The sequence below is a fragment of the Haliotis rufescens genome, unplaced genomic scaffold (genome assembly GCF_023055435.1).
Source record: "Haliotis rufescens isolate VD_foot unplaced genomic scaffold, xgHalRufe1.0.p SCAF_3, whole genome shotgun sequence".
Taxonomy (NCBI): Eukaryota; Metazoa; Mollusca; class Gastropoda; order Lepetellida; family Haliotidae; genus Haliotis; species Haliotis rufescens.
Genome location: NW_025964001.1, coordinates 27,240,892 through 27,305,020, shown reverse-complemented (window position 1 = coordinate 27,305,020; position 64,129 = coordinate 27,240,892). Strand labels below are relative to the sequence as shown.

Below are 64,129 nucleotides of genomic sequence, written 5' to 3'. Positions count from 1 at the left end.
TCAAAATCTTTACAGTGAAGCAAGGTGATTCATTCGGTGGAATGTTTAAATAACATCTACAAAGTGAGACTGCTTGTATTTTGAAACGCCGTATTTTACACCGGCGTTCTTTAGTTTCAGTATTCCAAGGTACCAACTTCTCAACCAAGGCCACGATGTATTCCGACGCTGTCTTTGTTCTAGCTCCATATGTAAAAAATAAATCGCCACGCTATCGTATTTTGGGACATTATCAGAGGGAAATCCTTTGCTATTAGATGTGACATTTCTACAAATCTGGCCATCTTGTTTCCCTATCGTCTTCCGATTCTGCACGTCCCTCACAACTGGTTCAGACAGCTCTTAATCAATATGTTATTTTAGACTCATGTTTGTCACTTTGACGTGCACCAGCTTCGTTAGCACACGACGTTAGAATCTCCCTGTCATGCGTTAATGTTATTTGAGAAGAGATTTCACGAAAAGAATCTCCCAGAATATACCTCACGTTACAATTTAAAGATAGTCATCGAGTCATGCTAAAAGGCTGGGCGACCTAAAGTAACACGTGATCTAAATAAGTCACAGTGGAATTCTCTTTCTGCACACGTCAGCGGCATATCTTGATATAACGTCTCTCGCAAACCGACTGTGTGAACAATGCGTAGTTGGCTGTGTTTTTGATACCCAAAGCTACTCTAAGCCGTTTGAGAAATGGTCGCTCGATGCTTTCGTTAAGACCACCCGATATGATGCTGATGAAAGTTCCATTACAAAATATAAAGCGGTTGGAATCTATACAATTGGGAAATGCCACCAGACATATTAACAAATGGCAAAGGAATCACACACATGTCCTTCTACATTTCCCACGTTAGATCAAACACTCAATACAATAAAACTAGTAATTTATCTTCAGATGCAGACAGCTGTCTTTATCGCATCGTTACTTGATATATACTTGTTAAGTTTTATCAGCGTGTTGTCTGGTCCGATATTGTCACAGAAAACAACAAAGGTAACTCAATTCCCTTTTAGAGCCCACAGACGTGCTACCTCCTTGACATCAGAACTTTAATGTATTGTGTGCGAAATTAAAAACAACAACAGACTAATATATTTGACACTGGTACAACTGTCTCATGGATAAAGGTCGTCTGAAAACTTGATGGGCAGATTTAGACAATGCACTGATATGTATGGAAGCGTATTAGTGCCACATCTACGTAGATGGTACAAGAAAATAACCAGTCTCGATAATCCACTGAAACAGCTGAATATATATACACGATTTATCCACTAGAACACGAAATCAAAGAAACAACTAATCTAGGTCATCATGTCCCGACATAGATCTATGCATTGAAATTGTAATGAATATATTTGCACAAAGATTTATGATAAAAGTGATTTTTCATTCGTCATGTTCCTTTTGGCCATAAACATACCCCATATCTTGGCGTGTGCTGAACTTGAGAACAAATTTTATTTATGCTGACGTCAACAAATTTCATTGTACTGGTTATCATAATGACCGAGAGTCCAAGGGGACTTATAAAGGTTTAAAATATGATATGCTATAATTTTTTCTGATATCGCCATGGCCCCGCGGAGATTCCGGGGCGAAGTAGGTCCCCAGCGACCTATGCTGTGTAGTCGCCGACTACATCGATCGGTTTCTCAGGTTCCGTAACTGTTCATCGCATGTCATCTTACTCCGATGGCGTTGGTGGTTGCTCACATCAAACAACGTATTGTCTGGTCCAGACTCGATTATTTCCAGGCCGATGTCATACAGCTTGTATAGTGCTGACAGCGGCGTTAAGCAACAAACAAAACGACCAATCAAAGATGACGCCATACCTGCTTGTACCAATATCTAGTACAACAACTACCTGCCACCATGGAGGCTCGGGATACAGTTGAGAGTGTCAGGGTTATTAACCATTGCAGTATCGATACATACCACACATACCCGTGAAGATCGGGGTTAGAATAGGTCTTTAGCAACTCATGCTTGCCGTAAAAGGCGACCATGCTTGCCGTAAGAGGCCAATAACGGGATCTGGTGGAGACTTGGTTGATGCATGCCATTGTATCCCAATTGCGTGGATCGATGCTCATGATGTCAATCACTGGATTGTCTGGATTGTCTGCTGCGTCAAAACACATATAAACAAAAAACATACCACAAAACATGTGTAAGCTTAAGCTTAGACCTTGAATGATGCAACCACTATTAAACAACTTTTGAGCAAGAGTCGTAGATCGCTCTTTGAAAACTTCGTAGAAAGCGCATACTCGATTATACCTCAAACGTTGTGAAGCGTAGACACCAAAGGCTGGAGCTGCTGGAATACTTGTATTGCTGGACATGGAGGAAAGTTGACGACTGGAAAATTGAAGTCATCCCTCTTTTCACACAGTCTTGTGGAGAGTTCTGTTTTGTCACTCCGAATTGATATGCATTTATCTTAATATGAAACAGGTGAGGCCCATTGGGGAGTGCCCCATTTTACATAGATTTATTCCGTGAGGAAGTCCGACAGTTCTGTATAAACTTCAGATGACATTTACTTTGGCAAAATTCCTTTGTTTTATGTTTTTAAATCCGTGAAGAAATTTTTATGCATAAAAAAACAGATCAGCTAGGAAGGGAGCACAATTGGTGCCCATGGGGATGCCTACCTTCAACCTTAAATGGCTAACCCATTTTTTCACACATATGCCTTCGACGAGGAGATCCAGCGTTTCACATATTGTTTTCCCAGTCAACGTCATATGACATTTACTTCTTTTTTTTGACACATTATCCTCAGCCTTTGAAGATAGGGATGAAATTAATGCTATGACCACCACTTTTAGCGACTAATGTCCCTATGGATTTCGTGTGGTTTGACGTGTGGGATAGTCGTGTGCCAAGTGGAAAAACCAAATGTTGTGACATAAACGAACTTGGATCATTTCTTACATTGCAAATAATTTATATCCTTTGAATTTTTGAGAATTCAGATGGTATTTCTTTCACTTGTCTGAAAAAGTTACTGTGAACATAAACCAGCAATGTTTCTTTATGTGTAAGGATGTTTATGGGACTTCAGAATATGGTAAACATAAGAAAGGGGAAGGACCTGTCTTCAGGTGTTAGAGTCAAACCAAAAGAAAGTACTGATGCGTGGTTTGGGCAGATTTCCTCCCCAGTTAACATATTGGCCCCATATATGATATTATTTTATATTTCCTTCATACCAAGTTCTTTTTCAAATAATAAATTAATGTAGCGATGCTTATATATAATGGTTATGTAAATGTGAAGCTATTTCAGTGGGAACACCTACACATCTTTCACGTAGAGCAGCCAGACATTGGATGACAACTATCTGGGACAGAGTTGGTTTATTCCAAATCTGTTTTCTCTTTTTTTTCAGTTTGTACTTTCTACCAGTGGCAACATCACGTATTGGTGTAGCCCACTCAGAAAGACGGTCAACAGGCACTAATGGTGGTCACCAGACACCTCATCGTGTACAGTACACGTGGAAGATAGCCCTTGTGCTCAGTCGTATTATAAAATACTGGCTTAAACCTATACCAAAGAAAACAATGATATGCACATTTTTTATGACAATTGTGGCTGCCACAATAATACATCTACTGTACGAATTTGGCTTTTTCTAGATTTCGCAGGATGATGAAAGTTGATTTGTTTCCCCTAAGAAGTTAAGAAATGTTGCTAATGTGAATTTTCAATCTGGGAATGGTGTGATACAATCCAGTTCAAGATACAATTTGTATAAAGAATATATGGGTTTATTAGAACCGGATAAGTATCTCACTTAGGAAGGTACATGTAATTAGTTTATAAGATTTATAGCGGTGGTGTCGAGACTGAAAGTTTATGAACTGAGTGAGTGAGTAAGGTTTAACTCGCTTTTAACAGTATTCCAGTTATATCGCGGCGTGTCAGCTTAATGTGGGAGGAAAGACCGAAGTGATGCAGATTTCAGACGTTTACCACCTAGGTGAAACCCACGAGCAAGGGTATGGTGCTGACAAACCTAGAAACATCATCGGATCGAATCGGGATTCGAACCCACAATCATAGGTTTCTGGCGTGCCTAAGATTGGCATCTCTGCACAGCGAATCGCGGCGCCTTAGACGACTGGGAGACCCGTGCCCCCGAAAGTTTATGAAGGGAGGTAGATGGGGATCGACTTCTGTTTATGTGTATGTCCACTTTGTAACTAATATAATTAGTTGAATATTATTTTATTTTAATACGTACTTTTTATCACATAAGACAATAAGACATGACTGTGTACCTACCTGTACTATCAATATCACCGTAGTCCGGAAACGACACGATCATAGGCTTGGAACGTTTTTGTCTAAAGGGACATGGCTATGCACAAGATTCGTTAAACTGTAAAATTGTTGATCCAATGGGTTTCGTTGTGAAATATACAGTCCGGAGTAACGGGGTTCTATTGCTATGGGGCGGTCGGGTAGCCTATTGGTTAAAGTGTTCGCGTGTCACGCCGAAGACCCGGGTTCGATTCCCGACATGGTTCCATGTGTGAAGCCCATTTCTGGTGTCCCCCGCTGTGATATTGCTGGAATATTGCTAATACGGCGTAAAACCATACTCACTCACCCTACTGTTATGCAATTACCCTGTACGGATTGAAGCCTTGAGCTATCCATCAACGATGAAGTTAGAATAACATCACTTTAATGTGTAGTGTGCCCGGCTTCTCGAAGAGACATTGTAATGACATTATTTGGCTGGTCCAGCTACAAAGCGGTCGGATATAAAGACCCTTCCAGGCCATGAAAAACATCATCAAATTATATAGAAAAGTAACATTCGGGTGTCGAGTTTCCTATTTGCAGTTAAAGTTCCGATCACTCTTTACACAGCAGGGATACCAAGATCTAGTTTTAGGGCTCTCCCTATGGCGGTTTCGGAGCACTCACGCAAGACATAGCATCATTTGTACGCGATTGTGTAGCGTTTTTTGATAAAATGTCACATGCAGTGCAATCATAAATATGGGTTCCAGCACGCACATAGACAAATATATATTTTTCATTACATTGTAGATAGACGAGGAACAGGGAGCATGCTTGCTGTGTTTCGGAGTTCACGGAGATTCACTAATCATGTATCGTTTCTGTCCAACGGACGTCTACTTGGGAGGGATGCTTATGTGACTAAATAGTTTATAGTTTGTGTAGAAAACAAATTACAAACCAAAAGTATTTTGAAATTGCGTTATGGAGGTTTTATGGATAAACGTTGTGTATTTTCGGATCGTAAGATGTAGTTCACCATCGTCAATGCATGGGTGTCACGGCTGCTTGTTTTGTATCTGTAAACCTCGACGGTCTGTGTTCACGGCTGCTTGTTTTGTATCTGTAAACCTCGACGGTCTGTGTTCACGGCTGCTTGTTTGGTTTCTGTTATCCTCGACGGTCTGTATTCACGGCTGCTTGTTGGTTTCTGGATACCTCGACAGTCCGTATTCACGGCTGCTTGTTTGGTTTCTGTATACCTCGACAGTCTGTATTCACGACGTCTTGCCAGATCTTGGACATTACCACTTTTGTGAAACCCACGAGCAAGGGTAATGTTTTGACAAATCAAAAACCACAATCAGGGAGGATTTAGGATTTACAGAATACTGGAATGCCAAAGGGACGCAACTTCTCAAAGCGAAATTCAGCGCTTTAGTCGAGTGGACACCCTTGACCCCACTTCATGCAAGTAAACCTGCAATGATTGCAAAACCCACAGGACTAAGGAAGATTTGTGGCACAGGGACCCACTTAGGAAATGAACTATCAAACAATAAAACTGAGAAATTCCTCATTAAACCTAACTCACCCGTCGTGTAACAATACTCTCCCATCCCAGCAGTTTCCGCTTCCGGTTTAAAGTGTCTCTACATCCACGGTCTAATGTACCGCCTCTCTCCCGGCGACCATGGACAATGTTTTATCTGCAGTTGTATTTGACAGTCATGGTGCATGTCGGTGTGGGCTGTGCAGCGTTAGGTTTATTTTCTGACGCCAGCTCATCGGGTCGGCCATTGGCCTTCTGATCGTGGGCAGGACTGGACCAATTAATGTGTTAGGAATCATATTGCGTTGACGAATTCTGCTCTCTCAACAATGATATGTCTGCATTAAACCCAACGAATTCTCTGCTGTAATGATTAGATGTGGTTATTGTAATCAGACTCAAATTCGTACAACGAAAGCGAGGGCGTGATGGATATCGAATTAAAGCCTTGATGCATTGACACTCGTGGCGCTCTCAAAGAAACGGAGGCCCTCCATTTTTTTAGGATAAAAAAGATTAAGTACTGAAATAGTTACAACGATATTCCAACAGTAATGCGATAGTACCAGAGTACATTGAACTTTCGTTAGTGTAGATGTACATAACTACGGTCTAAGTCTAAACGGTCTAGATTCAGCTGGGGTCCATTCCACAACACGATCGTAGTGCTAAGGTTATCGTAACTCCCATGCTTCAACATAGACTTACGACTGTCGCAACTCTACGATCGCTGTGTGGGACAGGGCCCTACTTGCCAGGGAAGAGACAACTTCACAGAGACAGACGCTCACAATTCATGGTACGTTTACAACGATGACAGGTGTCCGCGAAGGCAATCTTTGTTCTCGTCAATGAGTTGGGCTTTACATCGTTTTGAAAATTAATCACGACGTTTCAGGTCATTGTGTGAGAGATCCCAACTTGGAGCAGGTCTGACACGTTTGTCATTTAGTTATAACCTACGAGAACGGATATGGTACTGACAAACCAAAATCATTATACTGGCGATTTTTGGTATTCCAAACAACGATCATAGGATTCTGGCTCGCCCAAGGGACGCAACTCTGCACATCGATTTGCTGTGTCCAGTACAACTCGGCTACCCATGCCATTGTTTTCTGGAGCCGTACAATTCCTAAACGGATTTTGAAACATTCGCAGTATGATGAATTAACAGCAACACGTCGAAAACACGGTGTGTGAGACCAAGAAAATACTCCACAAGTTATACACAAGAATGAAACAGTCGTCATTCTCGTTTCAAACTATCTCTTGAAACACTTTGGTCCTACTTAGCAGAAATCCGTATTATAATATATACACTGAATGTTTAGCTTATGTACCGACGGAGGTTTGGTTTAACCCAATGCCCCCAATGAGTGAGTGAGTGAGTTAGTGAATGAGTGAGTATGGTTTTACGCCGCTTTTTGCAATATTCCAGCAATATCACGGCGCGGGACACCAGAAATGGGTTTCACACATTGTACCCATGTGGGGAAACGAACCCGACGTGATGAGCGAACGCTTTAACCACTAGGCTACCCCACCTCCCAATGTCCCTAGTGACCGTCTATGAGCGAGTTCATACAGACATTCCCTACAGCGGAAGACAGGCCCCCGACATTCTGGAGTTATGGCAGATCGTTAATGACAGGAACTAATTTGACGCTGTTTGTTGATGGCCTGTAGCTAATGTGTGACAAAGCACGAGCACCCTCCCCAACTTCCGGCACTGGTTACCCACGCACGTTCAGTTCCCCGCCATTGAACAAACACACGCAACAGCAGTAAAAGAATGAATGTAGCTTTGGTTTCGTCACATTGGAGGTCGTTTGGAGGATTTTTCTGAAGGATTATTACAAGTTCAACGATGTCAAAATCATCAATTACTTATATCAGCCTCACGCGTAATTGATAGAAAACAAACCGCAGGCGCAGAAAAGATGGCAAAAGACAATCATATCACCATGGTTACAACCAGTTCTTGTCCTTATTGTATCAATGATCTTCGAATTGACGTCATTATCCAGATGAGTTGACAGCCAAGCAGCTCGGAGCGTGTGATATCCTCACTGACCTCCTGGCTCTCCTTAAAGACGGTACTGTCTAGACACAGACTAGACGGAATTAACGCTGGCACTTTGGCACAAACTTGAGACCGCGGTCTTGAACGTTCCTCGTAACAGTCGTTCTGGGCTTGTTTCACTCAGCTGAGGAAGTTATGCTCTAGCAGAGACCTATGATGGTCATGATCATGATCATAATCATCATCATCATCATCATCATTATCATTAGTATCATCGTCATCATCATCATCAGCTTATCTCACTTCCGTTCTGTCTCAGTATGTGTCAGAATAGTGAGTGAGTGAGTATGGTTTCACGACACTTTTATCAATATCCGAGCAATACTACGGCGGGAATACCACACATGGACTTCACACAGTGTACGCATGTGGGGAATCGAAACCGGGTCTTCGATGTGACGAGAGAGCGCTTTAACCACTAAGCTAACCCATGACCTCTATGCTAGACAAGGATACATACTGGTATATTCATAAACTCAACTTGAAATATGATATGCCCCAATGGACGCCGAAATATTCTTGAAGCGTTTGTCGCATGTTCGGTTAGCTTGTTTTATTAGCAAATGAAATGTTCAATATCTAAACCGTATTGTACTATATTTTATGGTATTGTACTATAACTTGTTGCATTGTACTACAGCGTGTGGTATTGTACTATATTGTATAGCGTTGTAAGTCTTGTCTTGTCTTGAAAACTGTAACATACTCTCTCAAGTTAAGTTACCGTATTCGACGTAATAAGTGCCCCGCTCTAATATGCGCACACGGCGATATTTGCTGATATATTGGCTAGTGAACAATCCCAATTAGCACCCCTTCCGATTGATCAATGTACACAAGACTTATTTATTCGCCTATAATGCACACTCGTGTGTTATATGCACCCTTAATTACGGGCAATTTAATTCTGGAAAAATATATCTGTCGTAGATAAACATTTCAGGCTGTCACCATAAACCACGAAATCTTTTTTCACCAAAATAATATTCTAATAAGAGCCCCCTATTTGTGATTTTGAGAGAACCCTGGGCGCTTATTACGTCGAATACAGTAACGCAAATAACGGTCATGAGTGAGTGAGTGAGTGGGTGGGTGGGTGGGTGAGTGAGTGAGTGAGTGAGTGAGTGAGTGAGTGAGTGAGTGAGTGAGTGAGTGAGTGAGTGAGTGAGTGAGTGAGTGAGTGAGTGAGTGAGTGAGTGAGTGAGTGAGTGAGTATGTTTTTACGCCGCTTTTAGCAATATTCCAGCAATATCACGGCGGGGGACACCAGAAATGGGCTTCACACATTGTACCCATGTCGGGAATCGAACCCGGGTCTTCGGCGTGACGAGCGAACGCTTTAACCACTAGGCTACCCGACCGCCCCTAACGTTCATGAATGTTAAAGTCGTCAAGCCATACTGTTGAAGGCCAAAAGAGCCGAATCTACCATAAAACGTTTTGAAAGCTTTGCTAAGGCCTGAGAGTCGTAAGCCGCTCCTTGAAATCTTCAAAGAAACAGCATGTTCGATTCTACTTTAAAAGTTGTCAAATGTAGACACAAACAGGTTGAAGCTGGTGGAATATTGTTCGAAATGAAGGGAAATTTGACTAATGGAAAGTAACCTCTCTTGTCGTATAGTCTTGTGGAGAGTCTCACTCTCAAACTAAATTTACATGCACAGATCTAAATATGAAAGAGATGAAGCGGTTTCACGAAACATGTACCAGAGGCACTTTTGTGAGATATGGGTTTTTAAAGGGAGTTAATGTGCTATATATTCCCTGGCAGTCTGACAGTGATTCACCTTGTGGTTAAATATAGTACGCTTCTGTTAGTCGGGACTTGACTCTCGGGCAGCGGCTATGCAGGTTGGGTCACTGAAGCCCCCTCCAATATGCCGCCTGGCCATTGCTTTTCTACAATGTAGTGATATATTAAGATCACAAAATAAAGCTGAGCACTCTCAAGCATCATCAACAAGCACCTGTGTTGTGAATAGTGCACAGCGTGACCGAGGACCACCCGTCTTCTGTGCCACGTTGCGAAATATTTTATTCCCACAACCAGTGAGACCAACCAACCAATCTCCTGCTGCTATACGGATCCAGTACCCAGGAGAAGAAAGGACGCCAAGAAAGTCACTACAGCCAAAAACAAATCTCCTGGTGCTATACGGATCCAGTACTCAGGAGAAGAAAGTACGCCAAGAAAGTCACCACAGCCAAAAACAAATCTCCTGATGCTATGCGGACCCAGTACCCAGGAGAAGAAAGTACGCCAAGAAAGTCACCACAGCCAAAAACAAATCTCCTGATGCTATGCGGACCCAGTACCCAGGAGAAGAAAAGACACCAGCAAAGTCCCCACAGCCAACAACCAATCTCCTGATGCTGTGTGGACCCAGTACCGAGGAGAAGAAAGGACGCCTACAAAGTCACGACAGCCAGCAACCAATCTCCTGATGCTATACAAATCAAGTACCCAGGAGAAGAAAGGACGCCAAGAAAGTCACCACAGCTAACAACCAATCTCCTGATGCTATGCGGACCCAGTACCGAGGAGAACGAAGGACGCCTACAAAGTCACCACAGCCAGCAACCAATCTCCTGATGCTGTGTGGACCCAGTACCGAGGAGAAGAAAGGACGCCAAGAAAGTCACCACCGCCAGCAACCAATCTCCTGATGCTATACAAATCCAGTACCCGGGAGAAGAAAGGACGCCTACAAAGTCACCACAGCCAGCAACCAATCTCCTGATGCTATACAAATCCAGTACCCGGGAGAAGAAAGGACGCCAAGAAAGTCACCACAGCCAACAACAAATCTCCTGATGCTATGCGGACCCAGTACACGGGAGACGTAAAGACTACCAATGTAGTAAAACCCATATCCCACAAACGTGCCTATGATACATGTTCTCAATGTTTCTTGACATGTTACGTGACCCGTGAAGATCCGGGAGAGAATAGGTCTTCAGCAACCCATGCTTGCCGTAAAAGGCGACTATGCTTGTCGTAAGAGGCGTCTAACAGGTTCGGGTTGTCAGGCTCGCTGACTTGGTTGATGCATGTCATCGTCACCCAATTGCGTAGATCGATGCTCCTGATATCAATCACTGGATTGTCTGGTCCAGACTCGATTATTTACAGACCGCCGTCATATAGCTGGAATATTGCTTAGTGCGACGTTAAAGAAACAAAACAACCAAACAAACATGTCACGTGTTTTTCTGTATTTCGTCCGAGTATACAATATTAGTAGACACTAACTCATAACAACGCAAAATTGTAGCAATTGCCCTTTTTGATTCGATTGTCCTTACAGTCTTGTCTGGATATAGTCCTCAATTCCGAGAAATCAACGAAGGAGGCCATCACGTATTCCGGGTCTATTTGCTAATGAAGTCTACACTTGTATTATCATGTTTATATCCTTAAGTACTGCTGCCTTTGGTCACAGACTGCAAACACGAGATCCATGGTCGTATAGTGTATGTTGCAGGACACGAATGAAAAGACGACTGTACAGAAATGATATCACCCCCTTTTCAAAGAGTTTGGTGCGGAGAGATCTCAATTCGAATCACTGAAGGGGTCTATTGATTTCCAATTTCGAAAGCCTAGACCGGGAATTACGACATCCTTAATATGTTGTACGTTCATACAGCTTATCCCGCCTGTATGCGCTGGTGAAAGGCGATAACATGTAGTTCGTAAAGACTAAATGTGTTTTATGCGTGTGAATTGGAAATTATTCTGAGATTGAAGAGAGTTAGAAAAGTGCCAGGAAGGAAATAAATATCGTCAGATCAGATAAGTTCATCTGTTTCTTTTAAGTGGCTGGCAGTAGGAATCCAGAGATTTAGTTTTGAACAACTCTTTATGAAGATTAAGCTGGCACCAAAGCCGATACCAGGGCAACACTCCCCGCCCCCTCCTCTGCTTGACTTCTATAAGTGAGTGACATGGGCGGATACAGCTAAGGGGGGGGGGGGGGGGGGGGGGGGGGGGGGGGGGGTGTGTGTGCACATTTAAGATCTATTTATTGTCTTTGGTGGTAATTTATACAGAAATAAAGATTTTTTTCGAAATAAAAAAAAGGGTGTATCCGCCCATGAGTGAGAATTATTGTATGTTTTTTACTTTCAGCATATTCCAGCTGTATCATAGCGAGTGACAATGAAAGCTCTTCATATGTTGCACACACATGGCGTTACGTGCGAAAGCTATCAACGCTTGACAACGCATATTTTCAGGAAAACTTATCTTCAGATCTTGAACATGCAAAACACAGGTACATAGCAAATCTTTTGTAGTTCGATATTTGTTTTAGTAAAATATACATACAGCCATTTAATACTAAGTACCAACAATCATAAGGCAGCAGGAGCCATTTGGGTCAAGTTGTGTTTTTAGCTCACCTGACTAAAAGTGAAGAGATGATGTCGTGTCTTATTTTCCGTGGCCCAGCGTCCGTCCTGAGTAGTCTTTCGTAATCATCTTATCCCAATGCTCCAGTAGACCATTGATGCTACAACTTCATGTGACGACACCGCCATTTGTTCTTGAGGTTTGAATCCGATTTTCCAAGGCAAACAAATTGAAAAACTTATTTATGACTGTTATGAAGTTAGTTGCTATACATACACATAGCAAGTTTTCTGTTCTCTACCTTCTAAAACTTGATTGCAGAAAATCTGCACATGTTGTATAATTGTAAGATGTGTCATGAACTGTGAAGTCGAACTGATTAAATATAAAAATCGACGCCAGGGAATAATCAGTCTCCATTATCCGCCGAAACGTTCCATTGGGCGTAAAAGGTATAAAAGTGATGAAAATGATATATGAATGGATCGCTGAAAATCAGTGATGATGCCAAGTGTTCGCGAAAACGAGTACGAGTCCTGCCTACCGCTAACATGAAAGTAACGTGTTATTTTTCAATAACAGACACACTAATGGTGGCATCTGCTCAGCCATTTTATTCATAATTGATGAACTTTGGTATGTGTATAGTTAGCATCATAAGTCTAGTTAGTTAACATGTTTAACCCACATCTTCCGCTTTTTGCAATATTATGTATTTTGACCTTCATTAAATTTTTACCTTTGAGTTAGGGCCATGGACTTAGGCAACAAACAAACATTTATATTTTTTTGCAAATGGTGGCGGGTGCTACCGTTGGAGCAGGACATGCTTACCCTTTTCACGAACTCCCGATCCTTTCATATAATGTTCATCGCTATTTGGCCTTTTGCGCCTAATGGGGGTCTGTTTCAGCGGATAATACAAAGTGCAGTGGCACTATGTTTTATCGTTTGATGTCGAAGGAATACATTATGCACGTCCTAGCCTGATATTCTTGCATCGTTTCTTAAACGGTCGATATTGTTCAAGGTAAAACTCAACATATGCCAGTGTATAAACTGAATTTATCACCTGGTAGGAAAAGTTCGGTTAGTTTATCACCAGTAAACGCCAAGGATTTTGATGAAGTAGGAATGCATACCTCTACCTGAATATTAAAGACAGCAAATGACTTCATTATGCAACCGCGTTCCCAACACTGCCATCTTGGCATCATTCAATGAATGTTAAAGATGTCGGTGGAGGACTTGGCAACATTAACAAGTAGAGTGATGTGCCGCCGAATCAACCCCTGACAGACTCGACGCCCTACCATTGATTCCAGTCTTGCGTTTCCTCTGTGTTTCTGATGCAATGTCTCCCACGTGCCCAGTCTCTTGGTTGGAAGTCGGAAGGGGGGATGATCAAAGGCGATCTTATAACCCTCCCTGTAATTTAAGGGACAACTAATCGTTTATTGATCACACCAACGCAGGAATCAATTAACAGCTACTTTAGAAAGCCTTGTGGGAATGTTCAGGAAATATTTGGTTTGAATTTTCTCATGTGAAAATTTGAGTTTTATCAGATTTGGGATTCTGTCATCTGAAAGTTGCCAGTGGTCGTGGTGATTGTATGTGAAGTATCGCCAGAGCTTGAGATGATTGTCTGTGAAGTATTTCCAGTGGCTGATCACACTGCATGCATTGTGTGTGACGAGCCACGTGTTTCGATAACGCAAATAACTCTCGGTTGGGGCAGCTGTCTCAGTAAGACTCGCGCATGGAGTAGAGACTCAAGAATGGCTAAACTGCTTCATCATACAACATTGTTCACAAACATGCTTGAATCTTGTTATGAGAATTTGAAAAAAAAACGTCCAAGGGACATAGTGGGTGACTGAGCTTGGTGTAACGCCGTATTGAATAGGTGACGTGAGATGCAATGGGGTTTAACGTCGCGTCCAAGATTATTGCACTTATATAGCAAGGAACATGCACGTGTGTTTGTGTGCGTGCTCGCGTGCGTGCGTGCGTGCGTGCGTGCGTGCGTGCGTGCGTGCGCGGCTGCTTGTACTACTCCTGACTAATGCCGAATTTATAGTGCTAGCCAACTACATGCATGACGTCTACCACGGATATTGTTCCAACAGACCAAGAACGACTCATCCACGATCGTCGGAGTCTGGCGCTAATAAGGGAGGCAACTCTGTACATTGAATTACCTCGTCAAAGTAGTCCGGACATGATTCCATAGCTATAAACTCATGAAAAGTGACCGTATGTCCATTTTTCTTAGTTGTTTATTTTTAGAAAACAATATGTGAAATGCTTAACTTTGATAACATCCGTGTAAAATTTGAGGGTAAGACATTTAGGCAAGTAGTAGGCATTCACATGGACACCAATCGTGCTCCATTTGTTGTTGGTCTGTTTCTTTATGCACATGAATTTGAATTTCGGCTCGGATTGGCAAAGTCAAAACAAGGGACTTGGTCCAAGAAGTTTTACCAAAGTTTCAGGTATGTCGATGATCTGATATCGTTCAATATCCATCAAATAGCCAATTCCCTTCTACTGATTTACCCACTCTGATTTACTGATGTTAGATGTATTTTATGTGTAACCAACAGATGGTAATCGATTGTTCAAAATTTGCAACTATCATTCTCAATTACCCAGATTCCATATGACACACATGGAACAGTAGATTTTCAATGTCTGTGTTCAATATATCTTGTATTGCCACCATCAGAGGCTGACATCGTCGATGGCGTTGTTGCGTTGGGCTTCCGTCAGTCGTGGCATGTTTTCGCTGTTCACCCGCTGTAAGATTGTGATGGCATGCAAATGAAAACCAAACTTTTTAATAGCCCAAACAAGTGATGTTGCGCGTGCATGTTATGTTAGTGTGTTTCGGCGCCAGGCTCTTACGTGGTTGTGCTTTTGCGATTTTTCCTTATCTCATTTTTTTCCACACAAATCAAACCCAATCCATGCAGAAATGCAAATCGGAAATATCAAAACAAAATTATTACCAAAAATGATCTGTTCTCGACCTTCTAAAACCTGACTGTGCAGAAAATCTGCACATGTATAATTGTAAGATTGTGTCATGAACTGTGAAGTCGAACTGATTAAATATAAAACGTCGACGCCAGGGAGTACTCAGTCTCCATTTTCCGCCGAAACGTTCCATTGGGCGTAAAAGCCAAAACAGTGGTGAAAATAATATGTGAATGGATCGTTGAAAAACAGTGATGACGTCATTTGTTTGCGACAAAGAGTAAGCGTGTCCTGCGCTACCGGTGCCCTACATGTTTTTTTTCTCAATATGTACGTTCAGGGCTGATGTAACCAAAAGAAAACAATAACTTACGATATTCCCTCCGCTAAATTTGTCTGATGAACGACAACCATTAATTCTTATTTATAAAATTTGGAATGACTTAATGAAGGCATATGGGTTTACGCAATACAGTAAACTACGTTTATAACGAACACGCTTATAACGAACTGGCGGATATAACGAACTGTTTTTTGGTCCCGGCTATTTGCTGTATATATGCTGTATATATGCTTATAACGAACTACGGATATAACGAACTAAAATTTGTGGTCCCTTTGAGTTCGTTATAACCGTAGTTTACAGTACTGTAATTAAATAATTCAGTTATATCATGGAAGGTGACACCTGGAATAGGCTCGTCCTTGATTGGCATTTAGAAGTGATAGACACGAGAGAGAGAATGTATGTATCAACTTTATTTAAGGAACACAACGTTTCGGAGTATACGCGTATATTACATCTAAATATATATGCTATCTGTATCCTAGCAGTCATTCACCTGATGAAGGAGTAAGTGTATACAGTAGACTACGGTTAAAACAAACACGATTATAACGAACTGACTGATATAACGGACTTATGTTTTGGTCCCGACTATTTGCTGTAGTTATGCTGTATATATGATTATAACGAACTACGGTTATAACGAACTAAAATAAGTGGTCCCTTTGAGTTCGTTATAACCGTACTTTCCTGTATTTCGAAACATTGTGTTCCTCATAATAAAGAAGTTGACATCCATAAATACTCTCTCTCAGAATGCGCTTCATATATTGTATCGATGTACGGAATCGAACCCGGGTTTTCAGGGTGACGAGCGAACGCTTTAACTACTAGGCTACCCAACCGCCCCTAACACGGGGAAAAGAAACGTGGACAGGATATCTCTCATTAACGCTCCTTGGCGATCCATCTCCCGTGGCGTAATTAAATCACATTTCTTGCCAAATGAAATTGTAGTTTACCCGACACAAAGTTCAGATTATCCTGTACAATGTTCGTTAAGATCAAGTTGTCTGTACGTCGATCCCCATAAGCTCTTTATCTGAAGCCGCGCAGTCATCTCAAGGCTTTAACACACTGATGCAACCGTCACGAATTGACCTCGGTGAAGACTACATGACACCTCCCCGAGTAGGGCTTCTATTCCCGGCTCTATTCAGATTGCTGTGTAATTGTGTTGTTCAGGTGGAGTGTGTCAGACATACACATGATACGCTACAACAACCCCCCGTCAATAATTACCTTCATCGTGCTGCCTGGGAATCACGTCATTATCTGTTGTAAGGACAAGTGTATGATTGGCAATACCGGGAGAAACAATCTTCCAGTTGGCAACAGTGACTCCGTGTTCATACTGATGTAATCACTCGGGCAGAAAGTCATTGCCACAGCTACATATTTGTGCGGAGTTTAACGCATCCAAAGCCACTGCAGTGTATAAAACCTGACACAATCCAAAACATCGGAAACCACTTCCACTCCTGTAAGGGGCGGTCGGGTAGCCTAGTGTTTAAAGCGTTGGCTCGTCACGCCGAAGACCCGGGTTCGATTCCCGACATGGGTACAATGTGTGAAGCCCATTTCTGGTGTCCCCCGCCGTGATATTGCTGGAATATTGCTAAAAGCGGCGTAAAACCATACTCACTCACTCCTCTCCTGTTAAATAATGTAACGCAGGCTGTGAAGAATAGATTCATTTGTTCTTTGTAATTACGAAGGGCAGAATTTTGGGTTGACATGCGCTTGTGTCTTGAAAACAGTCAAGTACGTTTATAACGAACACGCTTATAACGAACTGATTTTTTTGTCCCGACTATTTGCTATAGTTATGCTGTATATATGCTTATAACGAACTACGGTTATAACAAACTAAAGTTAGTGGTCCCTTCGAGTTCGTTATAACCGTAGTTTACTGTAGCTGTACTCGTATCATTGAGAGATTGAGTGAGTGAGTGAGTTCAGTTGCAGTCAGGATCAGTTTCTTTTAGCACATGCATTCAATTCAGTCCTTGGTTGTGAAAGCCTGGTTCCACATCGCAGCAAATTGGCACATAAACCTGTCCTACCTGTCTTGTATGTAAATACACACATAGCCTGTGACATTGAATTTCGTTTATTGAAACGTGGTTGTAAACAGAGTTTTGATTCCTATAATATCACACTTTGGCCTGATTCCTGCTATTGTCAATGAATAAACACAAACTTTCTTGGAAGTTCTCATTGAAATAAGCACTAGTGTCTCCTGACACATAACGGCTGCTCACTCCTGCCGTAAACTATCCGTAGGACCACTATTGGAGTTTAGATCTCCCTTGTGTCTTTTCATATCAACCTAATCAACACAAGTCGATAAAAGTTTAAAACCCTAAGATTCATTCTTCCAACTTTTTTCAGTTTGTAAACAATAAGAACAAGTGTCTTTGAGTGTAAAACGTATAGCTTACCAGCGTCAGTGTCAGAAAAGCCGATGACGTCACAATGGTCCGCAAAGCACTGTGATGCAATTTCATTGTAGCGATATCTCCTAGAACATATACAAATAATAATATAATTAATAATAATCATAATCATAAGTGACAAGATTCAGGAAAAACATGGCAAATATGCGGACCTCGTTTTCGAAATGTCACGCTTGCATCCAAGTTGTCCGACTCCCCATTGTTCTCAGTGCCTAAAGTTTGTTACCTCCAAATCTGTTGACTGACATTGGAAGAGTTTGCTGCCAGGAATACAAAATGTGGGTAATGCAGAAAGCTGCAGTGTTGGGGAGTCTTCACATTCTTCGAAAAGTTCTGGGTGGGTTCGACTAGGCAGTGCTTCCTGGCAGAAGTCCCATTCGCTGTCTGGGATGCGTGTAGGGGGGCAAGGGCCCTGAGCTGGTGATGAACCTAACCAGCCTCACTGTGCAAGGATCACCGAAACCCTCTTTGCTGCATTTTTAAAAAGAATAATCTGTACATAATAATGATGATGATAATGATAATAATACATGCATTTATACAGCGCAACAATTCACAAAATAAATATGCTCTCTGCGCCTTAGCGACTGTAAGACTGATGAAATGTCTTAAGCTGAGATTTGAAAGTGGATATAGCGGGAGCAGATTCCAGACTTTCCGGCAGTTTGTTCCACAGAGACGCTGCAGCGTATGAGACAAATGCTAAACACGGGGAACTGTGAAGATATGTTGTTGTTGAGATCGGGGAGTTCGTTGAGGAGAGTAAATGGGTAAGAGTTCACTGATGTTGGCAGGTGCAAGGTTCTCGCTTGATCTTGCCCAAGCTCTATCACTTGTGGTAGCCAGTTTGAGATGATAGATAACCACATCGGCAATGGGAAGCTGTGGCTCAGGGTTGACGACATCGATTGTTTCTCCTGGTATTGCCAATCATACACTTGTCTCTACAACAGATAATGAGGTGATTCCCAGTCAGAAGGTTGAGTTGATTAGTGTTGTTGTTGACCAACAAGTGGATGCCTGACACACTCCACCTGAAGAACATAATTACACAGCAGTCTGAATGAAGCCGGGAATAGAAGCCCTAATCGGGAGGTGCCTGTTTTATAGTCATAGTCTTCACCGAGGTCAATAAGTGCAGGTTGCATCAGTGTGTTCTGATTGAACTCCAAATGACACTGGAGATTGTAAGGCCTTGAGATGACAGAGCGACTTGAGATACTGAGTTGTTGGTAATCAGCAGACAAGTCGATACCAAGGGGGATCTTTTATAACGTACTCTTTACTGATTTTTAGTTGAAAAACATAAAGTTAATATTACTATTTTGAAAGTATATGTTTTTAGTATGCTAGTACATGAAAAGTCACTGATAGATCACTTCATCGACATGATGGTGTTTGTTTCCTGACAAGGTCACCTGAGCAAGGTCAAACTGTCGTTTATTTCATTTAAGGTACTTAAATGCTTTTATAGAAAAAATAGACTGGTAAAAGTCTTAACCAGCTGTGGCATCGTAAAATATCCCTTTACCAAAATGTTGTCGAAATATATGACACGGTCATTATGCAAGTTCCACTGTTTAGATACAGATTATTCATTATATCATTATTTTGTAGCAATGCTTGATATGTTTAGAGTGAACAGGTTCTGGCAGATCACCCTTTGACTAAGTTTGTTTACATGCTGATTCTCACAACTGTGGAGTCCTAGAAGGGACATTGTCGCGTTGTCGCATTGTAGTCCTTGGTGCAATCAGAACTATTATTGAAAGGACGTCAATACGACATAGCAAAAATACCGTGTGGTTAATGTTGACACCTTTTGATAATTTTTGGTAAGTGCGACCACGCGACGATGTCCCTTCTAGGACTCCATACCACACAGCAAACGTATTACTTTAGCACACTGAAGCTATTGTACAGATTCCATAGAGCTTGGTTACAGCAAAGATGTTAGTTAACCACACTGACCTGTCTTATTTGGAACTTAACCACACTGTTACTGATATAGTGAAGGCAAGACAATGCCCAACCTGTATGTGTACAGCGGATCTTAGCAAGACTTTCCATAGACTTAGATACTTAAATAGGCCTAGGATATATTTCATAAACTACCAGTACTCAATTCAACACAAACGAAACATCCTGGATCCGCCTCTGCATCGATTAATAACCATAACCCCCTCCATTGGCCTATAGTGAATACAGTGAGTATAGTGAATACAGTGAGTATAGTGAATACAGTGAGTATAGTGAATATAGTGAATACAGTGAGTACAGTGAATATATTGAATACAACGAATACAGTGGATATAGTGAATACAGTGAGTATAGTGAATACAGTGAGTACAGTGAGTATAGTGAATACAACGAATACAGTGAGTATAATGAATACAGTGGATATAGTGAATACAGTGAGTATAGTGAATACAGTGAGTACAGTGAGTATAGTGAATACAACGAATACAGTGAGTATAGTGAATACAGTGAGTATAGTGAATACAACGAATACAGTGAGTATAGTGAATACAGTGAGTATAGTGAATACAACGAATACAGTGAGTATAGTGAATACAGTGAGTACAGAGAATATAGTGAATACAATTAATATAGTGACTACAGTGAGTATAGTGAATATAGGGAGTATATTGAATACAGTGAATACAATGGATATAGTGAATACAGTGAGTATAGTGAATACAATGAATATAGTGAATACAGTGAGTATAGTGAATACAATGGATATAGTGAATACAGTGAGTATAGTGAATACAATGAATATAGTGAATACAGTGAGTATAGTGAATACAATGAATATAGTGAATGCAGTGAGTACAGTGAATATAGTGAATACAGTGAATACATGCTACTTTCGAAGGGCATAACATAACTCTTTATGATACACATGTATCAGTACACTACATAGAGAAGTAACTATAATCCAAACCTTAATGAACGTAATTAAACCCACAGACGCCACAGCAGTCAGTTATGGCGTGTGTTACGACGATGATATAACACTATGAAACTTGAACTGATAGGTCTCTAAGCCTGAGTGAGTGAGTATGGTTTTACGCCGCTTTTAGCAATATTCTAGCAATATCACGGCGAGGGACACAAGAAATGGGCTTCATACATTGTATCCATGTCGGAAGTGTCGAGCGAACGCTTTAACCACTAGGCTACCCGACCGACCCCTCTCTAAGCCTGAGGAAAGAGCTGTCTCGGTAATCCGCAAAGTAAACTACGATGTTCCTATAGGCTCTTATCTTGCGCCTACGTTAACTGCCATTAACGGATATCTGCCTCATCTGTTTTATATTTAGACCAGTCGTCTAAGCCGCCGGAATTCGCAGTGCACCTGTGCGTCTCTTGGATACGTCAAAATCCTTTGATTGAGAGTTCGAATCCCGGTTCGACACGGGTATGTTTCTAGGTCTGTCAGCACCATACCTATGCTTGTGGGTTTCACCAAAGTGGTAACCTTCTGATACTTGCATCACTTCGGGCTTTCATCCCACATTAAGCTGACACGCCGTTATATAACTAGAATACTGCTCCAAACGGCGTTAAACTCAACTCACTCACACACATTTAGATCTCTGTATGAAGACTCAGACTGATAAAAAAATATTATCCACAAGACTATAAAATAAGGGATGACTTAAACTTTCCAAAGTCAACTTTCCCTTTATATCGAGCCATATCCCAGCAGCTCAAGTCTTTGGTGTCCACGTGTCACACTTTTCAGATGCAATCCAGGATGCTCTTTCTACGAAGATTTTAAAGATCGTTATTTGATTCTTGCTCATAAGTTGTTGATCAGAGTTACAGAGTTTGATCAGTGACAAAAACGATGTCCGACACAATTCCCTCTTATGTTCCCGTGTTTTTCAGGTAAACAATTGACTTGCCTGTGCATGTGTTTGTTGATACAGTCACCATTTCATGTTTATGATATGGACTCTGCCTTTGGCAGTAATGTCTTTTGATTATGGAAATATTTTGTCGCTTTCATTTATAAGCACTAACTCTACAAAGACGAACTGACTTTGTTTAAAAAAAGGTTTAAACTATGCACAGATCATCACATTTATTTCCGAATTATATACATGCCAGAAATAGCTAGGCGGATCAAAGTCATAAGCCTATGTTCATACACGTTGAGCTTCACAACACATCTTCTTTGCCCTTTTACTGTGAAATGCACACATCAATGTTAATACTTGTTCTAATCCCAATGGCCTACTCTCTGTATGACCTTAATGTAATACGCATAATGGCTATTACATTCATGATTAGTGTTTTGACACCATGTCATGATTACAATGTTCAGTTTACACAATCTGGCAAGAAACATACAAAATACGTCAATTTTTAAAGGTGCGGTTCACAATGCCGGCTGTCCACACATGTCCTTCATCTTCTGATCGCTGGACGTCCACAGATACAGCCTCTCTGTGCACGTGTCAACTTGTAACTGATATTGCCCATTATACACTATCTGAAATATAACTCCGATGTTTTGCAGAACATGAACTGTATTGACAAAGGGACTTGCACGAAGGCTATCTGCAAACACAAAATGGCATACATATACTTTACAAAATACATCTTTGATATAAATATTATCATGTTTGCAGAACATGAACTGTATTGACAAAGGAACTTAAGCGAAGACACGAGGCTATATACTTTTAAAAAACCCAAATCTTTGATATATAAATATTATCATCTCCCTCTAAAACTTACCAATGTATTAAGTACAGGGTAAAACACGCCTCCGAGGTTTTGGTTGAAAATGTAAAACCGCGAGCGAGGGAAAAGTCCGAGCTCAAGTTTTACATTTTTAATCAAAACCGAGGAGGCGTGTTTTATCCAACTTATGAACCGTCTAAATGCAAGAATAACAGAAAAAATAAAACATCCATATACCTTATAGTGAAATCAATACAGCGTGTCACAGTATTAAAGCCATTCCATCAATTCATTTCATTAAAACTTGGGTATTACAATTGAAATGTAAAACCTCAAAGCAGGTTTAAAAGTGTTCCATTTCAAAACCTAGGTTTGGAATAGAACCGCTTAAAAAGGTTTGGAAGATGAGATGTTTTTCAAGGTTTAATACAATATGGGGTAACCTAGTGATAGGTGTATAACAACTACAAGTAGCAGTTGCGGGACCAGTATGTCCCCTGACGGGTACATGACACGGGAATATCTCATCAGGTTGACACAAAGCTTCGAGTATCGAAGTGAGATTATAATTGTTATATGACAGTGTATTTCATTGTTAAACAATGATTGTAACTGTATTACATTGTTTCTGTTGAGATTCGTAAGAAACTCATTGCATTGTATTTGGACAATAATTAGTTGTCAGGAATGTAGTACTATTTAATGTAAGCAGTGGTGAGGAATATACTACATTTAAATGCTATTGCGATGTGTAAACTTCCGGATTAGCATGGATGGATGTCAAACGTTATAGAAACATTTGGAATATTCTGTGATGTGATGGTACTGTGTGGAAAGTTCTGGAAGCTAGTCAGACCATATAAGTGGAGCATGCCTGTCTTATCTCACATTTCATTGCATACAGAACAGCTTTCGTGTGAAGATCACTTTTCACCCTGGAATTCTATCCCAGGCCTATCTCGGAAGCTTAGCCACTATCGCTGCTGGGTGAATATCACTGACTTTTGCCATCACCACTGTTTTTTTAAATTTAATACTGACCACAGCCATCATATTATATAATGCTACTGAATATTGTACTACCACTCTGTAGTGTACAGCAATTTTAATTGCTGTCCAGTAATGTGTATTGATTTGTAAACCTAGTGAATTTTGTATTACATGTCTTGAGTGTACACCATTTGTTGGTTGTTTTTGGTTTCACACTGAATTCTTTCTGGGTTAACATATTGCTTCAATTTGGGAATCGACACGTAACAATTCATAAAGTATGATAACGAATGGCAAATAACACACCCTGTTCTTTATATCCCATCATGAACACCAGTGTCATCAAGTTCCACCTGTAGTAGAAGAAGAGAGACAGGAATTCCAGGAGAGTGATGAGAACATTGGAGCCCACAAGGAGGATCACCAGGACGCTCCAGCTCAACAGACACTTCTGTTCTGATATCAGAACATCTAGGAGGTGGGTGCCATGCAGGTCTCTGGGACTATTACAGATATAGCCTTCTTTGTGCCATTCAGCTCGGAAGAGATGAGGGTCTCTTTGAAAGACCACATTCAATCACATGCCGGTGAATTAAATTCAACTCAAACTGGCACCAGCCACTTTTAGCAAATTTGTTCGACAGAACAATGATCACCTTCCGGCTGTTCTCTACACTATGAACTATGTTGTCGACTATCATCCTGCCCACTTCAAAGTCTCGGTTATGGATGCATAATTTGAGTCCATCGGATCCTTCCAATACAGGCATCAGGTGCTGCCTCACCCAGGCCAGGTCATCGTAGCTGAATGCTACGAAGACGTCGTACGGAAACTGTCGTGTCTGCCACCTCCCGTTCCCTATGTTTCATCATGAACACCAGATACATCAAGTTCCACCTGTAGTAGTAGAGGAGAGACAGGATTACCAGGAGAGTGATGAGGACACTGGAGCCCACAAGGAGGATCATCAGGACGCTCCAGCTCAACAGACACGTCTTGTCTCATATCGGCACATCGTTTCTAATGGCCGAAATCAACCACATTATGTCACATACATTACAAAATACATTCACTCATTAATAACGCTGAATGGAAAGGCCGACCGGTGACTGGCGATGGATCATTCTTAAGCAACAGTTGTGTAAGATGTTGTGGCGTTGCGATCAAGCTTAGGCTGTGGTACAAAGAGATCAATGAGAAGTCATTCAGGTAATAAAATGGGGACTATGCCCATTTCCAGAGTAGATCAGGACGTTGTAATTGGTACCATTTGTGAAATTGGGGCATTGTTCATTTGCCATTAGGCCCATCGTTAACTGATAGCCTGGGATGAATCAAACAATTCTTGCAAACAATGACTGATTTGAATCATTCTTGAGGTATACCCATTTGCTTCACAATCACTCGTAACACTATGACTTCCAGTTCGCCCGAGCCGAGCTCCCTTTGAGGGTGGATTTGGGGATGAACACTCACTCAAGTAAACCTTTTCAGGGTGGTAAAGATTCATGAATATATCATCATATTAACACATATAAGGGATTTAGATTGAATCAACGTTCGAAGCTTGTCTTTGGGTGATTAAACTTGGTTTGAGCATAGCTCCATGCAGAACTCCTTGTCTCATTTTCCTGTGTACACAGCATATAGGTGACAAACAAACACTTGCAAGGTACTTGAGGCCAGGGTACCAAGGCCAGCAGACAAGTCGTTCAGGGGCGATGGGGTAGCCTAGTGGTTAAAGCGTTCGCTCGTCACGCCAAAGACCAGGGTTCGATTCCCCTATTGGGTACAATGTGTGAAGCCCATTTCTGGTTTGCCCCGCCGTGATATTGCTGGAATATTGCTAAAAGCGGCGTAAAACCATACTCACTCACTCACCAGTCTCGTAGTGTAACCAAAACATGCACGTATATCTTGTACAGGATGACGATATGTGTGGGTATACTTATATCCAGCTTTATCAGATGAGGGAAGTGTGGCGTATTATTTAGACAAAGATTGTGAACTGTCTAAAACGATTATTGTCGAGACGAAGATGTCTTGTCTAGACGAAAAGCCGAATATTCTTTACCTACCTATCCGTCATGTTCATTTTGGATCACTTCCTGGATGGAAGTGTACAAATGTGTACCTTCAAAGTTGCAAACACCGTTTGATTGATACGCATCTCGATCGTTATTGACAAGGTTGAGATGAAGTATGTGAATGTTAGTCTGTGGAGAAAGACGTCTACTGGGAAATACTTCACCTGTGAACGACTGATCATCCGACAGGTGATTGAGGAGTTAATCAGGCTGGCTACAAGCGATGCCTGTGATCCAATCCTCGTGGGAGTTTTCAAGAAAACAATTTTATCCAGGTTTAAGAACGCACTGAAATCACACGAGACTATTGATGTTGAGTAGTAGGGTAGGCTGGACTAATGTGTGTTCCTTGGCTCCGTTCTAAAAAGCGGCCTCAGCGCGACTGCTGTCGGAAATATAAAATGTCAACATCAGAGAACAACCAGTCTCGATTATCCGCCGAAACAGATTTCATTGGGCGTAATGGCAAATAGCGGAGGAAATTATATGAATGGATCGCTTTAAATCAGTTATGACACCAGATGTTGGCGAGGTATTCAATGATGCTGTCGATCTAAGGTCGCTCCGAGTAGCGCGGCCTTGAATATATCTTGGTCACATTGACACGGGTGTTATGTCATTTTGAGTGGATGGGGCGTAGCTTGGATGGAATTTCATTATTAGAAGTGAGAGATTTTGAAGAGGCACACTTTAAGGCAACTCATCGTCTACGGCCGTTTACCGTCAGTGCTTAGCAGCTGCAGAACATGGTCACACAGCAACAGTTTTTTTCTGGAAACATCTTCTGGACATACTATGTCTCAATTGATTATCGAGACTTATTTATATTTTACATACAATGTTTGAAACCAATTTCTGGTGTCCTCCGCCGTGATATTGCTGGAATATTGCTAAAAACTCCATACTCACTCACTCACTCATTATATTTTACCGATAAAAAGCGTGTACTAAAAAAAAAAAAAGTATCTGTTTTTCTCAATTTAAAAATCGACACAAAGTGTTACGTAGCTGTAAATACGAAATAACAAAACAACTCGAAAAGTACTATTCTGGGTTTGCTAGTTTGATCTCAGTGAACAATACAAAATGTACTTTACAGGAGGTAATTTGTCGGCACTTTCAACATTCAAAAATAAAACTAAGTCCAAATTGACATAGCAGAAACAGACTATAGGCATTATGCACCTGTTCTCACCTGTCGTCAAGGTGTCATAGGTCACCTTGATCTACTTACACCTGGTTATGCCCTGTTTCACAATAGTCTGTTTTATTCACATTTTTACACACTTTTACGTGTAAAAAGGCATAAAAACATTTGATACGCTGTATTTGTGCCACGGCCCAATTAGGGCTAATTTAGTTGTTTGAATATTTACATATTTTGTATATTAACTGCATTTATTTAAGATCTGAGGTCGAAAAAACAGGTTTTTTTCATTTCCGTGAGTACTTTTAGAGTACGATATAACGTATGTTTGAAGTCATTTTTGGGTCTAACCATAATGTGTCTCCAAGCAAAACAATATTTCATCATATTTTTCAAAAAACAATTACCGGATAACGTATTATGATTTCACTTGTTATAACATGAACATACCAATGTTAAAACATGAAACCGTTTACTAGTATATTCCTTGTAGTGTCTACCACCAAATCTCTTACTAATAATTTACCTTAGAGGTCCCGGTTAGAACAGGTCTTCAGCAACCCAGTCTTGCCGTAAAAGGCGACTATGCATGTCGGGTGGTCAGGCTCGCTGGCTTGGTTGATGCATCGTATCCCAGTTGTCTAGATCGATGTTCATGATGTCAATCACTGGATTTTCTTGTTTATTGTCATCTCTCGATGTCTCAATATTCATTGTCAACAACCATTGATATATCAAATAGCTTATTACTTATTGTCACCTTTCATTGACTCCAATCGGTATCTTACTATTCGTTGTCCATAGACATTGTCAACACTCGGAATCTTACTATTCATTGTCAACATTCAATGACTCCAATCGATATCTTACTATTCATTGTCAACGCTCATTGTCAACACTCGGTATCTTACAATTCATTGTCAACATTCATTGACTCCTATCAATATCTTACTATTCATTGTCAACATTCATTGTCAACACTCGGAATCTTACTATTCATTGTCAACATTCATTGACTCCAATCGATATCTTACTATTCATTGTCAACGCTCATTGTCAACACTCGGTATCTTACAATTCATTGTCAACATTCATTGACTCCTATCAATATCTTACTATTCATTGTCAACATTCATTGTCAACACTCGGTATCTTACTATTCATTGTCAACATTCATTGACTCCAATCGGAATCTTACTATTCATTGTCAACATTCATTGTCACAACCTCAGTCAAAACACAGACACTGGGGGTACGATGACACCGCATCAGCCAAGTCACAGACATTGGGGGTACGATGACACCGCATCAGCCAAGTCACAGACACTGGGGGTACGAAGACTTTGCATCAGTCAAGATACAGAGACTGGGTGTACGATGACACCGCATCGGTCAAGACACAGACACTGGGGGTACGATGGCACCGCATCAGTCAAGTCACAGAAACACACGTTAGTGAGGCCCCAGTCAGTTGTATTCCCCGGCGGTTCAGGAGAGTATGGTTTTACGCCGCTTTTAGCAATATTCCAGCAATATCACGGCGGGGGACACCAGAAATGGGCTTCAAACATTGTACCCATGTCGGGAATCGAACCGGTCTTCGGCGTGACGAGCGAACGCTTTAACCACTAGGCTACCCGACTGCCCAACGAACACCTGGTATCATGACTGTTTGATAGTGATTCATAAACACATACTTATGACATAGTCGGATTTGAACAATGGACTTCATAGGATTAAAGAAAGAGTTATGTCGCTTATATTCCTAACGCTGAAACTTCGGAAGGATATTAGCTGGGAAAAGGAACATATATATATTCATTGTGATCCGGTACTTTAGCATCGTTTTTTTTACCCGTTATAAAAAGCCCAGGCATTGACAAGTATGATAGTACAAACACATATTTCAAACTTCCAAATGTGTCGTATTGCATCTGATACAAGTCAGTTAACATCCTTGCAGAATCGGTATCACCTTCTACGGTTACATCGTTGGAGTGCAATAAGAATTACAGTTCGTACGTTGTGATAGTGAATCCGAATATAATGTTTTGTCATGACATACACGCACGGTAACATCTTCCCGAGGCAAGAGAGTTAACTGACTTTAAAAGTCCAGTTTCCACTCTTGCCGAACTAGGCTGGAATTCCTGGGCTCGATCGTAGCGCCACCAATGGCACTTACGAGCTATGTCCTTTCTATGCCTCTCCTATTGACCAATCATATTCAACCTCTCGTATCACTTGCATTTGCTTCAAACAAAACGGTGGCGCCCAGTCAAGACGATCAGATTGATAATCAAGATCTGTATTGTGATAAAACGAGTCTTACATCGGGAAGTGCATCGAATCACGTGAGCACCTTGATTAAAAGCATGAAAAGATTTAGAAAATATCTGTTGACAACGAGTTAGCGTTGCACATGCTTTGCAAATCCTGCAGTCGACCGAAATCTGCATGACACTTTACGAACCGGATTTCGATTTCAGTGCGCGATTTTGATTGGACTATGCACAGACTCGTTAGTCCAGCCAAAATGTAACTCCATAATACCAGCCTAGTTCGGCAAGGGTGGAAACTGGACTTTTATAGTCAGTTAACTCACTTGCCTCGGGAAGATGGCACGGTGATTGCCTCTCCAGTGTTTGTCTTCAATCCGGATTGCAAACTTCTCTGTTTGTAATGTTATTGTGTTTTTTTGCATATGTCAACATTTTGTAACAACAAAATATAAATTGTCAATCAAAATATAAATTGTCAATGCAAGAAAATAACCAGCCTAGATTTTCTGCTGAAACAGATTCCACTTGGCGCAAAGGCAAATAGCTGTGGAAATTATTTAATTGGACCATCAGTGATGACACAAGGTGCTCGCGAAGAACAATGCCATCCGGTTGACATGTAATTACATCTCTGCAAATATTTGAATAAATGTTTTGTATAAATGGTTGGATTACAGTTAGTACGCGGCTACAATTCTTTGTGAATCCGAATATAATATTATGTACACATGCAGGGTAATTGCCTCTTCAGTATTATCTTCAATCCGGATTTCAAACGTCTTGTCTTAACTGTATTCATACTGTGGATTCCTACAACAAATAGACAAATGGTTTTAGTGTATATTACGGTGTTCAATGACAGACCCTAATCATGATTTAACAGTCACTATATGTGTAACCTTACACGTCTTTCCAAGTACAGTTTTCTCTGAGTCAACGGAGGGGTAGCCTAGTGGTTAAAGTATTCGCTCGTCACGCCGAAGACCTGGGTTCGATTCCCAACATGGGTACAATCTGTGAGGTCCCTTTCTGGTGAGATATTTAAGAAACGGTGGTAAGAAAAACAAAATTATTACCTTTGAAACGAAATAATTTTGTTAAACTTTATATACTGAACCAAAAATAAGATAGGGATCATGAATATATTTATCCCCTAAAAACATATTCATGATCCCAAGCATTTTTTGTTCAGTGTACATTATCACGTCAATACATATATGTCAACAATCACGTGTGTATTACGTCAACATTTCTACTTAACATGGCTTCGACAAGGAAAAAGTTTGTTTCCAACAGAAACACTGTCACATTATAATGAGTACTGTTTCATTATAATATTACCAACAGTGCGGTCGAAGACCCAGGTGCGATTCCCCACGTAGGTACAATGTGTGAAGCAAATTTCCGTTGTCCCCCGCCGTGATATTGCTGGAATATTGCTAAAAGCGGCGTAAAACCATACTCATTCATCACCCTCAATTCCTGTGGCACGGGCGTCCCAGTCGTCTAAGGCGCCGCACGATGACATATTGCGCCCAGAAACCTATGATCATGTATCTGACAATGTTTTTTCGTTTATCAGCGCCACATATTTCTGAAACCCACTTTAGGCGTTTATCCAAATATCAATATGACTATGCTTGCCGTAAAAGGCGACGATGCTTGTCGTAAGAGGCGGCCATGCTTGTCGTAAGAGGCGACTATGCTTGTCGTAAAAGGCGACAATGCTTGTCGTAAAAGGCGACTAATGGGATCGGGTGGTCAGGCTCGCTGACTTGGTTGATGAATGTCATCGTATTCCAATTGCGTAGATCGATACTCATAATGCCAGTCACTGGATTTTCTGGTCCAATCGATTATTTACAGACCGCCGTCCTATACCTGGAATATTGCTGAGTGCGGCGTTAAACAGTACACAAACAAACAAACTATATAAGTGAAATATATAACGTTCACCCGTTCATCTGTATTACAATTGTAAAAGCTGATCCTCATCAACAGTGAGATATAAAACAGCGCCCCGGCGCATGTCCATTTAAAGTCAACAGATCATATTCGTTGTTATGTACCTTGAAGATGATGTCTAATTGACCGCAAATACAACCACCTCAAATTGTCGCACCTAACAATTTCCAGGATGCGATACACCCTAGACAAGGATTTATTTGTAGATATTATTTTTGAGAATCAAAATGATTTAACCTAACGAATGTTAAACAATATCTGCTACGAATTTCGTAAGATCAGGTTGATAGGATCAACCGGGTCGTTTCTGCAACGGTTTTCATAAAATCAGTTTGATTGGTTCAAACACCTAAACAAAGTTGATCAAGGAAGATGATAAAAGATTTGGTGTCTAATTCCTGCTGATAGACAGAACTTGTTCATAGAAGAGACATTACGTATGGAATACTGTACGGGACATTCTCGCGATCTCGCATTCTCGATCTTTGGTAACGAGCTAAATATGCCAAAAACACGAGAAAGCGAGATGGCGAGAATGTCCCTTACAGTCATCCATACTTACTCGCTCACGTTGCACAGTAGTTGGGGGATATATAATTACTCAAACACACATTTATGTCGAAACAGCAGCGAGAGCATGCATTTGGTTTAAAGCTGGTTTGAATAGTGTTTGAGCTTTTCAGCTGATGGAGGGAAATCGAAAGTGATGTTTACTTTGGCGGCACACCGAAAATAATAATTCCACGTTAAAAAATGTGCGTTTCACCTTTGTCAAATGCTGACGGCCATTTGTAGTAAAAATCCGATAGATATCTTCATAGCATAGGAGGACGAATATATGTGGTGGTCAAAATATCGTTGTAGTGATGTGTAGGGCGTCATAATTTATAGTGAAAAATAATAAATCGTAATTAGAATATTATAATAATTTATTTCGCTTGTCAGTGTAGTACATGTTATTTATAATTCAAAAAATCCTAGTTTTATATAAATACAGTATTTTGGTTTTCATATTGATACGTAAATAAGTGATTTTTTATTTGTTTGGAGGAAAGATGTTGTTTTCTGTAATAGACATACCGGTGTCTTGTCTAGCTACAAGTGATAATCCTCTTAATAGGGGCGGTCGGGTAGCCTAGTGGTTAAAGCGTTCGCTCGTCACGCCGAAGACCCGGGTTCGATTCCCGACATTGGTACATTGTGTGAAACCCATTTGTGGTGTCCCCCACCGTGATATTGCTCGAATATTGCTAAATGCGGCGTAAAACCATACTCACTCACTCATTCACTCACTCACCGAATGTGAGGGAATGAAACCAGTGCACATGTGAAATAGCTTTCAATCTGTGAAAGCAAATATACACATGGGTCAATGTTCCATTGTTCTTCCTGCTTCCTCGTGAGATTTGGAAGGAGTCTTTTATTTCCCCCACCGTGATATTGCTGGAATTTTGCTAAATGCGGCGTAAAACCATACTCACTCACTCACTCCTTTTAATGACATATCGGTGTTTAGTCTATACAACGTTGGTCATGACCGTGTTTGACTATCTTGAAAACATATATAATATCAACTACACATGTATTCAATAACCAAATTCACAATATGTATCAGAAGTAAAGATAGAATACTACACTGAAATTCATCACTAGCGAATTGGTTTAGATATACATATTGATTAAAGACACCATGTCTGTGTGACGTCCTCGCAAGAATAACACAATTGACTGGCAGCCTTAATAACGTCCGCATGTGGTGGGACGAGTTTCATATCCCGCTTCAACTTTTGTTCATATTTTGAATACGTAATAAGTGTTTTATCTGAAGTTCACACAAAATACGGCTTTTCCATTGGACGAAAAATTCATAAGTAACGACACGTTTTGACGTTCATACGTTTTTTTTTACGAAATTGTATTCCTGAAATGACGTAAACACTGACGGATTACTATCATATTTCTGGGGGGAAACCCCTGAGAATTCCCTGGCACGACTAACTACAGAAAAGCGTTGCTTCTCATCATTTAGACCCTTTAATCTTGAACTGGTTTGTACAGATGCTTATATGGAACATTGCTGAGTGCCGCGTTAGACAACAGTCGTGATACTGGGTGTATCAGCACCCATCCTCCCGAGGCAAGGGCGTTAGCTGACTATAAAAGTCCAGTTTCTACCCTTGCCGAACTAGGATGGAAATTCTGGGCTCGATCCTAGCGCCACCAGTGGCTATTACGAGTCCATTCTATGTTCCTCCGATTGACCAATCAGATTACATCTCTCATATCACTTGCATTTGCTTCAAGCAAAATGGCGGCGCCCAGTCAAGACGATCTGATCAATAATCAAAATCTATATTGTAAAAAGGGACGGTCTCACCCCGAGAAGTGCATCAAATCACTTGAGCAATTTGATTAAAAACATTTAAAAAAAATTTGCAAAAAATCTGTCGACCCCCAGTTGACGGTACACATGCTTTGCAACCGAAATCTATAGGTTGAAATCCATGTCGTTTCCGAACCGGAAAGCTACATCGTCACGCGCTTTTGATTGAACTATGCATGTACCGTTAGTCCAGCCAAAATATAACTCCGAAAGTCCAGCCTTGTTCGGCAAAGGTGGATACTAGACTTTTATAGTCAGTTAACGCCCTTGCCTCGGTAAGATGATCAGCACCGTACGTATAGGTTTTACCATACTGGTAAACGGTGACGACCTGCTTCACTACGGCTCCTCTCGTACATTAATGACTCGTCTACATGTAAGTGGACCCGTGAAGATTCCGGGGTAGAATCATCTTCCCGAGGCAAGAGAGTTAACTGAATTTAAAAGTCCAGTTAACTCACTTGCCTCGGGAAGATAGGGTAGAATAGGTCTTCAGCAACCCATGCTTGCCGTAAAAGGTGACTATGCTTGTCGTAAAAGGCGACTGACGGGATCGGGTGGTCAGGTTCGCTGACTTGGTTGATACATGTCATTGATCCTAATTGCGTGGATCGATGTTCATGATGTTAATCACTGGGTTGTCTGGTCCAGACTCGATTATTTACAGACCGCCGTCATATAGCTGGAATATTGCTGAGTGCGGCGTTAAACAACAAACCAACCAACCAACCAACATGTAAGTGAAATTCTGTTTAAAGCGGCGTCCAACCCAACTTACGCACTCACTGACGACAATGCACAAGCAATGCATGCTATTCTCGAGCAAAACCATTTTAACATACGGTCGGGAAAAGACCCTGAAACCGAAATCTAATATTAGCGTACACGTTACAACTTGTAATTTGTTCAAAATAACTCACGGTGTGCACCCGGAAGTCGTGTGGATGTGACCATCACTGCCCTGTCAGTGACTACACACGCTGATGTTGCACAGACGTTGTCCGCTCCTGTGAAGATACCCGTCCGTCTACGGTCAACATTTCACGTAAGTTGGCAACATTCTGTATTTATGTTACGGGTGATTATGCATTGGCCAGGGAAACCGCATTATAGGTGATTCGAGAAGCGGGCTAACGAAAGTCGGCCCACATTCGAAACTAAACGCATTTGTTGTTGAGAATATGTACTACGTAAACAAACCCGCATCACGAACTGCTATTTTGTCTATTTAAAATAAGTATTGTGATTTATAATTGGATTACAATGTACAAATGCGTAGGCAGTACTGCAGAACTTCCACGAACATCGCAAAACTAGGTCGTGGGGTCATTAATATTACTTTTATGGAACAAGATCTCGGAAGATATTGAGGTAATAGGCTTGTATCATATCCGAGTTCGATTCAGGTACAGACATATTTTCAGGCTCATATCGCCACCGACACTTATGGTTAGATTGATGTGTTATTCTGGAAAAAAGTAGAATGAGTGGTATTGCCTCTGTAAATTTAATTTGAAGTTAATCTAAGTTTCTAGCTTTGTAACTATTTTTGTAAAACTATTATGGAACGAGTGTGGTCAGCTATAATGACGTTATTCAAACTTCAAAGACTTTGTGTACCTTTCGTGGAATTAACGTCACACTTAGTAATTTACAAAGACATTTCCCATCAATATTACAATATGAGAATTATCAGAGAATAATATATATTGCTATAAAACCATGCAAAATATTTACAAATGTGAGCCCACTTAATGATTTAGTCAACCCAATGAAGCCCGGTGATTTACAAATGTGGGCCCACCTGTTTGAACAATATATGACGGAAGAAGTGGACCCACGATTTAGAAAATAGTTACAAGTACTTAAGCCAAGCTAGTGAAGCTAAGCGATTTATAAATGTGGTCCCTCCTGTTGCAGTCACTATGATAGAAAAAGTGGGCCCACATTTAGAAATTGATATTCAGCACTAACTGAGCAACCTAATGAAGCTAGGCGATATACAAATGTGGGTCCACTTGTTTTGATCACCATATAGAACGGTAACAATGTGGTCCCACATTTTTGAAAATGGTTATTCAATAATTGGAATTTCGCGATTTATAAATGTGGTGCCTCTTGTTGCAATCGCTATGACGGAAGAAAGTCCGTCCACGTTTAGGAATTGATTATCAGCACTAGTTAAAGCTAACGAAGCTAGGCGATATACAAATGCGGGCCCACTTGTTTCGATCACTAGATAAGACAGGGGGGAAGTGGACGCACATTTTATCGGCACTACGAAGAGTACCGATGGAATGATATATTTATAGATCTCATGTATTCAAACACTTAATTGAGAATACGGTTTACCTTATGGATTAGATGGCCATTTAAAATCTCGACCAATAACAACGCACAACGTGACTGACGCCATTTCTCGCAAATACGAAAACAACGGAGATAGCTCCCGATTCAAATAAGAGTGACCTCCCTTTCCCAATATGAACCCAAGCTCCTTCCCAGCGCGTAACACCTTCGTTACACTCTCGGTAATATAGTATAGAGACCTCCGCGAACGGGCTATCGCTGTGAGAAGCTTGATATGAACCACTGATTGCGGTTTCGCCCATGAGAGCAATGAGACGTAAGAGCTACGTAGTACCAGGAATTAAGTGTATCCTACCGGATAGGCATGCGCGTGCTTTGTCTCATTCAATCTGGTTCTATCTGTATGACTGATGTTCGAACACTTAACCGCCTGTTGCCGACATGGTAAGCGGTTTGGTTTAATAATGTTCGATGTACGCTGTTGATCAAACTGGGACGTGAAAGGGACATCAACATGTGAATCGTCTTCGGGGGAGACATTGGATGAAATATAAACATTGTTATTTCTTCAAGTCTACTCTTGAACAAAAGTGGGGGATCGTGAAATGTAAATGTAATAGAAAGTATTAGAACAAAGATAAGTGTTGTAGACAAACAAGAACGTTTATATCTGTATTAAACTTAACAACAAATCACATCCAATAGTTTTCTCGTACCTCACGCAGCAGCACTACATACTAAGCTGGTTCCCGGCTCCCTATGCGCGTCGTCAACCTACGCCATGCTAGGAGCCGGTACAGGCCAAAACTTAAAACACTACGCTAATGCCGATACAGGGGAGGGACACACCTGTGAAAAGTATAAATCTGGTATATTTTGTTATTAGAGACGGGGCCCAGCTGACACTACATACGTGCGTAGGGTCAGCCTGGTTCCCTGGGTATGTTGCGCTGGCGCCACACTGAGCCAGCGCAGCATACCCAGGAAACCAGGCTGGCGTAGTGTGTCCTTTACTTTCAAGGAAGGTCGATTAATCTCTGTGAACCATTATTTATGTCAATCTTATTGAATCTGCTTAGCATACAATTGTGATTTACTAACAGACAATGAACTATTTATGGCTAACAATTTCTTTATTAAACTGTAATATCACTCTATTACAGTATAATAAAGGTTTTCATCGTTCGATAACACCGTTCGAGGTTCGACCCCGTTCAGGGCGTCCCAGGTCAACAACAAGAGAACATGATCGATTGACAAACAAGGCTCAACGAAATCCAGCTCAAACGGCGAATCAAATTGTTGCCATCTTTCACCAGGCTATTGGAGTACGAGTTACGGGTCAGACGATTAGAAATCGTCCACGTGCAGTTCATCTCCACGGCAACGTGTTGTGACGCCCCAAACAAAACGTCATTTTGCCAACAGACGTCGTACAGAACGCCGAAAATGTGGCAAGCGTCGCTCGTCACGTGTCATGTATTCAGATGAGTCCCGACTCACTTTGCACTTCCTTGATAGGCGTGGTCGTGTCTGGCGACGTCGAAATGAACGTCAAACCAATGTCAACCTGAGAACTCATGGCTGATTCGATGGTGTATCGGTTATAGTGTGGGCATAACTGTGACTGGGCGAACCACACCCCATATTGTGCCAGGGAGGGTCACAGGACAGTACCATCGATACAACATACTGAAACCCTTTGTTGTCCTTTAATCAAGGCGTCTGGGTCGTCGGTTTGTCTTTCAGCCCGACAACGCCCGTGCTTGCCATAAAAGGCGACTATGCTTGTCGTAAAAGGCGACTAACGGCATCGGGTGGCCAGGCTCGCTGACTTGGTTGATACATGTCATCGATCCCAAATGCGTGGATCGATGCTCATAATATAAATCACTGGATTGTCCGGCCCAGACTTGATTATTTACAGACTTCCGTCGTATAGCTGGAATATTGCTGAGTGCGGCGTTAAACAACCAACCAGCCGGCTGTAATGTGTTCCCAATTCGTTCGTTATCATACAACTATTACTAGAAACTATTTTTATAAAATTTGGAAACATGAAGTTATTTCCGAATATCCGCTGTTGTTTTAAAGAGTATTTATCATAAAGTTCACAGAAAACGGTGTTCCATAATCGAACCATATTGTTAGCAGGAATCGTGTGGCTAAAGTACTTCAATTAAGGGAAATCCCCACTTCAGTTTTATGCACACAGTTCTTTATTCCTTATGTTTGATACAGACACTTCAACCAAGGAAAGATCGTAACACTTCCGCTATATGTACGCTATGGTAAATTGTTTGTGTTTTAATTTACACAATGATACACAACATATCCAACGACGGTTATATCAATGATATATCGCACATCCGAAAATACCTATTCATTTAAGAATTGACTTTAATATTATTTTTTGCATTTATGGCGGTAAAAATGGACGTAGACTCCGCGTAAAGTGGCGTAGCCATTCATCTGCAATTGTGCATCTGTATCACTTACAATTTATTGCCAGACTTCAAGTATACCGTATTCGACGTAATAAGCGCCCCGCTCTAATAAGTGCCCACGGCGATGATAATATATTGGCTTGTGAACAATCCCAATTGGCACCCTTCCGATTGATCACTGTACACAAGACTTATTTTTTCGCGTATAATACGCACTCATGTGTTATATGTACCCTTAATTATGGGCAATTAAATTCTGAAAAAATATATCTGTCGTACATAAACATTTCATGCTGTCAGCATAAACCACGAAATTTATCTTTCAAATTATTTTTTCATCAAAATATTATTCAAATAAGAGCCCCCGTTCCTAATTTTGAGAGCGCCCAGGGCGCTTATTACGTCGAATACGGTATGTGTGATCGATCTATATTTCGTTCCCAGACCCATTCCGTTTTTCGTATATTTTGGGATTTCCCACTGAAGCGGACTCCTGCAGCTGCATTGTCTTGAAGGAGCCACTTCCCCGTAGTCCCATGTTGGAGTTCAAAACATCAACGCCTGGAATTATCATTCTCGATTATCTGCCGAAATAGTGAGTGAGTATGGTTTTACGCCGCTTTTAGCAATATTCCAGCAATATCACGGCGGGGGACACCAGAAATGGGCTTCACACATTGTACCCATGTCGGGAATCGAACCCGGGTCTTCGGCATGACGAGCGAACGCTTTAACCACTAGGCTGGTTCTGCCGAAATATATTCCATTGGCGGTAGAAGGCAAAACAAAGTAATAAAAACTCTATACATGGATCACTGAAAATCCGTGACACGAGGTGTTCGCGAAAAAGGGTACACGTGTCCTGCTTTACACGTAGACCCAGCCACAGGCAAATGTGTGTTTGTTAACTGAAGCAGCCCACTCCTGTCATACGACGGCAATATCGCATCTATCGATCTTTCTTCCATTTACAAGGATGTTCTTCCTACTTCGAGTGGACCCCATGTGTCCTGTATCTGATAACATTGATTATAAGCCCTGTATCGTACCCGGTAGTGCTTCACAAGCGGCGTGCCTTGTTGTCCGACACAGTGAGTGAGTGAGTGAGGTTTTACGCCGCTTTTAGCAGTATTTCAGCAATATCAAAACGAGGAACACCATAAACGTCCTGTAGTATCTATTACGCCACCACAGATATACAATGGTGACACCACAGTCGAGTTTGACATACTATATTCTTAGTTGAATAGGTGGGCTCGGGTGGCCCAGTCGTCTAAGGCGCCGCGATTCGCTGTGCAGAGTTACGTCCCTTGGGTACACCAGAAACCAATGATTGTGGGTTCGAATCTCGGTATGTTTCTAGGTTTGTCAGCACCATACCCGTGCTCGTGGGTTTCACCCAAGTGGTAAACGTCTGAGACCTGCATCATAATTTATGGAGAAACAAACGTAAAACCGGTGTGCTCACTGTTCGGATTTAGACAGTAGAATAAGTGAGTGAGTGAGTATGGTTTTACGCCGCTTTTAGCAATATTCCAGCAATATCACGGCGGGGGACACCAGAAATGGGCTTCCCACATTGTACCCATGTCGGGAATCGAACCCGGGTCTTCGGCGTGACGAGCGAACGCTTTAACCACTAGGCTACCCGACCGCCCCTCAGTAGAATAAGTAATTTCTTAAATAGAAAGTATTAGTCTCCGTTGATTAATGTATGTGTCAATCGTTATAGTCTACAAAATAATTATAAGTTTGAATTCCGATTTAGGTACGACACTAAATTACTGTTTAGTAAAACGTGCCTTTTATTTTGTAGACTTGATTCAAGAGGTCTATCAACTTCCCGAGTAGGAGAACTGCACCAATATCACACGCAACACAGGGAAATCCTACGTTAGAGATCCGTAATTTCTAGTTGAACAAAGACGTCCCAAGGAAGGTCGGTGGCCTCGCGGGGAACTTGAACTGATAAAAATGTTCCTGGTAAAGTCCAGTGTCGCCCTGGTGTGTGTCTTGGGGCTGCTCGGCGTCGATGGTGACGTGATATGGAAACTGTGCTCAAATAGACAATGCCTCTGTCGACCACATCCCACCCATGCTGTGTATATGAACTGTTCAGGTGGTAACTTCACACACATCCCAACGCCACCCAACAAGTCCCTTCCCCTGTATTTGACATTAGACCAAAATATCCTGACCAATGTGACCGGAGAAATGTTCCATAACATACCCAAGTCCAGCTTGAGATCTCTGCTCTTGTTCGCCAACCGTATTTCCTTCATCTCCAGTGATGCCTTCAATAGTTTCTTCAACCTGGATAGAATAGTTTTCTCCAGTAACAACATAAGCATGGGTTCACTAGCTTCAGCTGTCGCCAGCCTTGGGAACGTATCAATCAGGAGTCTGACTATCAGCCATATGGATGTGACGTTATTCCCTCAAGATTTCTTCCTCCCTCCAGCTCATCCCCCCAACCTCACCCTCAGCCTTGTCAACAACCAACTAAAGATGTATCAAGTGGAATTATTTGAACCACTGAAAGGACTCGTTTATCTCAATCTGAGAGCAAACTCCATAACTCATATGTCTATTATGAGAACGGACTATGTACAGGATATACAACGTCTCTGTTTCGACTACAATCGGTTAGAAGAATTCCCTAAACTGTGTCGAAACAAAACATCACACTTTCCAAATTTGACTCGACTAGAAATCATGTTTAACAATATACGCGTTTTGTCCAAGAGCCAATATGACTGCCTCGATAATTTAAGGGAGCTGATCTTGGATGGGAACATCTTGTTGGAGTTATGGAATAATCAATTTTCTGGTCTGAAATCTCTAACAACTCTCAGACTGTCTTCTATTGGATGTACCCTGAGGAAGGTGGAACACGAAGCACTCAACAGCTCGACTCTTCAACACATTTCCTTTCGAAACAACCATATCCATTTTAATAAGTCAAAGGAAATTCCTCTTAAGATTTTTCTAAAATGCCCTTCACTTCAATCCTTGAATTTAAATTCTAATTCATTCCCAAATTTACTTGATGTGCACTATGATACTTTATTCCCAAACCTGGCCAATCTTAAGGTGTTAAATATAGGAGATTGTAGAATTAAACACATCCCAAGAGCCATTTCTAGCCATCTTAAGCATCTCATTCAGCTTGATTTGAGCTCCAACGCAATTAAAGACGCACAACCAGGCGTCTTTAACAACATGAAAAAACTTACACATCTATTTCTGGCGTATAACGAAATCACTTCAGTCAATAAGTCGAGCTTTCCACCTCATTTCATGAAAGGATCTGGATATGTAGATTTATCCGGCAACATATTTTCATGTGGATGCGAATCTCTCTGGTTCATTGAAACCTTTCAAAGAGACCCTCATCTATTCCGAGCTGAATGGCACAAAGAAGGCTATATTTGTAATAGTCCCAGAGACCTGCATGGCACCCACCTCCTAGATGTTCGGATATCCGAAGAGAAGTGTCTGTTGAGCTGGAACGTCCTGATGATCCTCCTTGTGGTCCTCATCACTCTCCTGGTAACCCTGTCTCTCCTCTACCACTATGGGTGGAACTTGATGTATCTGGTGTTCATGATGAAACATAGGGAACGGGAGGTGGTAGACAGACGAGAGTTTCTGTACGACGTCTTCGTAGCGTACTACATCGACGACCTGGCCTGGGTGAGGCAGCACCTGATGCCTGTATTGGAAGGATCCGATGGACTCAAATTATGCATCCATAGCCGAGACTTTGAAGTGGGCAGAATGATAATCGACAACATAGTTCATAGTGTTGAGAACAGCCGGAAGATGATCATTGTTCTGTCGAATAACTTTCTTAAAAGTGACTGGTGCCAGTTTGAGTTGAATTTAATTCAACGGCATGTGATAGCATATGGTCAGCGCCTCCTGGTGGTGGTGATGCTTGAAGACATAGACCCGTGTCACGTGACCAAGTCGCTGAGAGCAATGCTGCAGACGACAACCTACCTGGAATGGGGAGAAGAGAGTCATACCAGACAGGCCTTCTTTAATCGTCTGCGACTTCTGGTGAAAAGGCCAACAGACACGACATCATGTAGAAGAAGGAGGCTGTCGGTGTAGCAGTTGTACAAATTGAAACTATGCTTCTAATTGTCGCAAAGCAATCTTTGATGACGTTGTCGTATCTTCAAAGATTAATGTTTATGACAACACCCCGCTTCTATATTTACTTGACTATCAATACCTCCATCCTATTATAATTGAATGTAAAACGTCAACGCCAGGTGAGGTGAGGTGAGGTGAGGTGAAATGGGGTTTAACGTCGCAAGATTATTGCACTTATATAGCGACGTGCATGTATGTGTGTGTTTGGGTGGCTGCTTGTACTAGTCCGGACTGATGCCGATGTATAGTGCTAGCTCACTGAGATACCATGCCGCAGTTTAACATGAATACCCCACTCAGACACAGTATACTGACTCCGAGCCGACAGCCCTTGTTTTATCCCCTTAGTGCCGAGCGCCAGACAGGGTAACAACATGTACCATCTTTTAACGTCTTTTGGTATGACGCGGTTGGGGATGGAACCCCGGACCTTCCGCTCTCCGGGCGGACGCTCTACCACTAGACCACGGAGGCGGTCGTCAACGCCAGGGAATAACCAGTCTCGATTTTTCGCCGAAATAGATTATATTTGCTGCTTTAATCTCTATTCTGTAAAGTCCCACAGAATGCCTCTCGCTCATGACTGTTCCATACTTGGACGGTCGTTTCAATTATATCTGTAAACGAGTTAGCCCGTGGAATTACCATACTGGAATGGAAATTATGATACATTGAATAATCGAGGATTATCACAATGACGTTATATATTCACATCAGAGTACTCCTGAACTTTATAAGCTTTTCATTCATTTTCATGAATTCAATTTGTATTTGTTTATATATATGTATGTATCTTACCTATTTGTAGTGTTTATAGCAAAGATCTCTGAGCTGAGTCACTTTCAACTTTCCTCCCACACTTAGTTGAGACCAGGACGCAATAAAGAAGTTGACATCCATAAATTCTCTTCCTCGTGTGTATCACTTATTAATGCCTTTCAAAGACTTCATTAATACTATAATATACACATTAAAATAAAATAAAAATAAAAACGCAGCAAGGGTGTTTGGGCGATCCTAGCAGAGAGAGAGAGAGAGAGAGAGAGAGAGAGAGAGAGAGAGAGAGAGAGAGAGAGAGAGAGAGAGAGAGAGAGAGAGAGAGAGAGAGAGAGAGAGAGAGAGAGATATATCTAATCTTTAATAACCTTTAATCTAAGTATATCCGTTATTGGCTGTTAATGTAGGTGCAATATAACAGCCTATAAGAGCGTATTTTAAGGGCGGATTACCGAGAGAGCTTATTCTTCAGGCTAAGGTACCTATTTCTTTAGGGGTTTCTTCGTTTCTTCAACAGTTTCTTAAAGTGGTATTATCGTAGTAACGTTACTCCTCCATGTAGTATACCACTATGCGTAGTTCAAAAAGTTAGACAGTCGAAAGTAGTGAGTGAGTATGGTTTAACGCCGCTTTTAGCAATATTGCAGCAATATCACGGCGGGGGACACAAGAAATGGGCTTCACACATTGTACCCATGTCGGGAATCGAACCCGGGTCTTCGGCGTGACGAGCGAACGCTTTAACCACTAGGCTACCCGACCGGCCCCAGTCGAAAGTAGCAAGTATGCACTGTATTTACTGTATTCAGTATATTCACTTTAGTCACTGTATTCATTATATTCACTTTATTCACTATATTCACTGTTTTCACTACATGTGTATATCCATTGTATTCACTATATTCACTATATCCATTGTATTCACTATATCCATTGTATTCACTGCATTCACTGTATTCACTATATCCATTGTATTCACCATATTCACTGTATTCACTATATCCATTGTATTCACTATATTCACTATATCCATTGTATTCACTATATCCATTGTATTCACTGCATTCACTGTATTCACTATATCCATTGTATTCACCATATTCACTATATTCACTATATCCATTGTATTCACTATATTCACTGTATTCACTATATATTCATTGTATTCACTGTATTCACTATATTCACTATATTCACTGTAGGCTGTAAAGGGGGTTATGTTTATTAATCGGTGCAGAGGCAGATCCAGGATGTTCCGTTTGTGTTTTGTTTACAATTATGGTTGATTTGAAAAGTTTATTAAAGAAATCATAGGCCTATTTTATTTTCTGTCTTTGGAAACTCTTTGCTGAGATCTGTTCTCCACACACACACACACACACACACACACACACACACACTCTCACACACACTCACACACACACTCACACATGGAGATGTCCCGCCAAAGTTCACTATCTCAGTATCAGTGTTCTGTGGTCAAGTTCAATAGAAGGCATATCAGTGTGGTTTACTGATATCTTTGCTGAAACCAGGGTGTGTGGAATCTGAACAACATCTTCAGTGTGCTAAAGTAGTCGTGTTGCTGTTTTGTAAGGAGGCTTAGAAGGGACATTGTCGCCCTAACAGAAACAAACAGAACGTGCCCCAGTTGACCAAGTAGCGTGGTTGCGTTGTCGCGTTGTCGCCGCTTTTAATAATTGTTTTGATTTTCACCAAAGGGCTACAATGCGACAACGTATTATTAAATAATGAAGCGGTTGTATCTTAAAATTGGAACTTGCTCAATGACTTTGTGATACATTTCGGAGATATTTTGTTAAAGGGACAATTTACGATGCCACAACATATTACGACTTTCACCAGACTATTTTTCCAACAAAATCATTTAATTAACTCAAATGAAATGAACGACAGTTTGACCTTGCTCAGATGACATTGTCAAGAAACGAACATCATTATGCCAAAGAAGTGATATGTCAGTGATCATTCATGTCCAGACACTGAAACAAATACCTTTCACTGTCAAACTAAGGTAGTATATCAACTTTATGTATTTCAACCAACACCCAGTAGAGTTAAGAAATAAAGTTTGTTTACCCCATGTGTACTTTAAATAAAACGCGAACTCTTTGGTGTTAGCAAATACATTTAGTGAAGCGTGCGTTGAATCCAATGGGTTTTGTCGATCAGAATATACAGTCTTTAAACACAATATGGCGTTCTATTTGCTCAAGCAGTTTGTTTACACGGCACGGTAATACTTCACTCAAACTTATGACAGGCACTGAAAGCGTGTATAGCAGGCACTGAAAGCATGTAGCAGGCACTGAAAGCATGTAGCAGGCACTGAAAGCATGTAGCAAGGCAACTTCGTAAGCTAACATGAGGTGGGTACCCCATACAGTCGTATATTGAAAAGCGCCAAATGGCAAGCTCTTGAAACACATTTGAAATACTCTTTGTTGGTTTCCATCAAGAATTACCGCACATCCCTTGAGTGAGTGAGTGAGTGAGTTGGGTTTAACGCCGCTTTTAACAGTATTCCGGTTATATCACGGCGTGTCAGCTTAATGAGGGAGGAAAGTCCTAAGAGATGCAGGTCTCAGACGTTTACCACTTCGTTGAAACCCACGAGCACGGGTATGGTGCTGACAAACCTAGAACCATAATCGCGGCAAACCGGGATTCGAACCCACTATCATAGGTTTCTTGCGTGCCCAAGGGACGCAACTCTGCACAGCGAATCGCTTCGCCTTAGACGACTAGGCCACCCGTGTCCCCGCACATCCCTCGAACTATTGTAGTGACCCAAACTCTACATTTAGTTGCCTATAATTGTACATATAATTATTTAAATGTACCTACCGACAATAATTGTAAAAGAGCTACTTTTCTATAAATAATAGCTTTCAAGGTGATGCGGACGTCAAATCAAATGCTTCAATCGGAAGGGGTTTATTGTGCTTTGATAACCTTTGATTGACCATCAAAATTGAGTATTTTCCATGTTCGTGGTAGAATTAAGTAAAGTTTTTCCCTGAAGTATTATATACTGAACCGCGAAAGAAACGTCACCCCAAGTTACATTGTATGAAAAGTTGTCATTTAAATATCTGGGTATATTTTGTTAAAGTTTCTAAAATTTAACATTACCTTGTACGGAAAAAATAGAATTTGATGATAAAAAAATTAAAACAGATGACAATATAACTGATATACCAAACGGCCATGGTAACTCGATGCACGTGAGTTCCGTGCAAATTGAAATGCACATGCATTCCCCCATTTCTTGCCCTATAAAAATCCACCCAGATCGGATAACATTCCATTTCATAACATATCTATCCATGGTGTCGTTTCTTTTGCGGTTCAGAATAGTTGAAGCACGAGGACGCTTTCATGGGGTTAGATAAAACTGTTTTACTGTTCTAAGATGCCGAATTAAGAGTTGTGTTTTCTTGGAGCTGGGTTCAAAATCAAAACTAAAATGACCTGTGGCGTAAATTGAAGGGCTTACCGACGGACTGTTCCATTTGATTGCCTGCCACCTTACGTTTAGATACATATTTACGTTTTAAACATAATATTATGAATTAAATAGGTCACATTTCATCATCCCATCAGTGTGTGGTTATCCTTAATCCCATGCAGCAATAACTAGGATTTAAATTTTAGTTTTTATATTAATTTGCCTCATTGAAATCATGTGACTCGAAACATTCCACAAGTGCTTTGTAGGGCGGAGCTAACGCGTGTAAACACAGCCGAAGTTCCTTGTCACTGGTTACTGTAAGGTGAGTTGAAATGGGGTTTAACATCGCGTCCAAGATTATTGCACTTATATAGCGACGTGCATGTACGTGTTTGTGTTTGTGTGGCTGCTTGTACTAGTCCGGACTGATGCCGATTTATGGTGCTAGCTCACTGAGATACCATGCCGCAGCTTTAACATGAATACCCCACTCAGACACAGTATACTGACTCCGAGCCGACCAGTCCTTGGTTTAGCCCCTAAATGCCGAGCGCCAGACAGGGTAACAACAAGTACCATCTTTTAACGTCTTTTGGTATGACGCGGTTGAAGATCGAACCCCGGACCTTCCGCTCTCCGGGTGGACGCTCTACCACTAGACCACGGAGGCGGTCGCTGGTTACTGTGAATAGAGGTGCTTTCTGTCCTACCAGTTGCAGCTTTGTTTCCGTCACAAATGTTACCAGTTGCAGCAACTCAAGCCACAAAATAGTGTGCTTACTGAGCTGGTTGCACTACGATACCGAAACCGACGTGAATCGACGGCCTGGGGCGTGACATTGCGTCGACGTGGGACAAACATGGCGGAGGAAGAGAAACAGGGGCCGGTTCATTAGCTGTATATTGCTAAATGCCGTACACTGGGCAACAGGTGTACATGTGGTTATGAACCCTTTCAAGGATTGCTCATTCCTTTTTTCATAAACAGACATAATTCCGAGGGCACCAACGCCCGCCTCGAACAATTTGTGACTGTTGTGGCATGGACACAGTGGTTTGAATATGTTTGGGATAAGCCTGCGGCATGAGACATAGTTGACATCATCTTGCCGTATTTCTTCATGTAAGTGCAGCATGTGACACTCTAATAAAACAATTTTCTTCTTCTTCTTCTTCTTCATTAGGCACCGCGTAGGAATATGACACCTGCGTAAACCGCCCAGTGTAGGATAAAGTGCCAAATGATTTGCAGTCATGACTGTTTACATTTGCACTCACACATCGGGATACCACTATCTAAAATTATAAAGTACACAATGCCATTATAAAATACACCCTTGAACATATCTCACAAAGTGGTTCCTGCCAATAGACCATGGGATGTATCGAATTGTGAGGCCATGTTTATCGGATTGGGTTATCACGTCGATAACACTACCCGTTATATGATAAACAGCCTTACCAATAACTGACCACATGATGACCTCATCCCTTTGTTAACATTAATGAATTATGGGTTGGACTAGTCTCCCTTTGTATTTAGTAGCCGTTCCCAACAAGGGTGTCCTGACAAAAGGGCAGTCCCAGACGAATATTGCTATTCCGCGATCGCAGAAAGACTTGAATAAAATGTAACAATCACGGAATTTACATTTTGGATAATATACACTAATTTGCATTATTTGCATTATTTTCAAGCTTTTCTATCTATTTTTCGCTCGAAAGCGATTCAAACATACAAAATATGGGATCCTACAATAAAATTTAATTTGAAATAGATAATTCTCACTTTTAAACGTTCTTGTGGTATTTAGACTACATAAACTTTGTTACATTTAACAATAAAAAAATATCAGCCAAACTTTATTCGCATAATTCAATGATAACTGTTGATAATGACAGTTTATGGAATTATTTCGTTTCGTTTTAGATTCGAGTTTTGGGTTTGTATTAATCTTGTTGGGGAAAGGTCATGGTTTTATCGCAGGATGTACCGCAGAAGTTTGTATTTTTAGCCGCATGCATTTGATAATTTGACCACAGAATTTGTCTGGGACCGAAAGGGGTACGGTCTAACAATGACTAAATTCATCCTTGCGCTGCTGTGCGTGTGGTCACGCGACACTTTTTGAAATGCATATATGCTGTTGACACCAAACAAGGCTTCATGAGTTGACCTCACTTGAAAGAAGAAGAATAAGAAGAAGAAGAAGAAGAAGAAGAAGAAGAAGAAACACATACTAGTAAGATGCAACGTGCTGTACCCCATGTGGAAGAGTGAGTGAGTATGGTTTTACGCCGCTTTTAGCAATATTGCAGCAATATCACGGCGGGGGACACCACAAATGGGCTTCACACATTGTACCCATGTCGGGAATCGAACCCGGGTATTCGGCGTGACGAGCTAACGCTTTAACCGCTAGGCTAGAATAGCTGGAATATTGCGGAGTTAAACAACAAACAAACAAACAACAACAATGACATAAAAAATAATACATTATTATTCCATTCATCATCTACGATCATCATCATATTCGTAACCTGCATATATATCCATACATATCTCCATGCTTGTACAAACATTCAATATTCAACGTTACACATTCATGTATACACTTGGACACTATCACACCTATGATGGCGTGTGAGGTTCACCGACGGCGTGGACCGTTGCTCATAATATCAATCACTGGTTTGTCTGGTCCAGATTCGATGATTTAAAGTCCGTCGTCATATAACTGTAATCACACCAAAGTCTAAAATCTCTAAGTCCAATGAGGGAAGTCTAAAATAGAATAAGGCGTATGAGACTCCGTTATGGAAATAATCAGTTGTCTTCATAACACATTTAATCCACACAAAAAACAAGTCAGTTGGAGAAAATTCTAGATGTGCATCTTAGTAAATAACAATATGACGCTGCATTTGTTTTGTCAAGACTGCTCCCATGACTCACTATGCTTTCATTACACGTGCATTCCCATTGCCATGGTTCACGACATGGTGAGGTGAGGTGAAATGGGGTTTAACGTCGCGTCCAAGATTATTGCACTTATATAGCGACGTTCATGCACGTGTATGTGTGTGTGGCTGCTTGTACTAGTCCGGACTGATGCCGATTTATAGTGCTAGCACACTGAGATACCATGCCTCAGTTTAACATGAATACCCCACTCAGATACAGTTTACTGACTCCGACCCGACCGGTCCTTGTTTTAGCCCCTTAATGCCGAGCGCCAGACAGGGTAACAACAAGTACCAGCTTTTAACGTCTTTTGGTATGACGCGGTTGGGGATCGAACCCCGGACCTTCCGCTCTCCGGGCGGACGCTCTACCATTAGACCACGGAGGCGGTCTCACGACATGGAGTCTGTAGTAGGTACACTTGAGAGAGATAAAAGGAAACCTTTAATTAGTTAAGGTAGGGTGTATTACCGAAGTACCCAAACTCTTGGGCTTTCATACGGTCAAAAGTATGATAAATAAAACAAAGAAAGTATGGTCCGTGTAAAAAACAAAACCCGGACGGAAAAGAATATTCGACAACTTTGATAAAGGGGTGATTAGGCGTACACTGCTCAGGCTTTATGAGCAGCAGGTACCCCCGACTTTTAGTAGAATTCGGGGGGAAAGTAAAGACACAATTAATGTTTCTCGGACTACATTAATTATTGCTCTCCACGATTTCGATACACTGCACGTGGCGATGACCGAGAAGTTTTCAGGGGAAAGTATTCCATCCTGTCTATGAGGTCACATTATCTCTGCGTCATTCATGACTATCGCAGTCAGGGATTCCAGATCATTTACCCTGATGCCACCTGGGTGAATAAGAATCATTCTTCTGACTACAAGTGTCTACCATCAGATAGATAAAAAGCACCCATGGTACCACCAGGTAAAGGTAATCGTGTCATTGTTTTGAACCCCGGAACCGGTGGCCTTGGGCTTATTGATGGAGGCGAGCTAGTTTTCGAGGCGAAAAAGAAAATAGGTGATTATCATGAGGACATGACTGGTGATGTGTTCATAGACTGGTTGGAACATCAGCTACTGTCCAATCAAAACAACCCCAGTGCCATTGTCATGGATAACGCCCGTTATCACAACGTCCGGGAACCAGATACAGTCGCGCCAACCTTGAGTAGTCCGAACACGACCATGCAGACACATTTGACATCTTGCGATGTCGATTTCGAGACGAAAGTTTAACTCAAGAATAAGAAACCGCTAAAGTACAAGACGGATGTCCCGGTGGCACGACACGGCCACGTTGTTTTACGTACACCAGTCAGACATTGTGAGCTCAATCCTATTGAGCCTATCTGGGCAAAAGGGTTAGTGGCAAGACAATACACAACATTCAAGCTCATACATGTTAAAGGGTTGATAAACGGAGCCTTTTCTAGAATCAGACCAGGGATTTGACAAAAGGCTGAAGATCACCTTCTAGAAATAGAACGTCAGGACCGCCAACGTGACAGCGTAGACAACAGACTTGTTGCACCAGTCATCATACCTTTGGGTGATAGTACATCATCAGCGGGTCAGATGCGGGTTTAAGAAGTCATCTATAGAACAATAAATACTTAAAAAAAACATCTTTGCAATACGCATCCCGTTTCATAGCTTTTAACTTTTCAATCATTTTCCCAAGCAAATATAATGCAGTACATGTATTAATTGCTATCCCCGTCAACTCATATCTCAATAAAGTACAATAACAGCAATATATTGAGACCTTCCCCAACTCAGGGATGTGGTCATTACAGGTGTAAGGTAATTAACTCAGGCTGTAGGTCGGTTCATGCCTGCAAAACAACACACTCGTATTTTCTAAGTTTATAATCATTTTACCTGTTAAAGTACATTTAAGGCGAATCACAGTGTCAGTTTCATAGGAAGATTTGCGTCATTTGGAGATAAGCAATTTTCACAGCCCTGTGATTCGTATTTATTAGATAAAGCCAGAAAAGCATTTATCTAACATTTTCTACAATACTTATAGAACCCACCCGTTTTGCTGATTGTTTCTCTGTGAGAATAATATTAAGAAGGCCTGGCTACTCGTTATACAATTTGTAGGCCATCATCTGTGTGTCTCATGGTACAACTTGTAGGCCAACATCGGTGTGTCTCGTTATACAACTTGTAGGCCATCATCTGTGTGTCTCATGGTACAACTTGTAGGCCATCATCTGTGTGTCTCGTGATAAAACTTGTAGGCCATCATCTGTTTGTCTTATGGTACAACTTGTAGGTCATCATCTGTGTGTCTCATGATACAACTTGTAGGCCATCATCTGTGTGTCTCATGGTACAACTTGTAGGCCATCATCTGTGTGTCTCGTGATAAAACTTGTAGGCCATCATCTGTGTGTCTCATGGTACAACTTGTAGGTCATCATATGTGCGTCTCGTGGTACAACTTGTAGGCCATCATCTGTGTGTCTCGTGATAAAACTTGTAGGCCATCATCTGTTTGCCTCATGGTACAACTTGTAGGTCATCATCTGTGTGTCTCATAATAAAACTTGTAGGCCATCATCTGTGTGTCTCATGGTACAACTTGTAGGCCATCATCTGTGTGTCTCATGGTACAACTTGTAGGCCAACATCTGTGTGTCTCGTTATACAACTTGTTTGTCTCATGGTACAACTTGTAGGCCATCATCTGTGTGTCTCGTGATACAACTTGTAGGCCATCATCTGTTTGTCTCATGGTACAACTTGTAGGTCATCATCTGTGTGTCTCATGATACAACGTGTAGGCCATCATATGTGTGGCTCATGATACAACTTGTAGGCCATCATCTGTGTGTCTGTTGATACAACTTGTAGGCCATCATCTGTGTGTCTGTTGATACAACTTGTAGGCCATCATCTGTTTGCCTTATGATACAACTTGTAGGCCATCATCTTTGTGTCTCATGGTACAACTTGTAGGCCAACATCTGTGTGTCTCTTGATACAACTTGTAGGCCATCATCTGTTTGTCTCATGGTACAACTTGTAGGCCATCATCTGTGTGTCTCGTGATAAAACTTGTAGGCCATCATCTGTTTGTCTCATGGTACAACTTGTAGGTCATCATCTGTGTGTCTCATGGTACAACGTGTAGGCCATCATGTGTGTGGCTCATGATACAACTTGTAGGCCATCATCTGTGTGTCTGTTGATACAACTTGTAGGCCATCATCTGTGCGTCTTATGATACAACTTGTAGGCCATCATCTGTGTGTCTCATGGTACAACTTGTAGGCCATCATCTGTGTGGCTCATGATACAACTTGTAGGCCATCATCTGTGTGTCTGTTGATACAACTTGTAGGCCATCATCTGTGTGTCTGTTGATACAACTTGTAGGCCATCATCTGTTTGTCTTATGATACAACTTGTAGGCCATCATCTTTGTGTCTCTTGATACAACTTGTAGGCCATCATCTGTGTGTCTCATGATACAACTTGTAGGTCATCATCTGTGTGTCTCGTTATACAACTTGTAGGCCATCATCTGTGTGTCTCATGGTACACTTTGTAGGCCATCTCCTGTGTATCTCATGATACACCTTTAATATATCATCTGTGTGTATCATTGTTCAACTTGTAGGCCATCATCTGTGTGTCTCATGGTACAACTTGTAGGTCATCATCTGTGTGTCTCATGGTACAACTTGTAGGCCATCATCTGTGTGTCTCATGGTACAACTTGTAGGTCATCATCTTTTTGTCTCTTGATACAACTTGTAGGCCATCATCTGTGTGTCTCATGGTACAACTTGTAGGTCATCATCTTTGTGTCTCTTGATACAACTTGTAGGTCATCATCTGTGTGGCTCATGATACAACTTGTAGGCCATCATCTGTGTGTCTCATGGTACAACTTGTAGGTCATCATCTGTGTGTCTCATGATACAACTTATAGGCCATCATCTGTGTATCTCATGGTACACCTGTAGTATATCATCTGTGTGTCTCGTGATACAACTTGTAGGCCATCATATGTGTGTCTCATGGTACACTTTGTAGGCCATCTCATGTGTGTCTCATGATACACCTGTAATATATCATCTGTGTGTCTCATTGTTCAACTTGTAGGCCATCATCTGTGTGTCTCATGGTACAACTTGTAGGTCATCATCTGTGTGGCTCGTGATACAACTTGTAGGTCATCATCTGTGTGTCTCGTTATATAACTTGTAGGCCATCATCTGTGTGTCTCGTGATAAAACTTGTAGGCCATCATCTGTGTGTCTCATGATACAACTTGTAGGCCATCATCTGTGTGTCTCATGATACAACTTGTAGGTCATCATCTGTGTGTCTCGTTATACAACTTGTAGGCCATCATCTGTGTGTCTCAAGGTACAACTTGTAGGCCATCATCTGTGTGTCTCGTGATAAAACTTGTAGGCCATCATCTGTTTGTCTCATGGTACAACTTGAGGTCATCATCTGTGTGTCTCATGGTACAGCTTGTAGGCCATCATCTGTGTGTCTCGTGATACAACTTGTAGGCCATCATCTGTGCGTCTTATGATACAACTTGTAGGCCATCATCTGTGTGTCTCATGGTACAACTTGTAGGCCATCATCTGTGTGGCTCATGATACAACTTGTAGGCCATCATCTGTGTGTCTGTTGATACAACTTGTAGGCCATCATCTGTGTGTCTGTTGATACAACTTGTAGGCCATCATCTGTTTGTCTTATGATACAACTTGTAGGCCATCATCTTTGTGTCTCTTGATACAACTTGTAGGCCATCATCTGTGTGTCTCATGATACAACTTGTAGGTCATCATCTGTGTGTCTCGTTATACAACTTGTAGGCCATCATCTGTGTGTCTCATGGTACACTTTGTAGGCCATCTCCTGTGTATCTCATGATACACCTTTAATATATCATCTGTGTGTCTCATTGTTCAACTTGTAGGCCATCATCTGTGTGTCTCATGGTACAACTTGTAGGTCATCATCTGTGTGTCTCATGGTACAACTTGTAGGCCATCATCTGTGTGTCTCATGGTACAACTTGTAGGTCATCATCTTTTTGTCTCTTGATACAACTTGTAGGCCATCATCTGTGTGTCTCATGGTACAACTTGTAGGTCATCATCTTTGTGTCTCTTGATACAACTTGTAGGTCATCATCTGGATGTCTCATGGTACAGCTTGTAGGCCATCAACTGTGTGTCTCGTGATACAACTTGTAGGCCATCATCTGTGCGTCTTATGATACAACTTGTAGGCCATCGTCTGTGTGTCTCATGGTACAACTTGTAGGCCATCATCTGTGTGGCTCATGATACAACTTGTAGGCCATCATCTGTGTGTCTGTTGATACAACTTGTAGGCCATCATCTGTGTGTCTGTTGATACAACTTTTAGGCCATCATCTGTTTGTCTTATGATACAACTTGTAGGCCATCATCTTTGTGTCTCTTGATACAACTTGTAGGCCATCATCTGTGTGTCTCATGATACAACTTGTAGGTCATCATCTGTGTGTCTCGTTATACAACTTGTAGGCCATCATCTGTGTGTCTCATGGTACAATTTGTAGGCCATCTCCTGTGTGTCTCATGATACACCTGTAATATATCATCTGTGTGTCTCATGGTACAACCTGTAGGTCATCATCTGTGTGTCTCATGGTACAACTTGTAGGCCATCATCTGTGTGTCTCATGGTACAACTTGTAGGTCATCATCTGTGTGTCTCCTGGTACAACTTGTAGGCCATCATCTGTGTGTCTCATGGTACAGCTTGTAGGTCATCATCTGTGTGTCTCATGATACAACTTGTAGGCCATCATCTGTGTGGCTCATGATACAATTTGTAGGCCATCATCTGTGTGTCTCATGGTACAACTTGTAGGTCATCATCTGTGTGTCTCATGATACAACTTGTAGGCCATCATCTGTGTGTCTCATGGTACACCTGTAGTATATCATCTGTGTGTCTCGTGATACAATGTAGTGCATCATCTGTGTGTCTCATGGTACACCTGTATTATATCATCTGTGTGTCTCGTTATACAACTTGTAGGCCATCATCTGTGTGTCTCATGGTACACTTTGTAGGCCATCTCCTGTGTATCTCATGATACACCTGTAATATATCATCTGTGTGTCTCATTGTTCAACTTGTAGGCCATCATCTGTGTGTCTCATGGTACAACTTGTAGGTCATCATCTGTGTGTCTCATGGTACAACTTGTAGGCCATCATCTGTGTGTCTCATGGTACAACTTGTAGGTCATCATCTTTTTGTCTCTTGATACAACTTGTAGGCCATCATCTGTGTGTCTCATGGTACAACTTGTAGGTCATCATCTTTGTGTCTCTTGATACAACTTGTAGGTCATCATCTGTGTGGCTCGTGATACAACTTGTAGGTCATCATCTGTGTGTCTCGTTATATAACTTGTAGGCAATCATCTGTGTGTCTCATGATACAACTTGTAGGCCATCTCCTGTGTGTCTCATGATACACCTGTAATATATCATCTGTGTGTCTCATTGTTCAACTTGTAGGCCATCATCTGTGTGGCTCATGGTACAACTTGTAGGTCACCATCTGTGTGTCTCATGGTACAACTTGTAGGTCATCATCTGTGTGTCTCATGGTACAACTTGTAGGTCATCATCTGTGTGTCTCATGATACAACTTGTAGGCCATCATCTGTGTGTCTCATGGTACACCTGTAGTATATCATCTGTGTGTCTCGTGATACAATGTAGTGCATCATCTGTGTGTCTCATGATACACCTGAAGTATATCACCTGTGTGTCTCTGCAGACCCTCTCCCATGACCAGGTTATGTACATGGTGAAGCAGATTCATAAAATGATTTAAAAGACTGTTGAGGAAGGTGACATATGACCTGAACGTTACGTCGGATGTCTTCACCTTTCAATTGAAAAGATACCGGAATACGTGCTCGCCGAGAACACACATGTGACTAGCATCAAGTTCCGATTGACACAGGCATTGTAATACGTCCGCATTTGGTACGACTGGTTTAATGTCCCACACTGTATGCCCCATATTATTAATACGTATACATGTCATTGCTTACACCACATCCATGTATATTGATACAGTGTGATGAATGTTTAATTTTCCAACGTGCACTGGCAACCCCTATGAGTATTCCAGATCAGAGTTAGTGAGTTAATCTTTACGCCGCTTTTAGCAATATTCCAGCAACATCAGGGCAGGGGACACCAGGAATGGGCTTCACACATTGTACCCATGTGGGGAATCGAACCTGGGCCGTCGGTGTGATGAGCGAACGAAGCCAATGCACGCCTTAAGATGATATTGTCGAGCAAAATGTTTAGCAGATAGAGTCGGTTAAAAAACTAGACCACAAGACCTAATCTTGACGTACACGTTAAAAGGCTTTCCCGATGAGTGTATCGCCCCAAATAACCCTCCACCCTGTACCCGGAAGTACACTACACGCGTCGCTAGTCGTGTGTATGTGACGGGCATTGTCCTGTCAGTGGCTGCACACGCTGAAGCCGCACAGACGTTGTCTGCCCCTGTGAAGATCCCCATCCTTGTACGGTCAACATTTACCGTAAGTTGATAACATTCTGTGTTTATGTTAGGGGGATTATACATTGCGCTATGAAGGTAGATATACTAAGTACCAGGAAGTGTACAGCATCCTACTGTATAGGCATCAGTGATTTGTCTCATTCAATCTGATGCTGGTTCTATCTGTATGACTGATGTTCGAACCCTTAACCGCCGGTTGCCGACATGGTACGCGGTGTATATGATAACGCTTGGTGTACGGCTTTGTTCAAACCGTGATCTGATATCAAACGTTAAACGGTGTTAAATCATCCAAATCAACTTTTATCAGTAAACGTGTGGCTAAAGTTCTTCAATTAAGGGTAATCCCCACTTCACTTCGCCTCACACAATTACTCTTTTACCCTCATGTTTTCTGGCACAAAGCACTTTAAGCTAGGAAAATACCACTTATGCTCTATCCACGCAATGGTATAGCCTTTGTGCTTAAAGAATTTTAATCAACAAAATGACACACAAAATTTCCTATTTCCGTCAAAATCACGTCCTATATCACACCCACAACACACCTATTCATTTAAGCATTTACTTCAATATGTTATGGCGTTTATTGAAGTACAAATGAAAGGACATGCATGGTAACTGTGTAAATTCCAGCAACCAATAACATGTCACTGTATCAATTCAAGGTTTTGAACTTAATTTCACAACCAGAATCAAGAAGGCATACGATCGATCCACGCTTTTGTTCCCCAACCGACTACTGTTCGTATCCACTGATGCCGAATAATGCAGCTGAATTATCTTCCCGCTTCCCTATAGTCCTATGTTAGAATTCAAAACATTAGCGCCAGAAAACAATACATTATCTGCCTATACATATTACATTGGGCGTAACCCGGTTCGCCACGATTATGTATCTAGGATTGTCAGCACCATACCCGTGCTCGTGGGTTTCACCGAAGTTGTAAACGTCTGAAACCTGCATCACTTCGAGGTTTCCTCCCAAATAAGCTGACACGCCGCGATATAACTGGAATACTGTTAAAAGCGGCGTTAAACCCAACTCTCTCTCACACACACATTGTGCGTATAGGTAAAATAGTGATGTAAATTGTACTCACCGCTAAAAGAATCGGGAACTAGAGAAACGTATACAGCAGTATGTACGTTAAGAGTGTGTGAGTGGGATTTAACACCGCTTTTAACAGTATTCCAGTTATATCGCGGCGTGTCAGCTTAATGTGGGGGAAAAGCTCGAAGTGATGCAGGTCTTAGACGTTTATCAGTTTGATGAAACCCACGAGCACGGGTATGGTGCTGACAAACCTAGAAACATAAACGGGGCGAACCGGGATTCGAACCCACAATCATAGGTTTATGGCGAGCCCAAGGGACGCAATTCTGCACAGCGAATCGTGACGCCTTAGACGACTGGGCCACCCATGCCCATGTACGTTAAGAAGAGATGTTTCATATGTGTATTACTTAATGACAAAACTAACAATCAGTCAAGTGTGACCATAGTGTCTTTATTCTTATCACGATATGTTGCACGTAATTTCCAAACTTAACACGATAATCCTGCACGAGACAAATGGTGCATCTTGAGTCATGGATCTATGACGTCACATGTGATGCGTTCATGAGCGTCGGTTCACACAACATAACAGTATGATCATTTGTGCATAGAACCAATCCAATATCTCTTGTATTTGAGTAATTCTTCATATACAGTAAACTACGGTTATAACGAACTCAAAGGGACCACTAATGTTAGTTCGTAATAACCGTAGTTCGTAATAAGCATATATACACCATATATGCAACACATGGCCGGGACTAAAAATTAAGTTCGTTATATCGGTCAGTTCGTTATAAGCGTGTTCGTTATAAACGTAGTTTACTGTATTGACCTGCATGTATGGTATTCGCGTTTCTTTTGTCGGTGAGTGTGAATGAATCATAAAAGAGAAGTGTTTGTTTGTTGACTAACGCCAAACCCAGCAGTACTCCTGCCATACGGCGGCAGCTTGGAAACAGCCGATCTTTCTTTATTTACAAGGATGTTTTTCCTTCTCCGAGTTGACTTACCCCAGTTATCATGTTTCCGATAAGCCTAGAGCAACAAGCACCTCTGTCGTACCCGGCCGTAGATCAGGCTCAGCGTGTCAATGCCACCCTACACTTAACATGTGGGTGTATGTTGCTAATAGGCAACGCTAACTTGGTCATTATTCTCAACTAAAATAGACTGTGTTTTATTACTTTTTGTTCTCTCTTTTTTCGGAATACAATAGCTCTTAAATGTGTCTCCGTGTGTAGGTCGGTGGCAAGGGTGGCCCAGTCGTCTAAGGCGCCACGATTCGCTGTACAGAGTTGCGTCCCTTGGGCACGCCAGAAACCTATGATTGTGGGTTCGAATCCCGGTTCGCCCTGATTATGTTTCTAGGTTTGTCAGCACCATACCCGTGCTCGTGGGTTTCACCGAAGTGGTAAACATCTGAGACCTGCATCACTTCGAGCTTTCCTCCCACATTAAGCTGACAAGCCGGGATGTAAGTGGAATACTGTAAAAAAGCGGTGTTAAACCCGACTCACTCACTTTAAAGAGCCGTTAGTTGTCACTTTTTGCTCTCTCTTTTTTCGGATTACAATAGTATGTTTCCGTGTGTAGGTTAGTTTCGTTTCTTTGCTTTTATTGTTCAGTAGGTCCACAAACCAGGGTTCTTCTTTGTAAGTTCCTTTCGTTTTCGTTCGTACGTGTTGAAAAACAGCTGACACCGACAGGATTAATGACAAAAGAACAAAAAAATAATCTATTTGTTTGTGTCTCAGGATTATGTCCGCTTATGAAACAGGAAAACTTTGATGCGGGGAATCAACACGGTGGCAACAAATTGTTATGTCTACAATTAAATGGCAAAACATTACAATAAAATAATTCCCCCAAAATGTCTAATGAACGTGGCATATTTCATTTCATTCTCTATTTTACATATTACACCATGTTTTTTACTACTATGTGACTACATACCTTATATGCTGAATTTGATAAAGTAAATGAACGCAGGGTCTTAGCTTATTAAGGTTTTATACGTAATGACACGGTAAGAAGGTACTGCCTCCCATCACCGCGGTAAACTTTTTTAACAAATGACGTGCGTTTTAGGGACAAAATAGTCCAAATATGACATGTTAAAAACAATTATTGAAAATGAAAATGCATGCATATAAAATTTTGCCCATAAGTCCCATAGACTTTTCAGAAAATTATGACAAATTAACAAATAAGCCATTTGAGGAATTGTAAAGCGAAAATATGGTTACAACTTTTGAATAGTTTCATTGTGAATATTTGACAATTACCTTTTACTTTGTAGGCTTGATTGAAGGGCTTAATCAACTCTCTGGATACGAGAACGGCCCTTATTTTCAAGTTGAGCAAAGACTTCCAAACGAAGGTCAGTTGAGGAAGTGGCATCGAAAGGAACCTGATCATCAACATGTTCCTGGTAAAGTCCAGTGTCGCCTTGATGTGTGTCTTGGGACTGCTTAGCGTCGATGGTGACGTGATATGGAAACTGTGCTCAAAAGGACAATGCCTCTGTCGACCACATCCCACCCATGCTGTGTATATGAACTGTTCAGGTGGTAACTTCACACATATCCCAACGCCACCCAACAAGTCCCTTCCCCTGTATTTGACATTAGACCAAAATATCCTGACCAATGTGACCGGAGATATGTTCCATAACATACCCAAGTCCAGCTTGAGATCTCTGCTCATGTTTAATAACAGTATTTCCAATGTCTCCGCTGATGCATTCCGTGGGTTCACAAAACTATATAAAGTTGTTTTTTCGAATAACCGGATGAGTGTAAGTTCACTGACATCAGCCGTTGCCAGCCTTAAAAACTGCCCATTAACGAGTCTTACGATCAGTAGTGCAAAGGTGAGGTTTTTCCGGCCAGATTTCTTCCTACCCCTTGCACACCTTAGCAATCTCAAACTCAGTCTTGTCAATAACTGCCTGGAGGTGTACCAGTCACGGGTATTTGCACCCATGAAAGGACTCGTGTACCTCAATCTCAGAGGCAACCGCATTAGAAGGATGAACATTACAGACAATTATACCCAGAACATTCCCCGACTTCGTCTCGAGAGCAATCGATTTGACGACTTCCCCAATCTTTGTCCAAATGATAAATCGTACTTCCCTGAACTCACCCAACTAGACATCAGGTATAACCATATTCGATACCTCAACAAGAGTTACTTTGATTGTTTGGATAAACTGAAAATCTTACGTCTGGATGGGAACCTCATTTTGTGGGTACAGAAAGACCAGTTTGCTGGCCTTAAATCTCTCGAAAGGCTTAGTCTGGCTGAAGTTGGATGCACCATAGGGAAGGTGGAACCAGGAGCCTTCAGCAGTGCTACACTCAAACAAATCTTCTTTCGAAACAACCATATCGAATTTAGTCGCTCAAGCAAAAGTCCCACTCTTGCAATGTTTGATGGATGTCCATCCTTGGAATTGTTGAATGTCAATTATAATGTTTTCTCGTATTTGCGAGAGGGGGACTATGATCTTCTGTTTAGGAACCTCACAAATCTGAAGACGTTGCTCATGGGTGGATGTGGAATCAATGTGATCCCTAAAGCTATTCCTAAGCACCTGAAGAACCTGACACTGTTAGGCCTTTACCACAATGAAATCAGCGACTTGGAACCAAACTTCTTCAGCGGCATGAACGACCTTGGGGAACTTCTTCTGGGGAACAATGAGATAACGTCAGTCAAAAGATCGACATTTCCTTCCAATGTTTTTAATGGATCTGGATTTGTGGATTTATCTAAAAATCCACTTTCGTGTGGATGCGAATCTTTGTGGCTCATTGAAACCTTTCAAAGACACCCTGATCAATTCCGAGCTGAATGGCACAAAGAGGGCTATGTCTGCCATAGTCCCAAAAACTTGCTTGGCACCCAACTCCGAGATGTGCAAATATCCGAACAGACGTGTCTTTTGAGCTGGAGCGTCCTGATGATCCTCCTTGTGGGCTCCAGTGTCCTCATCACTCTCCTGGTAATCCTGTCTCTCCTCTACAACTACAGGTGGAACTTGATGTATCTGGTGTTCATGATTAGACATAAGGAACGGGAGGTGGTAGACAGACGACAATTTCTGTACGACGTCTTCGTAGCATACAGCTACGACGACCTGGCCTGGGTGAAGCAGCACCTGATGCCTGTGTTGGAAGGATCCGATGGACTCAAATTATGCATCCATAACCGAGACTTCGAAGTGGGCAAATTTATCACTGAAAACATCGTTGATAGTGTTGAGAACAGCCGGAAGGTGATCATTGTTCTGTCGAATAACTTTGCCAAAAGTGGCTGGTGCCAGTTTGAGTTGAATTTAATTCAACGGCATGTGATAGAATGTGGTCAGCGCCTCCTGGTGGTGGTGATGCTTGAAGACATAGACCCGTGTCACGTGACCAAGTCGCTGAGAGCAATGCTGCAGACGACAACCTACCTGGAATGGGGAGAAGAGAGTCATACCAGACAGGCCTTCTTTAACCGTCTGCGACTTCTGGTGAAAAGGCCATTACAATCTACATCGACCAGAAAGATGTCCGTGTGACCCAGTGCTGATAGTGATAAGCTATATCTCCTCAACAATGAATGATTAGTGTGATTGTGCAAATTATTAGATATTTTTCAGTGAAATGGGTTGTCTTACATAATAATTGTGTATAGTGTTGCGTAAGACCTGTGTACAGTGTTGCATAAGACATGTGTATATTGTTGCATAAGACATGTGTATAGTTTAACATACAGGCCCGGGGTTCGATCCCCGGCCGCGTCATACTAAAAGACGTTAAGAGATGGCACTTATTGTTACCCTGTCTGGCGCTCGGCATTAAGGGAACAAGGACTGGTCGGCTCGGGGTGTTGTGTCTGAGTAGGGTATTCATGTTAAACTGTGGCATGGCACATGTATCTCAGTAATCTAGCACTATAAATCGGCATCAGTCCGGACTAGTACAAGCAGCCACACACACACGTCGCTATATAAGTGCAATAATCTTGGACGCGACGTTACACCCAACTCACATCACCTGTACTCTGCTAAGCCCAATATTATTTGTACTTTTTATAAAAATATGTAAACAATTTCATAATAAGACTTCACTAATTCTTGTGTATGGATCAGATCTTATCCATCTATAAATTAGATGCGAAATATATTCCTAGTTATTGATACATGTTTACTATTGATATTGTTTGTACTAACTGCCACTTGGCGAGCACCTGTCGTGATACTAGTCTAGCTACATTTGCCTAGTCCAGGTTTACTCTTAAACCCTATGGGGGCACGGTTGGCCAAGTCGTCTGAGGTGCCTCAATTCGCTGTGCAGAGTTGCGCCACTTGGGAAACCAATGATCGTGGGTTCGAATCCCAGTTCGCCCCGATTATGCTTCAAGGTTTTTCAGCACCATACCCGTGCTCGCTGGTTTCACCAAAGTCACTGCATCACTTCGGGCTTTCCTCCCACATTATGCTGACACGCCATGATATAAATGTAATACTGTTACGTTGCGGCGTTAAACCCAACTCACTCACTCACTTGAACCCTAGGGTTTGGAAATGGTTTATTAACCACACACTGCATCGGAGACAAGAATGACAAAGGTCAGCAAACATTAACAATAAGATGTCAAAATGACCAGGAAAGTACTATGGTTCAATATTTTCAATATTTCACTCACTGAGAAAGGCAG

General features: G+C 41.5%; 2 protein-coding genes across 3 annotated transcripts; both read left to right on the top strand.

Annotated features, from left to right (window-relative positions):
* The first annotated feature begins 34,517 nt into the window (after positions 1-34,517).
* On the top strand, positions 34,518-42,750 carry LOC124145010 (toll-like receptor 3). Of its 2 annotated transcripts, none has more exons than XM_046514647.2 (2): positions 34,518-34,653; positions 40,182-42,750. In XM_046514647.2, the coding sequence occupies exon 2, from the start codon at positions 40,340-40,342 to the stop codon at positions 42,482-42,484; it is 2,145 nt and encodes a 714-aa protein (XP_046370603.2). In that variant the 5' UTR covers positions 34,518-34,653; positions 40,182-40,339; the 3' UTR covers positions 42,485-42,750. The 2 variants fall into 2 exon arrangements, with proteins under 2 accessions (XP_046370603.2, XP_048259924.1); XM_048403967.1 differs by lacking the exon at positions 34,518-34,653 and adding an exon at positions 38,794-38,964.
* A 14,486-nt stretch (positions 42,751-57,236) lies between these two features.
* On the top strand, positions 57,237-63,306 carry LOC124144999 (toll-like receptor 3). The gene is made up of 2 exons (XM_046514636.2): positions 57,237-57,373; positions 60,717-63,306. The coding sequence occupies exon 2, from the start codon at positions 60,840-60,842 to the stop codon at positions 62,985-62,987; it is 2,148 nt and encodes a 715-aa protein (XP_046370592.2). The 5' UTR covers positions 57,237-57,373; positions 60,717-60,839; the 3' UTR covers positions 62,988-63,306.
* Positions 63,307-64,129: the final 823 nt, after the last annotated feature.

Coding starts and splice junctions, on each gene's coding strand:
- LOC124145010 (XM_046514647.2), top strand. CDS start 40,340: ATGTTCCTGGTAAAGTCCAGTGTCGCCCTGGTGTGTGTCTTGGGGCTG.
- LOC124144999 (XM_046514636.2), top strand. CDS start 60,840: ATGTTCCTGGTAAAGTCCAGTGTCGCCTTGATGTGTGTCTTGGGACTG.